Source organism: Neolamprologus multifasciatus, chromosome 20 (assembly GCF_963576455.1).
Source record: "Neolamprologus multifasciatus chromosome 20, fNeoMul1.2, whole genome shotgun sequence".
In the NCBI taxonomy this organism is placed as follows: domain Eukaryota; kingdom Metazoa; phylum Chordata; class Actinopteri; order Cichliformes; family Cichlidae; genus Neolamprologus; species Neolamprologus multifasciatus.
This window is the reverse complement of record NC_140458.1, coordinates 32,504,207-32,576,295: the sequence shown is the minus strand read 5'-3', so window position 1 is coordinate 32,576,295 and position 72,089 is coordinate 32,504,207. Positions and strand designations below refer to the sequence as shown.

General features: G+C 40.4%; 2 protein-coding genes and 1 long non-coding RNA gene across 6 annotated transcripts in view; 2 read left to right on the top strand and 1 right to left on the bottom strand.

Moving 5' to 3' along the window:
* cpne5a (copine Va) overlaps positions 1 to 30,787 on the top strand; it is an 88,422-nt gene extending 57,635 nt beyond the window's left edge. For both annotated transcript variants that reach the window (XM_085145270.1, XM_085145271.1), the window contains 7 exons: positions 11,738 to 11,784; positions 14,924 to 15,105; positions 18,487 to 18,614; positions 21,176 to 21,278; positions 24,234 to 24,291; positions 24,541 to 24,614; positions 29,305 to 30,787. In XM_085145270.1, coding sequence (XP_085001396.1) covers positions 11,738 to 11,784; positions 14,924 to 15,105; positions 18,487 to 18,614; positions 21,176 to 21,278; positions 24,234 to 24,291; positions 24,541 to 24,614; positions 29,305 to 29,490 — 778 coding nt within the window. In that variant the 3' untranslated portion in view covers positions 29,491 to 30,787. The remainder of the gene's footprint in view (positions 1 to 11,737; positions 11,785 to 14,923; positions 15,106 to 18,486; positions 18,615 to 21,175; positions 21,279 to 24,233; positions 24,292 to 24,540; positions 24,615 to 29,304) is intronic.
* A 9,263-nt stretch (positions 30,788 to 40,050) lies between these two features.
* LOC146495332 (uncharacterized) lies at positions 40,051 to 41,756 on the top strand. The gene is made up of 2 exons (XR_014871449.1): positions 40,051 to 40,082; positions 40,185 to 41,756. It is a non-coding gene; the product is annotated as an uncharacterized LOC146495332 (long non-coding RNA).
* An 8,043-nt stretch (positions 41,757 to 49,799) lies between these two features.
* On the bottom strand, positions 49,800 to 56,531 carry dclre1b (DNA cross-link repair 1B). 3 transcript variants are annotated; one of them, XM_085146810.1, is made up of 5 exons: positions 56,295 to 56,531; positions 55,826 to 56,109; positions 54,317 to 54,482; positions 54,010 to 54,192; positions 49,800 to 53,467 (listed from the first exon to the last, which is right to left on the bottom strand). In XM_085146810.1, the coding sequence occupies exons 2-5, from the start codon at positions 56,021 to 56,023 to the stop codon at positions 52,257 to 52,259; spliced, it is 1,758 nt and encodes a 585-aa protein (XP_085002936.1). In that variant the 5' UTR covers positions 56,024 to 56,109; positions 56,295 to 56,531; the 3' UTR covers positions 49,800 to 52,256. The 3 variants fall into 3 exon arrangements, with proteins under 3 accessions (XP_085002936.1, XP_085002937.1, XP_085002935.1); XM_085146811.1 differs by having other exon boundaries at positions 55,826 to 56,099; XM_085146809.1 differs by having other exon boundaries at positions 55,826 to 56,531.
* Positions 56,532 to 72,089: the final 15,558 nt, after the last annotated feature.

The following is a 72,089-nucleotide window of genomic DNA, read 5'->3' as shown; positions in this document are numbered from 1 at the left end:
GGGAGGAGCAAGATGCCCCTCCCTGGGGCACCCACCAAGGCAAGGGAGCCCAGGCCCATCCAGACCGGTGCCTACGGCAGCAGGACCGCCCAGCCCCACAGGACCCGGGGCAGCCCACCCGACCCCACCGCAGAGGAAAGTGTACCCACCCTAACATTCAGTCATCTCCCAGACTGCACAAGACAGTAGACACCCAGGTTAAGTTTATTCTCCACCTCTCCTGTGACTCTCCCCCACCTGCAGAGTGGACTCAAGGATGGAACAAACTCCCTGTCAGTTGAAGACCTCCCTAGTTGGCCGATGTGCCAGAGGCGGAGCCCCCGTGCACCCACCCACCCACAACCTCGGCGACACACCAACAAGGACCGAAGCCCCCAAGGCCCAGCCAGATCCCTAGCACGGAGGCGAAGCACCCCCGAACCCCAAGCCCCCACGCCTGCCCCGGATCCACTCAGGGGCAGCCAGGCTACCAGGCCAGTAACCTACGCCTGCCAGCACAGACCCTCCCCCAGGTCTGCTGCACGCAGCCACAAGGAGAACAACCTCTAAGAGCAACCAGAGCCACTAACCAGGTTATGACCACAACCCCTGGGTTAAGCCCTCCAGGGATAACGTCCCTAGGGATTCTCCAGACGCCCTAAGCTCGTCCCAACCTCCACATCAACCACAATGGCGAAGGCGGGACCAAACCACGACCCCCCCACCCCCGCTAGGTGATGGAGCCGATCATTCTGAATCTTGCACTCAGAATTATCCAGACACACATTTATTCACACTCTACAGCAAATTCGTACAGAACCTGCCCATATATCAAAACTCAGCGTTTCCCAGCTGCAGGTAATTGATCTGAACTGCCACAATGTTTCCAGAGAGGAACACGTGCACAACACTTGTGCGTACACGGACTTATTTTGCTTGGCACATTACTTGCTCTGTCATCAGGTCTGATGGTTTGTGACCTGCTAATTTGTGTTGCTCTTGGTAGAATGCCTGTCATTAGCAAGAACTGGCTGCATCCTTGTTTATAAATTAGCACAATGCTAGTAGATGACCCACAGACCTTTTAAATCCCATTGGTGCATTTATTTTAGTTGCAACCTTACTCTGATTTGCTCTGTGTAAGAAATCTGGTGTTTGGACCCAAGAACACGAACATGTTTGTTTCTGTTACGGAGGATTTATTGAATGATTTGAAATCTGTGCAAATCTTACTGGTGCTACTATGCATTGCATCCACCTAAATCTCTTTTTACGGAAGCTGCTTTCATTACGTTTTTAAAACATTGAGTTTTATTTCAAAGCTTGAAACAGCTTTTGATTCATCCTGTGGTAATTTTCACATAAAAGTCTTTCAGGCAGAAGTTAAAGAGATGATCCCATTAATTAATGTGACCCAGGCAATATGTGGAGTGATACTTCATCTTTTCGTTAATAACCCATTTAGAGACGTTAGAAGCCCATCGTGCCTGTGAGAAAGGCTGATGACAAAGGCTTCTGCTTTAAAAAGATGTGGCAGCTTTGAAAAAAACATGGGATCTCTGCAGGAAAATCTCTGCAGCATCTGTGCACTTATTTTTTCTCTTGAGGTTTTTTACATCATCATGAAAGACTTGCCTCTGTCCCTCCTGTTGTCTCCCCAGTGATTTCTTTGAGAAATACTGTTAACAATGGTGGTGCTTGTGTATTAAATTCTCCTGGAAGATTCGTCTAGAAGAAACTACTTAAAATACGACACTTAAATACAGGCTGCAGAAAGTTTCAGTATTTCGGTTTCATATCTTCTTCTCTAAGTCAGAGCTAATGTTAAGTCAAGGCTTTTGTCCCCTTTTTGTTTCTGTTCGGAATAAAACTCTGCAAGTTGTCAGCAAGTTGTTTATGTGCCAAATCATCTGAGAGGTAGAGAGCAGATATAAAGTATGTAGATGTATTCTGGATGTCATTAGACTCAGCTGTCAAAAATTATTTGAGAATGATAAATTGAAGTCAATATCCCACATGTAACACAACATTAATTCTTACTTAGCGTGTTAATGAATAATGTTGTACCCAAACCACCACTACTTTTTAATGCGTAGGATGGCATGGATCCAGAAATGAACTCGTGTATTCCTTAACAGTTTTTATCAGTAAAACATTTAAGGTATTGCAAATGTTTGTTTTTAAGTTTATTAATTATTTCACTTATTGAATTTTTCATCAGCAAAAAAAAAAAAAAAAGAGTTGATAAACAACAAATTATAAAGCATTGAATTGTGCAGATTTTAAAACCTATTGAAAGGTAAATACATTTGGTGGTTAGAGACTGATGCACGACTAAAATTGTTGCAACTGTGTGCAGTGACCTTGCAATCTTGTTGCTTTTGAAATGGTTACAGTTCTGCAACCACTTGCCTGCAGTTCCTACCTTTAAACCGATTCTGATGCTTCTCTCAAGACAGCGATAAAATGGCAAAAAAAGTTGTCAATTACGTGAAATCAGGTTGTGGTAACCCAAGCAAAATCACATTAGTGCCTGGGAACCTTGCTATATACAACCTATACAACCTGGAAGCCTATAATACAACAAGTTGCATAACCGTCTGAGTGCACTGCTCGAGTCAATTTCCACTCACTGCTGCAGACTGACACAGATTGATTGACACAGATGGCAATTATTTGCAAACCTTTGTCAAAAGTTTTGAGAGTGATTGCAGTTAGAGCGCGATTGGAAATGGGCGACCTGTGCACTCACCTTGCAGTTGAAAGTTGTTGCTCAGAGCATGATGACATTGGATGTTTAACCTCTGGGCAACTTGTTGGTTGCTGTACCTACATGCAAACAGTCACCAAATGCAAAAAAAAGTCATTGCAATCCCTGGTTAACCATCATTTTTTTCCTAGTTGTAAGAAGGCCGCTATTCTATTTTTAAGGCCCTTTCACATAGGAAGCAGCAAATTCTGCGCCAACCACTAGTTTGATCCAATAACTCAAAATTTGTGTTGAGTTCATAGTATGTCACTTTTTGCTGCTGCCCATGGCCTTCACACCTACTACAATATATATGCCATCTTCTTGTCTGCATTTTTATAGGTTGCACAGATGTACGTCATTGCGGTGCATGTGAATGCTCCCCGGCCTTGTGCATATGCTGCACTTTGCTCAGAGCAGCAGGAAACCATTATTGCTCTGTGCAAGTCACAGAGAAACAAGGCGTTTCAGTGCACAGCGCAGTGCATGTCACTTCCTATGTGACTGGGCCATAAAACAGCCTTAGTACAGTTTGATACAACATCAGTTTCCAAGAACTGGTAGTTTTTAGACTACTACTATAATCAGAGATATTTTGATACATATGGGAAAAGTGTGAGGAACAAGCCTTTAGAAAATTGGCAACACATAAGGAAAGCCCAAGCTTGCTTTGAATAATTTGTTTTGGACAGGAAAATCAAAGATTGAGCTGTTCAGTCACAGTGACAGTAAACATGTTTGGCACAGACCAAGTAGCAGAATCTCTTAACCAGTGTGGAGCATGGTGATGAAAATGTTATAAGTTGGGATTGCTGCTTTGGGACTGGGCAGCCTGCAGCTTGATTAAACTATGTGCTCAGCATTATAGCAAAGAAAGCTCCAAGCTACTGTGAAGGCATACGTTTGAAAGGTGAAGTGTGCTGAATCCTAAAGACATTGTAAGTAAAAACTGAGCGTCACTGAAAGACCTGGTTAAGATGTAGAAAGGCCATATTTGAAACCCACTGAAATAAATAATTGAAACTGGGAGTTTTTGCAAGAAATCTCATAAACATCTTGCTGTGGAAGATTTTTTGCATGGATACTACAGAAGATCTCCTTCAAGAAGTTACTTCTGTTAAAGGATGAAGTCGTAGCTTTTGAGGGCAGAGACTAGTATTACAATAAATCTATTAATATTGTTGTTGAATGAATGATTGAGGAGGTATTTTTCTTTGTTGTGCTCTGTTCAGTGCAAGATGCAATGAAAAACTGCACCTGATCTAAATTTGGCTTGTTCTGCCCTTTAAAACTGTCTCCTCGTGCAGTGATACACTGTTCCTGCTGCCCTATTTGGAACACTCATTGGAAGTCCTGTCAGTGCATCAGGCAGCATCTCTGATGGATACTGGATCACCTCCAGTATGTTAAAATCCTAATCCTTCCACTTTAGTTACATTTTGGGGAAGAGGAAGAATATCTGGTGAGAAGTTGTGAGCACTGAAGTAAAACATGGTGTTGACAGTCTGACCCTGGGGACAGATTTTCAGTGCACAGCACCCCTGAGTGAGAGGAAATGATGAGCATGCTCTAGGTCATGCTTCTGACAGAAGGCTGCTGTTTGTTCTCTGGGCAGTGGCAGTGCATCCTATTCTTATCACACTGATAATCATGAAGGTTGGCTAATCTCTTGCCTGCTGATGGAGATCCTTTCACACTTTAATACTGTGCTGCTCCTTCTCAGAAGTCAAGCGCCTTGCATGCTATGGTTCGGGGTGAAGTTTGTCTGAAACGTGACAAATAAGAATTTAAAGATGCCAAATGATAGCTAACCATTCATCTTCATAGACAATTGGTTTAATTTTTTTCCACGTCTTCAAGGAAAGTCCCCGTGGAAGTTCTCCAGTAGCCGTCTTTCTGTAAAATCATCTTCCCTGGCTAATTTCTTTTCTGCTCTCCCATATATTTAAAGTTTCCCATTGCAGATTTCCCAATGTTGACACAGACTTTGATGTCTGCTCTTTGGGGTTTCTGCAAAACGCTCTGGTCCTGTTGTCAATCATGCGACACACGCTGCTGCCCGTGCTGTGCTGCTTTCAGACACAACAGGAACAGCCCTGGATATCCTTTATGTATAGACACAGTATAAGAGAGGTTTGCATGTCAAAATATCCCATCATAAAACAAATCTCCATAGGATCTATTTACTTTTCCACCCGACTGTCAAATTACCACAATCGTAAAAAATTGATCAAATAAGAAAAGGTGGATAAAAACTGGTGCTTTGAACAGACTGTCGATTTGAAGCAGATTGCATAACAGACTGATGAAGAAAATAAATCAGAATAGGCTTACTAGTGCTGAAAGAAAAACAACGACCATGTTGCTTATGCATGATGGGAAAGATTAACTGTATCGTTGAAAATTGATACCTCACGATACACATGAAGAGACTGCCAATTTGGAGGACTGGAAACAACTTAAGACAACTGCAAATACTTGTCATCACTAAGTTAGAGGATATTTAGTTATATTATTTTGTCAAATGTGTGTCTCAAAATGTTTTGCATTAGCCATATTATGAAAATTAACTTCACCTATTTAGCCTCAACCTTTAAATGGGTGTTGAGAAACACTGGCAAACTGCTAATGGGGGTTTGGGAGCATTTGAAATGAGAAGTACACAGTTTGACAGCTACATTATGTGCACTTTTATGCTGTTTTATTTAATTACATAGCATGTGAAAAATAAAGATGCTTAGAGAAACAAGAGGTTAGCTGTGTGAGAACTAAGTCAGAAACGAGGTATATTTCCTAAATACATTTAGTACAAAAACATTTTTACTGTGAACAAATACCACAGTTTTGTGATATTATGGAAAAATACAAATATGTAAAAGTTGAATAAGATTACATTGGAAAGTTACTGTGCATTATGCAAGTTTCTTCTAATCACTTGAAGAAACTTGCAAGATTTATTTTTGGCTTTATTTTTGTTTTGATGTATTCTCGTTCGCAAGAACAAAAAAATGCAGTTCGTGGATTCAGGCACAGAACACTCTGTGTTTGTCCCGTGGATCGCTTAGCTTTGATTTGGCATCTGTACTTGCCTAGTGAAAGAGATTAGTTTTCTTCAACTGATGCAAAAGATTCTACTTGAACGCGTGCCAACACCGTCATTCAGACAGATGATGAGAAATGTGAGTAGGAGCCTGAGCAGCAGACTGTATACAACAGATCTGATATCAGATTTGATATTTTAGATCGCTGCTATTGATTTCTCTCCTTTCATGTGTGTTTGCTTTGCTGGTCCGTTTCTAACAGGTGATAACTAGCACGGTGCATATTGGATGATATGTGAAGCAGAGGGGGGAAAAAGCAATTTCTTTTCAAGACCCACCAATGCACTCTGACTGGTTTCACAGTGAATTGGTTTTTCATTCATTTTCATTAACCTCCAGTTGTGGCAGAGATATAGTCAAATAGAGGTAATTATAGTCCAAAAGCCACATGCTGCTTTGAGAGGCTAATGAAAGATTTATATTCTTTTCATCACATATTGAAATGTTTCTTTTTAAATTAAATCTCTAGTGAGATTGGTCATATAAAGGCTGGTGGGAGCTTCTATTGTGTTGAGATCTTATTAAGGTTTAATAGTTTCATCCCAAAATATCCTGAGAAATTGATACTGTTTTTTTTTTATTGGATTTAGGTTAGCTTTGTGGTCAGACTGGAAAATCGCACTGCACAGAAACGTACAATTTCTTTTCGTCTGCTTCTTTTACTGGCCTTTGCTATTTGCTGACTTTTGAAAGAGAGGTGTTTCTCAGCTGTGACACTCAGTCTTCTGCAAGGTTATTTTTGTGATGCAGTGTTGTTTGTTATCTGTCAGCAGCTGCAACAGCATCGTGTTCTCTTTATGTGTGTCTGCATGTGTTTGTCTGTCATGGCAAAATGTGGTCATGGACTATAAACTTCATCAAAGCACTTTCACATGATAACTAAACAAGATCTACTGATGCTAAATCCTTACAGATATTTCTGGTCTGCTAGGCTGTGCAGTCTGGTGATTTGTTGTGATCATACAGAAGTTTGAGTTTACAGTCACCAGAGGCAGAACAGTTCACTTTGAATTCTTTAAATTTATGTATTACAAAGATATATGTTTTGTCCAGGAATCGGCACAGCTAGAAACAGCAATGACAGTTTCCAGCAGTGTTAGTGTAGCTACTCTTTTTGAAAGCCTCTTCTACTGCCACATGCTGTATATTCATGGATATTCATGGGGTCTATGTCCCCTTTGCTGTTTTCACCCACTTAGCTTTTTAATTTTTTTTAGCTTGTTGCTCTTTTGAAAGTCTGGCTGAATGTCGTTCTCACAGTGTACAGCTATTGCTCGATAACCCCAATACTTTACAATCATGTCCCATGCAGTTTTTTAAGTTTCTAAATATGCAGTATATAGAGAAGTAGTGGGCTACCTAACATTACACCTTCTGGAGCTGTTCGGCTTTGGAAACCCATACCACAAAGCTCCCAGCACAGTTTTTCTGCTGATGTCAACGCCACAGGAGGTTTGGAACTCTGCAGCTATAGAGTCAGCAAAGTGTTGGCAACTTTTACACACTATGCACCTTGACAGTAACTTTGTAGCTAAGTTGCTGTGGTTCCTAAATGCTTCCACTTTGCATTAATGCCACTTTCAGTTAAAGATGGTAAATGGCCTGTATTTGTATAGTGCTTTACTAGTCCTTAAGGACCCCAAAGCGCTTTACACAACCAGTCATCCACCCATTCACACACTGGTGATGGCAGCTACATTGTAGCCACAGCTGCCCTGGGGCGCACTGACAGAGGCGTGGCTGACGGACACTGGCGCCACCGGGCCCTCTGACCACCACCAGTAGGCAACAGGTGAAGTGTCTCGCCCAAGGACACAACGACCAAGACTGTCGTAGCCGGGGCTCGAACCGGCAACCTTCCGATTACAAGGCGAACTCCCAACTCTTGAGCCACAATCGCCCCAAGATCTAGGAGGAAGAAATTTTATAAACTGACTTCTTGCTGTGATGGCATCCTGTTACCGTACTACGCTCGAATTCAGTGAAATCTATAGAATGACTCATTCATTTACAAATGTCTGAGGTGCTTTTTAAAATCTAGCTTAGCACTGCTATAAATGGACAAAGTAATAAAGAAACCCCTGTCAATATAACAGTTAGACTGCATTATGTAAATATACTTTGCTAGTAAAATTGGAAAAAAGGGCAGCGGTTTATTGAAACATATGCAATAGAACGGAAATGCAGCATATAAGGCAAAAAACAGTAATTCTAAGAGCTTGAAAGTAAATATTTGGTATGACGTCCGTATATTCAAAGCTCTTATTTGGATGTTGGCTGCCTTTTGTTCCATTCTTTGTGAAGATGAACATACACTGCTTCAGTATTGTTGAGGTCCAGGCTCTGGGGAGGCCAATCCATGACTTAGTGTTCCACTGTGTGTTTTTCTATCCAGGTATGGTGTTTGGGATCATTGTGATGCTGAAAAAATCATCTCTTGCCAGTCAGATGCTTTCCAGATGGTGTTGGATTAATACCATGGCTGGTGAAGCAAAACATAGTGGCGCTGATGGTGCTTTTTTACCTTCAACATCCATCAGTTTTGAAATGTTCCCCAACACCATTGGCTTAAATGTTTCCCAAAAGTTCTACCTCTCTCCTGACCCCCCTTGGGAAAGTTTGAGCCAAGTATTTCCTTCCTTAACAATGGCTCGATATCCTGTGAACTAATTTCTGATGTGGATTCAGTGAATAGTAGGTGGATTAAGTTAATCCATGACAGGTCTTTGCTGGGTTTTTAAAAAGTTGTTAAGGACATGACTTTCAGATACTGTTCATCTGCAGTTGATAGGCTTTATTTAGTGGTGAACTTTTTCTTTTGCCCTCCACTCTTCCAGTTTCCTCATATTTGTTAAGGAAGCATTGCGCACAATGCTGAGATAGTTCTTTGGAAATCCCCTCGTTGGTACAAAAATACAATGTTATGAATGTCTAACTGTGTTAGTATATTTTACAGATTTAACGAATAAAATGGGGAAAAATGTGTTTTTGCAGCAGACTGCGCATAACAAACCTGAGATAGGTGCCTTTTAATGCTTGAAATATTCACAGGTCAGTGTCAAGAGGCTTAACAGACAAAAAAATCATTCCTCTGAAAATGGTCAGGTATGAGAACTGGATTGAAAATTTATGAAAAAATAGCCAATATCCTGTCAAAAACCTTTGAGAATTTTTGCTCACGATCATTAAAAAAACATTATGAGAGAGTCTGGCTCATTGGAAGCAAAATATTAAAATAATCAGAGGTAGTGTAGGTGCACTAATGAGGTGGCAGTGGATTGTTAATCATCTTTACTGTTGTGGCAGTCTGTTCACTGGTGTAGTTTATGTTTCCAGAACATACTGATGAGACTGTAAATTAACTGTAGGTACATTGTTTGTTCCCAGTTTTGCATTACATACAATAACCCACCCTGCTCAGATTGCTTAGTCTGCAGGCATTTCACATTACAGGCCCTTGCCATATGGTGTTTGTCTAACTGGAAGGGTAAAGTCAATATGACACCGATACGTTTCTGCCTGTTTTATACTGTTGCAGTAATTCAAGGTGATCCACAAACTGTTTGGGGAACCGTCATTTTAGCTTGGAACAAAACTGAAAGGAGAGGAGACACTGAGTGGCAGAGTGAAAGGACAAACCGGTGCCAAGAGGGAATTGTCGGACTACCTGTGCTGAAAGATTTGTGTTGAATTAGATTGTATGAGACCATTTAAAGGCTGATGTCAGATTTAAAAACGCCTGGTGAAATAGAGGAAATGGTGAGGGCACGTTAATTTGTCCACTGAGTGATACATTGCTCGAAGAGGAGCATAAAAGTAAAAAAAATGACAGAGTGATGGCTGCATGCAACCACACAACTGACATACTTAGGTAATATTCATTTGGTCTTTTGTCTTATGTTTACGTTATGCTCTAAAGCTTCTGTGATCATAAGTTAACTAATTTGATATTTTGAATTTACCTGTAATGCATGACAGCACTAAGCTATAGCCCAAATGGTGGCATAGACTTTGCTTTGCATGTCTGTGAAGGTTCTCAGTCATCCAGGTCATCGTAGTCAAAGGAGCTCGCAAAGAAAAGCGTCTGGACTTCTTTAAGTTACTTGAAGACTTTTGACCTCTCATCTGAGAAGCTTCTTCAGTTCTAAGGTCAAATGGTGGGGAGGAGGCGGAGGGTGGAGCTGGTTTAAATGCAGAAGCCAATAAAGTGGACTGGACCATCTATTGTGATCGTGCAGGGGGAATGGGGTTCTCCTTGAATGATGGTTACCTGTTATCTCTTTAGTTTTCACCTTTGGTGTATATAATGGTTTATTCATTTGCTATATAACTGGAGCTGTTTCTCATGTGGGCAGGTCAGTTTGTTGAGTTATGTTTTTGTTAAGTGACTTTTGAGTAGCGTTCTGTTAAGTTAACCTCTTTTATGGGCCCACTTGGTTCTTAAAAACTTTATTTTTGTTATTTTGAATTTTTGTAATCATCTTGTCCTTTTTGGGGGTATAATAAAACCCATTTTTTTTGAAGATTACATTTGTGCCTGTGTGTTCCTGGCTGCTTGGATCATGACAGACAGAAAAATTAGCAGCTGTCAAGGACAAGGATAAAAATAACATCTCCGGATCAGCCATTGGTTGTTTGCCAAAACTGGCAATATTACAGCATCAGTCAACATGAATACATATTGATTTTTTTGTCCCAAGAACATAGGCATGCAGTGCTGTCCAGAGGTTTTAGGTACTTTAAGGTGTTTTCTTCCTTCCTATACACAGTATTGATTTGGAGACATTTAGAGAGCACAAAACTGAACTATTCATTTACAAATATGACGCAAGGTAATGCTATGTGATGCAAAAAAACACTTCAGAATTTGAACCATGTTGTGGGTTGAATTTAGGTTAGAGTTCAGCAATTAATGTTTAAGTATGAAACTGTTCATAATGATCCAACAGACAATTTGAATAACATGCCCAGAGTCTACGGTCCTGTAGTATTAATGCTAACCCACCATCTAGCTTTTCTAGCCAAACATTCAAACTAACCACAGAAATCAGACTTTCAAATCGAGGCAACATGCCACCGCAACAATTCCCCTTTGTCAGCTGAATGCTCGGCTCAATGCTGATTAATGAGCTGAGGTCAGAGCCTCCCCAGGAGGACGGTGCCATTATCTACAATACTGTGCTTGTGGGAATTTCTGAATGGAGGTGAAGCTAGGAAAAGGCAATCAGTGTTAATCACAATGAAAGAGCACGCACTTTGATCTACGCCCTTCTTCCTTTCGCTCCCTTCGTTTCTCTCTCTCGGGAAATAAACAGATCCAGCAGAGACTAGTTAGGCCATGTTTAGTTTCTTTTCAAGGTTTTGGCTATCATTATGGGCTCATGAATAAAAAATAGTAGTTTTTGACTTCTTTTTTTTGGCCGTAGGTTGCTTTTTCAGCCTGGGTGCTGTGAATGAAACTGAGTTACTTTATTCAGATGCTTTGTTCATCCCCATATCTTTCCTGATGTTTCATAAGCCAGCTGCAGCGACTCATTATATGTTTGTACAAATCGCTGGTGAAATTGCTGTGCTCTTATCAGGTTTTCTGCTTTTTATGGTCTTGTAGTTGTGCTGTTAAATCTTTAAGTAATGTAATCATTAAAAGGCTCGAACAGTCCTCTGGATGCACTATAGCAATAAATAATTTATATATGTATCTCCTTCACTGTTTTAAAAATTTAACTAGTAAAGCCTGACTCCAGAAGATATATTGTCAACACTGTTTGTGGTTCAGTTTTGTCGCAGCTCTTCTCAAATAAGACCACAGAGGATGCTGAAACCTGCGAGAGCTTCATTAAACTGCAGCATCGAGTTTTCCTGCCTCGCTTTTGTTAATAGCATCCTTTCCCCTATTCATCTGTTTCAGGACTCAGATTCACTTCACAGTGGCCATTGATTTCACAGCATCAAATGGTGAGTGTTTCAACAACCATCGCCCTGCTCTGCCTCAATTTGTCATCTCATGTATAACTACAAGATTTGCTATTATTCAAAGAGGGACTGGAGTTTCCTCTCTGCCTGTGATCTCCCTTTTTATTTCAAGGTGTTCACATGTCAGACACTATTAAGCGCTCCTGCCAGCCTGCAATATATAAAAAGAAAACTTTAAATCATATTAGTGATAATTTAAAAAGATGGTAGCTGTAGTATATATACCGAAACATGTACAAATATAGAAATACACAAAATCGAACATCTTCAGTGGCCGGAGACCATGGTATGAATACAATTTGTGCGCTCGTGTACAATGAACTTGTGATCTTGTTGGTTGTGTGACGATTACTTCAAATGCAGCGACTGGGTTTGCAGCTGCTTGCAGTCAGTTGCCCTTTTTAAAGTGACTGGTGCATTAAGACAGCGATAAAGCGGCAATAAGCTGGAGTCAGTCGCTATCAGTATGAAACTGAATGGGTTCAAGTTGTAATTACATGCAATGTTTATGATATTAATGTGATTAACTGTGATAAATCCGGAAAGGTTGCAAATGTGTCACCATCTGTTGCCGTTTACATACCCAGAAATTCACATTTACTGCTAACATTCAGTCAGAATCTCCGAACGCCACAGATTTGATACAGAAATTCAGAAATTTCACCACAAATAGTGACAAAATTACTTCAGGATGTTGATTTAACTGCAAAATGACATAGACGCTCTGCAATGTGCTCTTATTTAGGAATACAACCAGAATACAACCAGCTCAGTTGAGTTCCTGACGTGTCATAGACAAAGATGGGTAACGCGTTACTGTAATCTGATTACTTTTTTCAAGTAACGAGTAAAGTAAGGGATTACTATTGCAAAAACGGTAATTAGATTACCGTTACTTTCCCATAGGAACGCTGCGTTACTGCGTTACTAAAACCGTGATTTTTTTTTTGCGAGAATGTCTCATGACAGTGACGTAAGCGAGTGCGACGTTCGTGACAACAGCTGTGTGCAGATCAACAATGGATCATATATCGAGTGCGGGAGAGAGTATGAGCGTGCAGCGTTTAAAGCGTGGAAGTACTGACCTTATTTTGAGTTTGATTCCATAAAAAGTGACAAAAACATTAGTGTCCGTTGTGCGTGGGAAGAAAACTTCTTTTTACACCGAAAAAAAACCCTAAATAAGCACCGAGTGCGCTATGACGTAATGGGAAGCTCACAGAGAAACTAGCGGATTCTTCCACTGACCGCTGCACACCTGCACCAGGGTAAACCTCCGCCTCCCCCACTCCTGCTTTACAGGTGAAAATAGAGCAACAGGACCGCTAGTCTTTGACTTTATTTATTTTCTGCTGTTTTACTTGCATCTATTTGAAAGACTGAGTGTAAACACAAAAAATATTTTATATTATGTGCTGGAATGTGCAGAAAATAGGTTTAAATGTTAAACTAATTTCTTCCAGTCAGAGAATGTTGCATATAATTAAATTTTTGCTTGATGCATAAAGTTAAAAGATTAAAACTAATAAAACAAGTTTTAAAAAGAGACTTTTCCATTTGATTACATTTTGTATGATGATTATGCAGAAAAAGTAGAATTGGGCTGAAAGATCTATCACTTTATCACCTGTTCAGGTTGTAAATCGTGTTTTTAAAAAGTAACTAAGTAACTAAGTAATTAATTACTTTTGAAAATAAGTAATCAGTAAAGTAACTGGATTACTTTTTGGGGGAAGTAATCAGTAATTAGTTACTGATTACCTTTTTCAAGTAACTTGACCAACACTGGTCATAGATGTCTTGTGGTGCAGACTGACTGCATTTTGAGAGCAATCTGTCTGTGTTATAAATTAGTTCAACTCAATTCACTTGAATGTTATTTATGTACCGCCAATTCACATCAACAATTGCCTCGAATTCCTTTTATATTCTAGGTCAAAGACCCTGCAATAATAGAGAGAAAATCCCAACAATAAGTTGTACCATGTTCATAAGTGATTAAACTTCTGTTAAAAACGCCACTAGGTTTGCAAGAAACCTTAGATCACTCACAATCCTCAAAGCATTATTGCCACAGGCTTAGGGGGCAATTGCCAACATCACCAAGAGGGTAAATTTCACTGGCTGACTGGCTAGGTTGCACTCCCAGGTGTGTTGAGTCAGGGTTTTCCCCTCCCAAGCAAGAGGTTTCCAGGATGTGGATTTGAGGCAACACAGCGTGTTGGTTAAATAGCAGTTTATGCGAAAGTAACTGCTCAATAAACAACATTTTCCACACATAGTTTCGAGAGATATTTGCAGAGAGTGAAGTTAAAATAACAAACAGTTGAAATTTTGGAAAGTCTGTCTGTTCCCGATTGCTTGGCCGCTTGCGTGCACAGCTGGGATTCTTAGTTTCTTGGGCTGGCTTTTCCCATAGTGCCTCACACATCTTATAGCCTTCACTGTCACCAGATGTCAGCATAACTAAATACCAAGGGTAGCTTTTAAACCAACGTGCTTCACGGGACCATCTGTTCCACCATCGCTAACAAAATACCAAGGGAATATCTTTTGGAAGAGCAATTTTTCATCCCTCCAGTAGAACTAACACCAAGGCACACAGAAGACACTTTATACCAGTGTTTATTTTAATTAGTTATCTGTCTCTGCATAATGTTTAATGGCATTTAAGCTTTAAAATATAAAAGTAGATGACCAGTCAAGCACAGATGCCAAATCCTCTCAGCTGAAGCGTCTTTTTTAGTCAAACACAAGCATTTATTGTGTTTCTGACGAACACTCATTAAATCCATCTGGGATAAGTTGTAATAAAAATAAGAGATAAATTTATTCAGTGGTATCATTAATCTGTTTAATAATATTATCCAGCTACTAAATCAGCAAACATATTAATTCTGTGAGATAATAAGGGCTCTTATTATCTGGAGGGAATCCTTATAGTGCAAAATAAATAGACATCAAGTTTTACGGTTATTTTCAATAAGGCAGTCATTTCCTCAAACCCAAATCTTCAGTTTAGCTTTAGGTTGCTCTTGTTTCCCCTGCCTCGGCTCGGCTGTCAGTTTCCTCTCAGTCTGATGGTCTGCATCAGTGACTCTGACTTCTCTCTTCTTAAAAGGAAATCCATCACAGTCCACTTCACTACACTACATGAACCCATACCAGATGAATGCCTATGCCATGGCCCTGAAGGCAGTTGGAGAGATCATCCAGGACTATGACAGTGATAAGATGTTCCCTGCCCTAGGATTCGGTGCTAAGCTGCCCCCTGATTGGAGGGTTTCCCACGAGTTTCCACTGGTGAGTAAACTACGGGATTATTTTAGACACTAATGTTGTATTTCGGCGTCTGGTTCATTGACTTAATCTGAATCAGTGGGAAGATGATTTTGGCCCTCCCACTGGAGGTGATCCCAGGGAGTGCTCATTTGTGTGTTTATTTTCTACGTGTGGGTAAGCATGTCGAATGTGCAGTGTAGATGTGTGCATTTTGAGATAAAAGCAGCTACATCTCTGACATGCGGAGCTCAGGCTGAATTCCATTTACCTTTTATAGTGCAAATTAGGTTCTGTAAGGCTGACGGCTTCTTAAATCAATTTAGCTTCACTCAGTAATGTGCTCTGGCTGCTGCATAGTACAGCCTAATGAGGACTGTGTCTACAGGGTAATGTCTGCATCACTCCATGTTTCCATTAAAACTTGTGAATTAAGATTCATCTCAGCATATAATTGAAGTCTCTCTTTTTTTTTCTTGCCATACTCATGTAAGTAGGTTTAAAAGTAAAGTTAAGTCTTGAGTGAAATGTTTCTTATACTGTGTATGTTTGCTTTGGACTGTGCCTTAATGGGCAAAGACGCTAACCTTTGAAGCTAAGTTGACAAGAACATGTCTGTCGGCTAAAACGGTGTTTTCAAAACGCCATTCAGCCCTCAACTCTACACCAGTATTTTAGAAGTACCCGTGGTACTTAAGACCACATACAGTTTAGAGGTGGGAATCACCATACATCCCACGATACGATATTATCACAATACTTAACGCACGATACGATATTATTGTAATTTTTTAAAATATTTTGCGATATTCAGATTCTGTACATAAAGGTAAACGTTATCAATATTCATTTTATCTAATATCAAAGTCTCACACTCAGTCTTTCTCTCATTTGAGTTTTATTGTTGACAAACTGAACGGTTTGTATTACAGTCTAGTCCAACTTAACTGAATCAACCATCTGGTACAATTATAGCTATTCTGAACTATGCAGTTTATGAAAACTATGCAGCCCCTTCAGCAACTGAAGAATTTGAAAGTAAATTAAAACAAAATATAATTTTACATTAAATAAAAAGTTTTAAACTTAATTAAAATAAAACATGTCTTAAATTAAAATAAGTAAACTGTCATGTTTATTGCTGCCAAAAAAAAAGGTTAAACACATTTGGACAGTGAAGGAATGTCAGGATTCTTGCTCAGAAAAAGGATCAACATGCTCTGAAGTCAGAGCACAAAAACCTTTTTTGTAACAAAATATCGATTTCTGCTGTCCCTGTATCGATACATTATTAGCAAACAAAATATCACGATACTACACAGTATCGATTTTCCCCCCCACCCCTAATACAGTTACTGCATCACTATTGTTATAATATTATTTACAATATTGATTAGCTTTGACCAAATTACAACCTGAAGTTCCTCACCTCTCCATGCACAGTTATAAAGCAAGTGAGTCTTTTGATCTTGTTGTTATTTCTACATTTCCAAACTCCAGAACATGCAAATCTAAAGAGCTATTGGCTTACAGTAAAGAGGGTTGCAAGATTGATCGTAAAAGACATGAAACTAGCAGAAACCTGTGATGCTTCAGTGTCAACGCCATCGAACTCGGTCTATCGCGGCAGTTGTTGCTTCATCCCATGACAGTTCGACTGAACGTAAATCTTCAAGGAAAGTCCTCCTCCATGTTATTTTAGGTCTTCCTCGCCGTCTCTTTCCATTCTTTGGGTTCCACAGAACCGCGACACGGGCAGGTCTCGGGTCCGGTAGCCGAAGGATGTGACCGGCAAATCCACTAAAATAACATTCACAAATTTCATATTTGAGATTAGGCCAGGAAATTTATGAAGACAGAGTTTTTTAAAGGTTTTAGAACTGGTCAAATGAGAGTGCCTCTAGATGGAGAAGATGGATGTGCGTGGCTGGATCACTTATAGATATCAGACACCACTTCACCACTGGCGCCAGCACAGTGGTGAAGGTTCTGGTATGGACTGTGCTCATTAAGGATGAGCAAGTTGGAGCTTTTATACAACTCCCAGACCTTCTGCCAGCTATTGGAAGATACCACACAACACTGCAGCATTCAAGAGGGCGATGCATTTTATGTAGGACAATACTCAAGCATCAGAGCAGCTTAAGAGCTCAAGAATGACTGAATAATGACTTGTGAACCTGTCTCAGTGGTGAGCTTTACAGACAGTGCAGGGGAGTCTGTTTTCTTCTTCATTAAAAATTGATTGCAAAAAGTGGAATAGCTGTTAGACCGCTGGTTATATTGGACACGGAATATTTTTAAAAGGCCTAAATGTTGTTTAATTAAATTTTCTGTTGCATTTGTTAAATTTGTAACATACAAACTTCCTTAAGCTTTTTTCTTTGCTAAATATTTTTGATTTGTAGTTGAGTAAAATTGACTGAGAGCACTGCTTTTAAAAAATGTAATAAATGTAGTCCTAAATATATAATTTTGTCTCTTAGCTGGGCACGCGGTGGATATGGTTCAGTTTGTGGCTATGATTGGCACAAAACAAGACTTTAAATGAAGCTCTGTATGAATATTTGATTCTTTAATGTGTTAAGTAATTTTTTAAACTACTTTTGTAAAGGAGCTTTACAAAAGATGATTGAGGAATACAGAAAAAGACATTTTAACCACTACCATTCACAATTAAAAGTTATGTTGTACATGCACCGCTGACCGATGGGACCTGAAATGATCCCCTTCACATGAACTTTACTGTACAGCATAAAGATGTTTGATTTCACAGATGTGCAGGTAATGGTCTAGTGAATTGTTCTACTCGAGTATTCCTGGTGTCTAAATCAAAGTAATTTAAGTAGCATCACTCTGATGATTGGTGGCTTAAGCCCTCTTCTTCAGTTTCACCATCATCACACACTCAGCTTATTAAAACACTAGCAGCTCTTGCTGGATGTTTCCTAGAGGTTTTTTTAAGCAAGTAGTGTTTTTTTTTTTAAATTATTTATAGTCTGTCTTGATATATTTATATTATATAAATAATTTTATGTTATTTTCTGTGGTGTTACCTTTATGTTAGTAAATCTCTGTAGCAGGGAGGGTAGAAAGTGGTGTCGCAATGTGGTTGCTGCTAAACTTAATACAAATACAGAGCTTTAAAACAGGTAAGCTAAGCTTTCCAGTCTGGTTTGGTCCAACATGCTGCTGCTTATAAGCATAATGACCTTCCAGCTAGTAAACATACTGGAGTATTTAGCACATCCACTTGTATTCATCTGAAAATCTAATAAATCACTTTAACAGTTTAACACTTTAACACGAGATTAATTTTAACAGGTTAAATACATTTTTGTTGATTGTTTGACTCGGCCATTGTTGTAGTTTTTGTACCATTTATGTCTTGTTGTTTTTCCTCAGAATGGCAACGTCGACAACCCGTACTGTAATGGTATGGAGGGGATTCTTGAAGCGTACCATCAAAGCCTTAAGACAGTTCAGCTATATGGACCCACCAACTTCGCTCCTGTTGTTAATCATGTGGCAAGGTACCAACGCAAACATCTGTCCCAGTGGATATATGACAGAGCGCAGTCGCCCTTTCTTTGAAAGTCAGTCTGTAAATAATCTTCAGCAGGCAGCCATGCCATCAGAGGCATTAGGACAGTGAGTGATGGTTTCTCTGTGAATTGAGTAGAAATAATGAAGGGAAAATAAACAATCAGCTGCCAGGCTAAGACAAATAGAAATGGTAATCAGGGATTTGTGGTGCCAGACGTTTATTTTGCAGACATATAACGTGATGAACGTGGGGAGGTAAGGTGGCGTCTCTGGGAGGGAACTTGTAAATGGTCATGCAGCCTTTCGTGACATGTATCGATGAGCCACGCTAGTCACTTAATGAGTTTTACTGTAAATGAGGCATGGCATTAACTCACCATTACAAACTCCTTGTCACTGCAAATAGAGTAAGTGCACAAAGTGAATTAAAAAGCTGTGTCTACAAACCGGCAGCAATACATTAAACACACAGAAGACATAATGTGCTGTTTGCGGCTAAAAACAGTTGTGATATTACTATATTAAGTCCCACGTATATAACGTGTTCCTGTGACCTGTGTTTCGAGTGTATTTGTTAATATTTTCCCCATAAAGATTAATCTTGTAGTAGATTAATAGAGCTTATGCAAAAAGATTTATTCAATAAAACGACGCGCAAAATTTAAACTAACAAAATGTAACATATGTATCTATATATATATATGCCTCACCCACCTCCTACAGCTGACAGAAGGTTAAAGGACTTCATATCCATCCTTACGTAATTACAAACTATTATAGTGCTAAAACAGAGCTGCTAGTAAGTAGATCATCTATATTTAATCAAAAAGATAAATCAAAATACAAATGTGATCAATATATTAACAGAGAAATGTAGTCTGAGTAGTGAAAATGTGTAACTTGTTTTCATCTGAAGGGCTTTTATGTCAACTTTTGTTTCAGTATTAGTTTTGCAGGTTTCATGTAGATAATATTTGCTTTTCTCTCTCTCTTACTGATTTGTATAATAACAGTTATAAACTGTGAAGAATCCTTTTCCCCAGTGATGTTGTAGAGTGGGAGGAGCTATTTCAAGCCTGGAATCATCCAGTCTTAGAGCTTAAAATCCTGTTATATGGCTCACTAACAGCTGGCAGAAGCTAAAGATTAGGGTGTTGAGATAACTGAAAGCACAAACTGCAGCTTAAATTAATTTAATTTAAAACCCACCAAAGAAAACATTCCCCTGCAGACTTTTATACATAAAAAAAGAATAAATAAAAGTCTCAGAAGGATGTCCAATTTAAAACTGATGATAACATAACTATTTGCATAACCAGGAAATGATCTTAACAATGCAGTTCATTTGAGTAGTTGTGTTTAATGTGCATGTTCAACTTTTCCATCCACCACAAGCAGAAAGCTGATAAATTATTGAAGTCAGGAAATGTTGGTAAAAGGGGGAAAGATGTTCATGCATGATGCATAATGTATAGTAAATGTACGATGTTGAGTTGTTAATGTTTTAGCCAGTTTAAGGATCTCATCTGTGTAGGAATCTACAAATTGAGTTTGACTCTGCTGTTAGTACTCTGCTAATACGCTCAACAGTCTCCGGTGAGTGTGGCCTACACTGTTGTAAGTCAGCTAAGGAAGACAAATGTAACTTTAATCGCTTTTGCTGTTGTCACAGACAGGCCACGCTCTTTGATTAAACTGCCGGTGCCTCACAGTCAATTTGACCAAGCAGGATGCAAAGAGTGAAGCTTCACCTCTGACCTGTCCTTGGCTCTTGCAATGATCTGCCACATTTCTCCCTCTTTTTTTTTGCTCATCAAGTCTAGTAAGATGAATGCAAGGCAATCAATAATGTTCCAGAAGAATAAGACTGCTGCACTTGCATAAACAGTTTAATAAATTATTCATAGAGCAGCCAGCGATGGGCGATTGAATCTAGGCCACACTCACTGTGGTGTCTCTGATGGGTTTCGTAATAGTGTCTAGATAGACCTCTGAGACGTGAAGAGCTATGCAACATATTTTTCTTCTTTACGTGTCTATATTAAGCTCTTGTGTCGCACACTGTGCGGAGAGGGAGTTTGTTTCTGAGGAATATATTTTTTAATGTATTTTTTATCTCTCACACAGTTGTTTTCTGCTCCTCTAAGAGTTTCTCTCTGGTTGCTCCTGCATGCGCGCTTTTCAGAACTTTTTTTTTCCTAACATGAGCTGTTGTTCTTAAATCATTCTGTCACAGTCAGTTTCACGATCGTGGCTCAAGCTGGGAGTTCGCCTTGTAATCGGAAGGTTGCCGGTTCGAGCCCCGGCTTGGACGGTCTCGGTCGTTGTGTCCTTGGGCGAGACACTTCACCCGTTGCCTACTGGTGGTGTCCGGCAGCCTCGCCTCTGTCAGTTCTCCCCAGGGTGGCTGTGGCTACAGTGTAGCTTGTCATCACCAGTGTGTGAATGGGTGGATGACTGATTGTGTAAAGCGCTTTGGGGTCCTTAGGGGCTACTAAAGCGCTATACAAATACAGGCCATTTACCACTTACCATTTCTTGCACCCAGGTATGCAGCAGCAGTGCAGGACGGATCTCAGTACTTTGTCCTGCTCATCATCACTGATGGAGTGATTTCGGACATGGCTCAGACCAAGGAGGCTATAGTGAATGTAAGTGCTGATTTAACACTAGCCTGAGGATATTAACCTCTCTCCATTCTTCTCCACTCTGCGGGACATTGGTTTTGCAGGTGCTTTAAGCTTACTGTGGCACTGTTCTCAGGCTTCCTGTTACTTTGAGGGTTTATAAGCCAGTAGCACTGGATTTGAGGATTTATGGGATGTTTTCTACCCCACTTCTTAGAGGCTCAGTTTGTCCAATATTTTTATTTCTTTCCGAGACCCTCAGGAGGCTCAGCTGAGATTCAACCTCTGTGCTACGGATGCATTGTCTGATCTGAGATCTGAGGCAACAGTTTTGGCATTTTATTTTAAAGTTTCATTGTGTTTGTTTTGTCCCATACTGCCTGCTGCATATTTCATGTGTCTTGACAACGCTGCAGCTCACCTTTGGCTGGAATCTGCCCACAGAGGTAAGGCTGACGATCAGGCATCGTCGAGCGGGTAGAGCCTCACAGGAACACAGTGTTCAGACCCCCAGCAGACTGGGTTTAAAGGGAATTTGCGACTGTTAATCAAACCATTCGAACAGCCACACCTTCCTTTTAAGATCTTGTCTGCTGCTCTGCGCTCTGCTCAACCTAAACCTGCCACATCCTGCAGCCACTGGACCTGACTTCACTCTCTTTGGATGGAAGAGCTTCATTAGGTATTCAGCCTTTGCCCTGGAACGATGAATCATAAACAAGTAGCTGTGTCCAACACTCATCTCTGTATTTTTTGTCTTTCTTCCAGGCTGTGCTGTGTCATGACAGCTAATTTAAAATACTGTACAGAGCAAATATTGACGGGTAATTTTACTGCTAATGGCCACACTGTATGGTACTGTATTTTAAACAGTTTAGCCTTCAGGGATTGATATCCACTTATCTGACAGAACAGCCTCAGAGGTAAATACAGCCTGCAACTCTTTTCCTTTGATGTTTTTCCCTGAAACTGAAAATTTCATTTTAATAAAATTGTAAAGCAGAGCCTGTTTTTAGCCCGAGAGGAACAGACATAAATTAATTTGTATGCGAAATTTAGATTATATCTGCAGTTGGGTGAGACTGACTCAGCAACCTCATAAAACCGTGGATATTTTCCTGTTAGGGAGCTTAATTTGGGTCTTCATCTTCGAGCTTCGGTGAGATGGGGTGTTGTGGAAGTTTTCCACTTAAATAAAGCCTGCAGACGAGCGGTGAGCGGTAGCTAACATTCTTTTATCCAAACACACAAAGAACAGACAACCAAGCTTGATGGAGCCCCTGCATGTCCGCGGGACAGACGGTCAGCAGAGTCTCCCTGAGCCTAGCATGGCTCTCAGTTAAATACCTTCTCCAGGAACAAAAGGCAGTACACAGCTGTTTCACACCTTAAGGTTCACACTCCCTTGCTACTTCCCAGAGTCCTCGAAGAGACAAAAGACTGGTCCTGTGGAGTTCCTGTTTCCCCCAACTACTGTTTACCCTTACTACACCCCCTCTTAACGTATGAGTGTCAGACATGTTAAAATCCAGTGGCACCAAGGCATCATACAACAATGTGATTAATACATGAGTGAAAGAAATTCCTATACAGGAGCAACCTGATACAGAATACGTAACAGTGTTGGTACAGAATCAAATGAAAGCTACTGCAGAGGCAATGTACATATTTAGATTTTGTGGTAAAAGTTTTGTGAAGAATTAAATTCATGGGCATGATTGAAACATGGTGGCGCCATTCTTCCTGTCCCAAAATATTTCTGTAGTCCTTTAATATTAAATGAAACTGCTGATATCAGAGCGAATATCTGCTGAGTCCCTTTATATTTATTGTGGTTCTCTGCAGTGAAAGTGAAGCATCAGAAAAACTGGAGGAGTGACACGTTACAGTACACGCAAAGTAACAAATGGTGTAAACTGAATAATGCAGCTCAAGCAACAGTATCAGCTCTGGCAAGTATATACCTGGGGGTTTTGGTCTGCTGGAAACTGGGAAAATAGAATATATAGGCTATTTTGTGCGAGAGCAAGAGGTCATGAGGAAAAACACTAGTGGAGGAAAGAAATAAATCAGGAATAGAGACTGAGGGAGAAAAACGATAGAGACCATGAAAGGGGAGGTCCTCCTCAGTCTATTTACTCCTATCTGTGACAGGCCTCTCCCCTTGAGAGGTTTTTCCAGGAAAGCTGACCTACTTTTGCCCCCGTGAATGCATTTCTACCACAAGCATATATCATTCATTCATTCGTGCCAGGGCTTTCACGTTCTGCACACCAATGCCATGGTCTGAATTTATGCAGTGCAGTAACCTCTACACCACAAACCGGTGAGAAGATGCCCCCTTTCATCTTGTAGATTTAGGATTTGTTTTGACTGTAGTTTAAATAGACACAACATGCGGCCTTTTTCTGTTCTGATGTTAAAGGCATTTGAATCATTTCTATAAGCGAACTTGAATAAATGGTTTTATACTGAGTGGTGTTTGCAGGATTTCTGCAAATTGCAAGAGCATTGCATAACCTTATGTTCTTTAACTACTATGAGATTGTGAATGTGTGCATATTGGTTAGCTAACAAATTCTGTGTGTGCTGACAGTTGTATCCACCTTGAAGGCCCTGGTTTGAATAATGCATTTTGCGTTTTCCCTTGGCTCCTTTGGGAACAAAACTATACAACACAGTGTGATGTGTAACATAGTCAAGACAACGTTCTTATGCTATTTCTAATTTATATTTGTCTTATTTTATCTTATCCATTATCATTTATGTCTTCTCTGGGGAACTGTGCATGTCGGTTCATACTGACTGTTTTAATGAGATGTGTGTTGGTGGATAAATAAACGAAATTGGAAATGTAACCCTTTCACGCTCTGCGAAAAACTTTGATGGCTTTGGTTCTTTTTTGTTTTTTTGAAAGAAAATATTGTATTCCTGGCATGTGACTGACAACTGACTGTTTCTTCTTCTTGTTTATGACAGGCAGCCAAACTCCCCATGTCTATCATCATCGTTGGAGTTGGCCAGGCTGAGTTTGATGGTGAGAATACTAACTAAACACAAAATATGTGGAAAGCACTTTGTTGCCTCTTCGGATTAGGGATGGTTTGTTTTATTAAACCAGCTCAGACTTTCTGCAATGAATAATAAACATTGTAAATGACTTCACAGCATGAAGACATATTTGCTCTGGAAAGTTTCATGATGAACTAAAAAAAGAGTGTATACATAATTTTGATGCTGAGGTTTACTAGAGATTTGTTTAAAAATCCATTTTTGTTCTCTGTAGCAATGGTTGAGCTGGATGGTGATGATGTCAGAATCTCCTCACGGGGGAAAGTGGCAGAGAGAGACATTGTACAGGTGAGACGTCTCGGCTTGTCACGGGAAGGAACTGCTCATTTTCTATAGGCATAAAAACATTAGGCAACAGCGACCTTATTTTTTGTTTTTTGTTTTTTATTCCAGTGCAAAATATCTCTTAAAGTATGGCATACATTTTTAAAGACAGAATCGTTTTCAGTCATATTGGTGATCTCTTTATCTTCCAGCTGCTTTATTCATACATTCAATTCAATTCAATTTTATTTATATAGCGCCAAATCACAACAAAAGTCGCCTCAAGGCGCTTCATAGATACAGAGAAAAACCCAACAATCATATGACCCCCTATGAGCAAGCACTTTGGCGACAGTGGGAAGGAAAAACTCCCTTTTAACAGGAAGAAACCTCCGGCAGAACCAGGCTCAGGGAGGGGCGGGGCCATCTGCTGCGACCGGTTGGGGTGAGAGAAGGAAGAATCTAGAGGTTAATAACAGATATGATTCAATGCAGAGAAGTCTATTAATACATAGTGAGTGAGAAAGGTGACTGGAAAGGAAAAACATGGGAATCCCCCGGCAGCCTACGCCTATTGCAGCATAACTAAGGGAGGATTCAGGGTCACCTGGTCCAGCCCTAACTATATGCTTTAGCAAAAAGGAAAGTTTTAAGCCTAATCTTGAAAGTAGAGATAGTGTCTGTCTCCCGAATCCAAACTGGAAGCTGGTTCCACAGAAGAGGGGCCTGAAAACTGAAGGCTCTCCCTCCCATTCTACTTTTAAATACTCTAGGAACAACAAGTAGGCCTGCAGAGCGAAAGCGAAGTGCTCTAATAGGTTGATATGGTACTACAAGGTCATTAAGATAAGATGGGGCCTGATTATTTAAGACCTTGTATGTGAGGAGCAGAATTCAATTCTGGATTTAACAGGAAGCCAATGAAGGGAAGCCAAAACAGGAGAAATCTGCTCTCTCTTTCTAGTCCCTGTCAGGACTCTTGCTGCAGCATTTTGGATTAGCTGAAGGCTTTTCAGTGAGTTTTTTGGACATCCTGATAATAATGAATTGCAGTAGTCCAGCCTGGAAGTAATAAATGCATGAACTAGTTTTTCAGCGTCACTCTGAGACAGGATATTTCTAACTTTAGAGATGTTGCACAAATGGAAGAAAGCAGTCTTACATATTTGTTTAATATGTGCATTGAAGGACATATCCTGGTCGAAAATGACTCCAAGGTTCCTCACAGTGTTACTGGAGGCCAAGGTGATACATACAGTCAGCATTTGTTTATGCACAGATGCAGGTACCGCTGCAGCATTTCAGGCAGGCTGAGTTCTGGACTTTGACTGGGTCATTGCTACATCTGGATTCTTTTCTTTTTTAGCTATTCTCTTTATATTTGCTACTGTGATTGGGATCGTTGTCCTGTTGCATCACCTAGTTTTAGCCAGGTTTCATACTTTGAACAGATACCCTACATTTGAATATTTTGGTAGGAGTTCACGGTTCACTCTATGACCAAAAGGCGCCCAGGTCCTGTGGCTGCAAAACAAGCCTAAATTACCACAGTGCTCGACAGCTGGTATGAGGTTTTGTGCAGAAATGCTGTGATTGATTTTGTCCAGATGTGGTGTTGTGCATTATGGTCTCATCTCTCATTGTTACAGCACTTTTGTGATTTTTTCAGATGCAACACTTTCTCCTGGAAACCCTTCCAAACAAGCCATACTTATTCAGTCTTTTCATATTGTACTGTTATGAACATTAATGTTTAATATGCTAACTGAAGTCTGTAGAGTATTGCACAGTCTGAGCTTGAGGTGAATTTGCTGGAAATGTGTTAAAACACATGTGAATGCTTTAGACCAGCAACTTGCCAAAAGCTCTTCTTTAATAGAGGTGCTCACACTGGCTGAGGATGAGTGCAAAGTGCATTTGATTAGCAGCACCTCGGTGCTCCTTAAGCTTAGCCTTAACTCCCATCAAAAGCAGTAAGGGTGTCTTTCACAGCACATCTTATAGTTGTGAGAAAACTTGATTTTTTTTCCACATGACTGTATGCACATCAATCTACCACTGTGGAGTCTTGCAATAACAGGACCATAAACTTAGCAGAAAATTGTTTGCAGAATTTATGAATTAACCGAAAACTAAATTTATTTTCTACGGAGCCCCGCAGGGGACATGGGAGAAAAAAAAAATAAGACGGATTTTGCAAGACCTCGCAAAACTAACTCGGGATCTCGCAAAAGTTGAATTCCAACAATGGCGGCAGCTACTTAGTTGTAATATTACTCTTTCTGGGTCACAAAATACACTTTTAAGATATTTTGAGGCGTGAATGTAGTTGTGTAAACGTCAGATATCTGCTCGGTTTACACGACATCAATTCAATTCAATTCAATTCAATTTTATTTATATAGCGCCAAATCACAACAAATGTCGCCTCAAGGCGCTTCATAGATACAGAGAAAAGCCCAACAATCATATGACCCCCTATGAGCAAGCACTTTGGCGACAGTGGGAAGGAAAAACTCCCTTTTAACAGGAAGAAACCTCCGGCAGAACCAGGCTCAGGGAGGGGCGGCCATCTGCTGCGACCGGTTGGGGTGAGAGAAGGAAGACAGGATAAAGACATGCTGTGGAAGAGAGACAGAGATTAATAACAGATACGATTCAATACAGAGAGGTCTGTTAATACATAGTGAGTGAGAAAGGTGACTGGAAAGGAAAAACTCAATGCATCATGGGAATCCCCCGGCAGCCTACATCTATTGCAGCATAACTAAGGGAGGATTCAGGGTCACCTGGTCCAGCCCTAACTATATGCTTTAGCAAAAAGGAAGGTTTTAAGCCTAATCTTAAAAGTAGAGATAGTGTCTGTCTCCTGAATCCAAACTGGAAGCTGGTTCCACAGAAGAGGGGCCTGAAAACTGAAGGCTCTGCCTCCCATTCTACTTTTAAATACTCTAGGAACAACAAGCAGGCCTGCAGAGCGAGAGCGAAGTGCTCTAATAGGGTGATATGGTACTACAAGGTCATTAAGATAAGATGGGGCCTGATTATTTAAGACCTTGTATGTGAGGAGCAGGATTTTGAATTCAATTCTGGATTTAACAGGAAGCCAATGAAGGGAAGCCAAAACAGGAGAAATATGCTCTCTCCTTCTAGTCCCTGTCAGTACTCTTGCTGCAGCATTTTGGATTAACTGAAGGCTTTTCAGTGAGTTTTTTGGACATCCTGATAATAATGAATTGCAGTAGTCTAGCCTGGAAGTAATAAATGCATGAACTAGTTTTTCAGCGTCACTCTGAGACAGGATATTTCTAATTTTAGAGATGTTGCGCAAATGGAAGAACGCAGTCTTACATATTTGTTTAATATGTGCGTTGAAGGACATATCCTGGTCAAAAATGACTCCAAGGTTCCTCACAGTGTTACTGGAGGCCAAGGTAATGCCATCCAGAGTAAGAATCTGGTTAGATACCATATTTCTAAGCTTTTCAGCGCCGAGTACAATGACCTCAGTTTTATCTGAGTTAAGAAGCAGAAAGTTAGTGGCCATCCAAGTCTTTATGTCTTTAAGACATTCCTGCAGTTTAACTAATTGGTGTGTGTTATCTGGCTTCATGGACAGATAGAGCTGGGTGTCATCTGCATAGCAGTGAAAATGTATGCTATGTCTTCTAATGATGCTGCCTAGGGGAAGCATGTATAATGTAAACAGAATTGGTCCTAGCACCGAACCCTGTGGAACTCCATAATTAACCTCAGTGTGTGAAGAGGACTCTCCATTTACATGCACAAATTGGAGTCTATTAGATAGATATGATACAAACCACTGCAGTGCAATACCTGTAATACCTACAGCATGTTCTAATCGCTCTAATAGAATATTATGGTCAACAGCATCACATATTTGCAAAAGAGCTCCGACGTTTGCGGAGATCTGACACCCACTAGCTCGAAGCTAACGGGAGGTCGAGACCTACTACAGCCAGGAGGAACACCGCTTTCCCGACACATCGTGCCTCGACCTCCCGGTCGGCTTCAAGCTGGTGGCCTCCGAAGAATGCGGCTAAAACTTTTGCGAGATCTTTTGCGAGATCTCGCAAAAGTCCGTCTTAATCTTTTTTTTTTCTCCCATGTCCCCTGCGGGCAGTGTTGCCAACTCCTCAGTAAGGAAAATCGCTATTGGTTGTCCTAAAAGTCGCTAGAAGTCGCTAAATGACGCCATCACCTAATTTGCATAATTGGTCATGCTAATGTAATTGTAACCTAAGTTGTTGGAGAGAGAAATAACATCGTGGACGAGACATAAAGTGAGCAAAAAAAACTTCCTAAATGCATTTAGAATTTATTTAGAACTACAAATTAAATTTCTTTTAGCAATTATTGTTTTTTGTAATGTCTTTCACGTCTTTTTTTAGCGACTTTTTTTTAGAAAAAAAGTCGCTAGGGGGTCTGAAAACTCGCTAAATATAGCGACAAAGTCGCTAAGTTGGCAACACTGCCTGCGGGGCTCCGTAATTTTCTTATTGACCTACATGGCTTATAAACTTCTCTCTTTAATCAGAGGAGTCGCCCCCTTCTGGACATTACAAAGAATTTTCAAACCTTGGTGTTCCTTTGATTCACCATTTCAGTGAATCAGCCAGGAAACCAGGAAAACTTTGCCAGTTTGATTCGGGGATTTTTAAAAGTAATGTGTTTCTTTTTCATGTCACAACAGTTTGTACCATTCAGAGACTACATGGACCGCACAGGTAACCATGTGCTGAGCATGGCTCGACTGGCTAAAGATGTACTGGCTGAGATCCCTGACCAGCTGATCTCCTACATGAAGAGCAGAGCCATTAAACCCAACCCTGTGCCAGTGTATTCGCCCAGTGATGAGCCGCCGACCAACCCCGTGTGAGCCCCTCCCCGCCCACACACACAAAGCTCTGCGTCGGGCAGAGCAAGGTTGAGATTGATGGGAACCCGTCTCCACCAACACTTCTTTGAAGCAAAAATGCTTTTGAGGCCCTTCCGTAAATATTAATCCAGCGTAACACAAAGATGATGAGACTCCATTGTGGTTTGGAGAGGTGAGACTGCAGAGGGGAACCTGCTATGATGAGGGAGCTTACTCTCTCTGAGTGCTTGAGGACCGGAGCGCTGAGAGACCGCTATGAAAGGAGCTTTCAGTTGTTCACTGTCTAACCTGACAAAATGGTGATGTAATGGATAGCAAGTGAGCCCATAAAGAGGGCCTGTTTGAAGGCATAAATATATTAGGATGTGCCAGTGTGTATCATGCTTGTGATACCTTTTGTAATCAATGTGTGTAAACTAGGAAATCATGTGTATAATAATTTATTTATTTATTGCAGGAATGATCTGTTCATTTTAGGGGGTATTAAAGTCATATTTCCCCAGAAGTTTTCCACCTTATATTTTGTGACCAGTATAATAAAAATGACCCCCATTTCTACTTTGATAAGGACTGTAATATAAGAGCATGTGACAAAACCCATTCAGCAGTTTATTAACCATGTTCACCTATGAATAATCTTTAATTGCAAGCTATAAAGTAGAGCTCCTCCTGCGAGCTGTTGCTATATAGATATTTTAGCACCATGTCTTATACATCTTTCTTATATTTATATTTACAGAATGCACTAAATATTGTCCAAATAAAAAGCACAAAGGCAATAGTGGTGATAAGCTAAAACAAAACCTCTTATTTTGAAAGGACTAGCCACAATGACAATAATGGAAAGGACCCTGAATTTTTTTTGACAGTCTTTTTTTATTTTAAATAGGATTATCACTACTATTATACTGATATTTAAATTAACTTGTATCTATCATAAAAACAAGCACATACTCACTTTTCCATGTAGTATGCAAGGAAATGTAGATAAAACTATTCTCATGCTGCCATCATTTTCCATCTTGCTGCTTCTTTCCATTATGTTTGTTGTGGTGACAGTTTAATATCTGAGATTTAGTTCAGTATTTTTAAAGGAGACTTCAAATACGATATACTTTTGAAAGACTGATGTCAACTAACAGCCATTTCTCTCCTCATTAAATTTGATTTGTTTGATTTTCCCCAGAATGAAGATTGAACAATCATAAATCTTGCAACAGAGTAAAAAATATATTTAGGCACTGAGTGTTTTTTTAAGTGACTGCACAAAACAAAAACAGACTTTTTTTTTTTTATTCCATCCTGTCTGCTGTCCTCTGTCTCTCGACTGTTCTTAGATCATTTTGTTTTATACTAATGCACAATGGCCCATTTTTATAACTCATCGGGATGCCATTTAAATGCTTAAAAACACAATTGCACAATTCTGTTTTAAGATTTAGTTTAAACTTGTTAATATATCTATATATATAAATCTATATATCTATATATCTATATCTATCTATCTATCTATATATATATATATCTATATTTATATAGATATATATATATATATATAGATAGATATATAGATATAGATATATAGATATATATTGATGTAGATATATAGATTTATATATATAGATATATATATCTTTATGGCGACTGTGTATAAATTGTGTAAAAAAAAAGACAGTTGTGGCCCACAGTTGTGTACATCAAGTTATCCATATATAATGGCCATTTTCACATAGTCACTCAATATCTTGATCCAGATGTGCCTATTTATATGGAAACATATCCAAATTTAGTTACCCAGGTGTGATTCTGCCAGCATGTTTTAAGATGTACACACAGAAAATGTTGGAGATGATAAAACACTTGTGAGATTAGGACTATTTCAGCCAAAGGAGCTGGTACACACTGTCTCCGCCACTGCTCTGCACTTTTTTATACTTACAGCTCTTCACTAAGAATCTTTGAAGTAATAAATGCTACCAGTGTCATCGAGCCTTGTTGTACAATATTCAAAGTCAAGACTTGTTTACAATTCAGCTGTGGCATTTACATGGCCTCAAGGAAAAAGTAAACATTCATGGGTTTTATTAAGAAATTCCTTTCTGTTTTGTTAGCACATTATTCAGTGTTTCAAAATGACTTCACTCAATGAAACGGGAGAACTAACGTTTACAAAGATGTTTTTGTGTTGTTCTCTGTGAATGTGAATCTCGGTTGTGTTTTCTTTTGTGTTCGGAGTTAAATGTGTTTGCATAATTCATGTTGCTTTAGAGTTTTTGTTTGTTGTTCTTTGACTCCCATGGCTGTGTTGCTCTCAGAGAGCAGAACGAGTCTGATGATACTCCAGAAAGTCAGTCCTGAGGTGCTGAACTCCTTCTGTCATGAGTCCAGCCCCATATTTGGGTTTCTTTCCTTTAAATGTTTTCATTAGTGATGACATTTCCCTCTCAGAAGACAAAGCAGGGTTTAATCTGCTGACCGATTTCTTGGTTCATCACATTTCAAATTAGGCTGAGTTACATAATGGTCAAAAATACCAGTATGCCTCTACAGAAAGCCATTTAACACGACTATAAAAAAATCTATAAATGCGGAAAATGTCCCGATAAGTCTTTTTTTCTTTTACAGAAGTTTTTGGGCATTTCTATAAATGTCAAATGATAAAATTCAGTGTATGGTTGAAAATATGGGAAAACAACCCCCCAAAATGAATACGGATATTCTTTGTTTTAAAATGCTACATACTGTACTGTATTTTTCAGTGAATCTAAGGGAAATAATTTGTACTGAACACATTTATCATAAGATGAAGTATGAACTCAATAACTTAGAAATATCAGTAATATAAATATATGCAGGCCTGCACTGCTTTTTAAAATGCTACATTCAGTATTTAATGATGACTCAACAATATTGTACGTGACACACAAAACAAACTCTAAACGAGAACAACCATCGCATTTGCAGGGGGACAATGAAAAAAGCTTAATGTGAAAATCCAAAAAATTGGGATTTGTAATAAATCTTTAAAAATAATCTTTTAGACATTAGAAATGCTTTAATGCTTTATCCAAAGTTTCATTCAGATTGTCCCACTCATTAAGGAGGGAATAGGATACATGCAAACATAATACATACATATACTGTGCTCGTTAAACCTGAAACGCATGCAAATTTCCAAACTTTGTCTGTGGAGTTTTAAATAATAATTTAAAAAGTAGCACTGAACGGTTTTATGCTGTTTTTCTGAGATAATAATAACAATTTCCCCCAGTGAAATCAGGAAACTTCAATCCTTAGTAATATAGGAAAAAAAGCTAAATAAATAATCAATAACAGCTCTGACACCTCTGAATTTTATTGCTCAGTATAAATGATGTCTTTTGCAGCAACAGAATTATTCCGTTTCTCTTGGTGGAAATGGCTTTGTTTCTTTTTTCCCACTTCCTTTCAAATTCTGTTTGAGGCTGAACTCTAATTATGTACATAGGCCCCGCATAAAGAACATTCAGTGCCAATGTGTGTTCAGTAGTTGAACTTGGCCTCTTTAGAAAACGTGCATGTTTGTGCCAAAGTGGCAGGAAGTTTGGTAGTTTGCCATCATTTCACCTGATTAGTGCATCTGCCAGTGCGTCATTATCGTTACTTAGGATGTATTTGGAGATAAACAGCCACATCCAGCATGTTGCATCTATCGTTTCTTTCATTCTGTTCCTATGAGACACATACTGTATGGGTTCTTCTTGCCACTACTCCTGTTTTATCCCAGGTTGTTTACATACCTCTCTTGGTCTTTGACTTGCATGCTGAATATTTCCAAACCAGGTGTTGGACATGATATTGTCGTCATACTGTGGTTTGTGAAATGCTTTGTAATGGATTGCCTTAAGATTAATAAAATATTGACAACTTTGGCAGAATACCAGTTGGATTTTTAATGAATGAATGAGAAATTCTTTATTATTTAATTTATATTTGTGATTTCTTTCTAGATGAAATAATAACAATAATAACATCTGGCAGATGACTCTCTTCCAGACAGATTAAAGATGGTGATGAGCATGCGGTGTGAAAGATGCCTTGTATCTCTCCTTGTGGCAGTGGATCCAAATAAGAGATTTCAAATGAGGGATTACTTGAGTAACTGCTCTGCTGCCTGTCTAAGCGGTGCAGAGAGGTGGTCAGGATTATACATGATTGATAACAGTTTGTTCAGTGACCTCCTCTCTACCACAACTTCAAAAGTGTGCAGTTTGCAGCCAGTCACAGACCCAGACTTCCTGATCAGTTTATTCATTCTGTTGGTGTCTCCAGCGCCGATGCTGCTCCCCCATCAAAGTTCACTGTGCTTGCCACAAATGAGTGATAGAAAATCTCCATTATTTTGCTGCACACAGAAAAAGTAGCGCCTGTTCATCTCCTTTTTCTTTACAGCCTCTGTGTTAGTCTTCTGGTTCGGCCTGTTGTCAGTGTTGATGCCCAGATCAACCATTTCAAGGACAGAAGTCACACAGCCGTCTTCTTTCTTCTGAAATCAATTACGATCCCTCCGGTCTTATTTACATTCAGAAGCAGATGATTTCTCCTAGACCACACCCCACAAAATCATCCACTAGTGCTTTATACTTCTGACCCTGCTCATCACTAATTTAGCCAACCGCTACAGAGACGTCAGAGTATTTCTGTAGGTATCGTAACACGGATTTGGAAGGAAGACAGCACAGTTCTCATGCCTCACTCGAATAACTTGCACAGTGCAATAACTATTCCCAGTAAGTTGTGAACATAAATTGATATGGAGTCTAATGTTTTGAGTGAGGACTTTATAAACAGTTCATGACAGCTAAGTCCAGTATTCAATCTTTCAAAGTTATGTTTTCGTATACCTCAAAACCACTGGCAGGCATGCCTGGAGGCCGAATGTTTTCCTGGATGTCAGCATGTAACTGTAACAAAAGTTCTTCAAATTTGATACAAACATTCACTTGGCCTCAAAGATGAACTGATTAGATTTTGGCTGTGAAAGTAACATTTATTTGAAGTGTATGGAGAGAATTTGATCCCATCTGGTGCACACGCTTATTTGGACTCAAGGATGAACTGATTAGAATTTGATAAGGAAAGCAGTGGAAGGTCACTGTGATCTCACAAATATGCTTTTGGTAGCAACTCTTAAATAAATGTTAAATATACAGATATTTTAACACTAATGTCTAATACAGGGATTAGTAAACTTTACTATCAGTAGAGACATGTATGCCTTTTTATTTAAGCTGTTGGTGAAATGTTTGTTTTGTCAAAAAAAAAGTAAAACTGCTCTAACAAAAGAATTTACCAACTTTGAGAGAAAATATATTTGATCCTCTTTCATTTTTACAGTTACAAGGTATATTAAGTATAACTGAGCCTGTCAACATTGCTAATAGATGTAACATTACTCTACAGTGGAGTATTAATGATTATTTAGTACTTCGGCTTTGCAGTTTTATTACAATGCCATTAACACCATGCTGTTGCTAAATATATAGAATCAGAGAGTGTCGATAGCTAAAACTGTTTTCTTATTATTATTATTACAAAACAAAATTGAGCAATCGTGAAGTGGAAAGAAAGTGGCCTGCTGCTTTATAGCTACTTTGAGTCCTACATGCATTATTATAAATCAAACAAATAAAAAGCTTCAAATATAATAAGGGTAATGAAAAAAATAAAGGTTTTATTTTGGCTAATGTGCAGAAAACACATCTGTCTATGCACAGTTAAATTCTCCAATTTTCTCCATGGCTTGTTTTTTAGGGATTTTGAATCCATAGTTAAGGGGACTCATGACTAACCATTTATGTGTATAGATTTAACAATTAAGGTTAAGTTTCTATTATTAATTATTTTATATTAATGTAGCTTTTTGCAAAGGGGAGCCACTACAGATGAGATAAAGAGCTGCAGCTGGAGTTGTGGGTTTGAGAGACTAATATGTAGATGTTATGACATTTCATATCCAAAGTTCAAGTCTGCATAGACGTGGATGTCAGCTTGAACTTGGCTGGCTGGTAGATGTGATGCATGCAGCTGCTAAGAAAGAAAAAGTTCTTGTTGGCACCATCTCTAAAATATCTGCTCTTTCTGCTGAGCAGGTAGGTACTATAACTAGCTAGTCACCAAGGTTTCATGAAAATGGATCATGTGCGATTGTAACATTTTCACTGACTTAAAGTTAAAGAAGTTAAAAGTGCTATAATCCCAAATAGCATCAGCAAAATATTGCAGTCTCTCAGGGATGGTCTATTTGCAGTATACTGCTTAGCTCACAGCAGAGAAAGGGGGGGTCACGGGCCTAAAAATTGGTAAAACAGCACATGTTGCCTCATGTTCTCTCACACTAATGATGTGAGAGACAGAAAAGTGAAGTTTAGACTCACTTATCATTCAAAACTGTGCTGTGATCCCATGAGCATTTTGTTTTTATAGGAAATTATGAACAGGCATAAATACAGACACTGAGTTGGGGGGCACTAGTTTAGGTAGGTTAAGCATTAGGTTACTAACAGTGTTGGGAAGGTTACTTTTAAAATGTATTCCATTACAGATTACAAAATACATGCCCCAAAATGTATTCTGTAACGTATTCCGTTACGTTACTCAATGAGAGTAACGTATTCTGAATACTTTGGATTACTTAATATATTATCATGCTGTTTACAACTACATGAATGTACTATTGCTGTGATTTATTACTGTTACTGAAGGTCCGCGGCTCCGAACCGTAGTAAAGGGACCTCTGGCTAATACGGTGGCTTCCGTGTTGGGCTCGTAGCCGAAAACTAGCTTTACTTTGTTGTCTGGGTCAACTTTGCTAGCGAGAGACAGAGAGAGGCGTTGAAAGGCTGCTCCAACGGAACTTATTGTTTCGGAGGAAAACAGGAACACAGCCTTAGAGCTATACCTGCAGCGTTCTGCCTATTAGCTTAGCACAACAACAACAAAAAGGCCTCTCTCACCCAGGAAACACGCAGCGAGAGAGCGTCACCCTGTAACCATGGCAACCGTAACGCTGCCTGGAACAACAGAACGTAGCTGTCAAACAAAACCCAAACAGGCCTGACCCGCCACAATATGAAACAGGGAAGTACCGCCGTGTAATCCATTTATTTCAACAAAGTAACTGTATTCTAAATACCACCTTTTTAAACGGTAACTGTAACGGAATACAGTTACTCATATTTTGTATTTTAAATACGTAACGGCGGTACATGTATTCCGTTACTCCCCAACACTGGTTACTAATACTAGCTGAGTGAAAAGATATTCATAATAGATAATGAATATATTTCAAGTGTATTTTGCTTGTGGCAACTTTATTAAATAACATCATGTAAAAATAATGAGTAGATGATGTTAGTACATTTCAGTATGACTTTATACTAATATATAATAGGAAGGGGTGATTTGACAAGGCCAAGAGATTTATGCAAAAACTAAAACCAAGTGTGTATTTGTCATGCAGCCCAGAGTTTATTATACTGAATTTCATAATAATAAGCATCAAACTAATAAGTTATTATTATCTCTCAGTGTCTGCCTGTCTCAGTGTTCTTTGCTTTTCTAAGCAATCGTTTATTTGTGCTGCTTCACACTTGGCAGGTGTGTTCCTGCGAATACACAAGAAAGTGTTTGGAAGAGGAGTTCTCATATTTCAGCTAAAAGATTGCCCTAGGCTCCACTATGAGTGTCAGGAGATGGGTTTACACACACATACACGGAGGAGAAGAGAAACTGCTGTGACATGGACATGACAGGAAAAGAGTTACACTGATACACGCGGGCATCCCGCCGCGAGCGCTGGGACATTTCCTGGTGGTTTGAGGGTGACAGTGCCCTGCCATGAACAGTTAACCACTGTAAACTGTGTATGTATAAACTTAAAATACATGTTCTTATGTTTGGTCCTGATTTGCTGCATTTTTATGATGCATTGCAGTACAGATTAAAATGTAATTAGTCTATTGGTATTTATTAGAGAATATTTAGGCAATAATGTTAATTTCACTCAGATTGGCCCACAAAGTGAAATTTCTTAATATTTTCTGCTGCTCAAACTGACCTGAAATAGTTTCACTTTAGTCATTCTGGGTAAGTTATTTTCATGTTTGCATATGAACCCTGGAAGTGCATCGCCTCTGCAGGTGTGTGGCTATCTGGCCAGGCTAATATCTCCATCAGGAATTACTTTATTTTCTGTTTGTTCACTTGGGTGCCTAGTGATTGAACAAGTCACTTTACATGCCAAGAGTACTGTGCCTTAGGGCCTTGCAGTCAGGCCCATCTGATGTTGTTATATCCACTTTTAATGTGATATCTGGCTATGCTTCTGGATTATAGTGGCTTTTTAGAGCTCCGCTGAAAACAGCTGCCTGCTGTGGGAGAAAACAAAGCAATGAGAGCAGGGACAGCGAACCAAAATATTGTGGCCTTGGCTACTGAAAATGAGATGAAACTCACAATAAAGCTGCAAAAAGGCAACAGGAGCTGCAGATTGTGGCTGTATTTCTCTGTTCACATTAGGCCCCTTTTTAAATATATATTATGCAATTATACCTGTTTTAACTTATAGCTCTTACATCAGAAACAACTTAGCAGATTACATGTAAACTCCATCTCAGTCTCATTTATTTTCAAAATACACTCACTGGTCACTACAATGCACAGGTACTGGTTTGGACCCAATTTTTGCTTTCAGAGCCACCTTAATTGGGGGGAATCTCAGGTTTCACGACCTCCTGAGGTGCTCTACTGTATTGAGACACTATGATCATGAAAAGAGGGACCTGGTCAGCAACAATACTCATCCTCCACACCGTTACACCACCAGCAGCCTGAATCATTAATAGCAGGCAGGATGGGTCCATGCTCTCATGTTAATAAAGCCAAATTCTGACCCTGCCATCCAAATGTTATAATAGAAATCAATCCTCATCAAACCAGCTGATGCTTTTCCAATCTTCTGTTGTGTAATTTGATCTCATGCGAACTGTAGCTGCAGTTTCCTGTTCGTAGTCACAGGAGCGGCACCTGGTGTGGTCTTCTGCTGCTGTAGCCTTTTCGTCCACAGAGCTGCTGCTCACTGGATATTTTTTGTTTTCAGATCGTTCTCTGTAGACCCTCGAGATGTTTATGTCAGAAAACCTCAGCAGCTTTTTGAACACTCAGACTACTCCATCAGGCATCAACAATCATGCCACTTTCAAAGTCACTTAAATCACCTTTCTTCCTCATTCTGATGCTTGGTTTACTTAAATGCACCGAGTTGCTGCTATTTTAAGACAAATAGAAATTTCAGTGTGTATCATAGATTAGAAACAAAAAAACACTTTCCTCACATTTATGTTTTTTTCCTCCATTTTATTTACTTATTTATTTATTTTTATCAGGCTCCCTAATTTGTATCTACACATCTATTCCTTTGAGAAACTGTTGTCCAATCAGGGATGAGTGCCATCCTTTCATAGACCGTGCCTCCCTCAGAAATGTGTTTTTCTCTTCCTAATTAGATGCACTGCTGAGGAATCAAGCTGTCCACCTGGGGAGAGGGAGACAGCAGCTGGAGTCATAAATTACCAGCCTAAGATAGAGGCAACACCTCCCTTGCCCACCCACTTACTGCTTGAACAATAACCACCAAGCAGCAGCAGCAAAGAGGGAAATCAACAGCTAATGACATAGAATTACACTGTACTTACAGTGCATGTAACATTTTACATGTATAATATGGAAAAAAGGACTCATATGAGAGCTGTGCTCAGAAGATTTTACACCAATTAGCTATTCGGGATTTCTGGCAGATAACACGATCCCCCCACAAAGAAAAAAAGATATTTAAACATCGAGTAACTACACTTAGAGGAACAGTCTACTTCTTTACTTTTCTACCAGCAGACAGTCAAAACCATTTGCTTGACCACAACAAGATCAGCACATCTTTACTCTAATGCAAATGCGTATTAACTCATTTTGTTCATTCAAAATTAAATTTATATTCAGAACCAAAGATTGACCATCATAATAGAAATCCAGTCAAAATGTGGGGAAAGAACAATGAACAATGAATGTTCTCTAAATTCCAGCCATAGCTGTATAAACATATAATCTATATGAATATAAGTGGAGGACAGCAAAGTAAAACTATGTGGTCAAAAGGCTTTCTGTCCTTAAATGAGAAGTGATCAAGTGAACGTGATCAGGACAATCAGGGGTGACAGAAGTGAAATAGGGAAAAAAATGTGAAGAAATTCAGAACAAGCTAAGAAACTATGGATCTTCTGTACACTTGTCCTCAGAACTAGTGCTGCCCCACGCCGTAACTTGCTCACGGAGATTTGCCGCAATAATGCGTTTATGGCGTTAACGTCATTTTAACGAGATTAACGCTGACAGCACTACTCAGAACTAAAAAACTCCCTTTTCCCCTCTTCGAGCTGTGGGCTTCTTATTCGAGGCCTCAAATGCTGCTGTGATTACTGGTTTTCTTTTATGGCCTGTCACGTCCGGTGTGGCAGACGTGTGGAGTTGTAGAAAGGACCCAAAAGGCGGCAGCTCTGGTGCAGGTGAGTGTTTATTTACAGGAGTGGGTACAAACAGCAATGGTGGGTGAACATGAAACTGGAAAACCTAAACTGGGCAGAGCTAAGAAAACAAACCAGAACGAAGATGCAGGGAGGTCCGGGGAAATACATACGGAGAGATGCAGGGAGACCGAGGGGAAACAACACAGACGAACCAGCAACTACTATGACAGAAGACACGACTTAAATACACTCAGAGAACACAGGGAGATTACACAAACTGAAAACACTCACATAAGACGCAGACCTTCACAATAAAACAGGAACTTACACATGGAAGGACACAAACTAAGAAACGCGGACTTGATACAGGAACACACGGGCAGTAAACAGTAAACACTAAACAGAGGAAGAACAGAACCAACAATCACACTAATAGAAAACACAAAACGCTGGTCAAAAGGACCCAGGACCATGACAGTGCCAGTGAAAGCCAATGCTTAGGTTTAGAAAGAGATGGTTTGGCTTTGATACCTCTGGAAAATATGCTGACCCAATGTGTTGGCATGTAAGGTCAAGGGGTCGTTGACAAGGAACTGTATATTATGAACTTGGAATGAGAGACCCTTCCTACTGTTACTGCCAGCTGTACTTGATAGGGAGTGGAACTATTTCTTTAACGCGGCTAAATTAAACATTGGTAACATCTATTTAGTTTGTTAATATGTGTTCATCAGTCTTGGACAGATCTGTAGTACATTGTGAAATGATGACGTTGGCACAGTAAAAAAAAAAAATCAACATATTCACTGCTGAAAATATAAAACTGAGCCAAAATAAATACTAAAAGTTTCACCTTTTATATTAAGAAATTACAGCTTTTCATTTCTGACATAAACAAATTAACTCCGGGTGCATAATGAGGTCAGAGGTCAGTGTGGTCAAGAGGTAATACTGCTCAGACTGTTTTTAATTTGCTCATCAGGGTGAGGAGAGAGGTGTGCAGATGCTTTACCCACTCTAATAAGAGATCAGGGTGGACTGCAGCTTCAGCATTGACCTGGAAACCAACCAGAACCAGATGTCTTCATACTATGTCATCACAGAACTGCCAGCTTTTCCCAATTAAAACAGCCTCTCTGTGGTAGCAAGGTGAGCTGCCTTCATGTCTGGCAGTGGTGGGTGGAACCACATCCATCAATGCGTAGAGCTCAGGTCAGCTGCAAACACATTTCTTTTCAGATTCGGACTCCGAATCATTTCTCCCACTAACTGCACACCTCTTTGTAAGCTTTCTGCTCTGCTATTCAAAACGAACTCCTCTCACCTCGGGGCGACAACTCAGGTCTCGCTCAACAGCACAAACCCACTCACCGCCACAATTCTCTAGACGTTCTCCTATGGGCTATAAATCATCATTAGGCTTCCGATGAGGAATGATATTATAAAAGAAAGTGCATTTTCAGAGCACTGTAATGAAGCGAGAGTGGAGCAGTGGGTGGTTTCCCATTACCACCTATATGAGATAATGTGTTGGAGACTTGTCAGCTGAGATAGCCGTCCACTCACAAAACAAATGTGATTGATAATCTTAATTATTGCATCAAATTTACTGTAAAGAAAGAGAACAGTTTCATAATTGCATTACCTTTTTGTTTTAGGGTTAAACTAACGAACACAGTGGTGATTTAACCTTGAGGCATTGTGAAAGTGTGAAAAAACACCATGAGCATTAAAAACATCAACAAATACAAAATGCAGATGAGCTGAGTGCCCACAGAATGATAGTACTGCCTTCTCGGGGGGGGAGTCCGGTGTACTGAATATCATTATATCCTTGCAGAGGGAGCCTTATTTACTGTTTGCTTCATGCTGGAACAGCCTGTTCCTAATAAAAATGCATTTCCATAGCAGACAAAAACAACTCGAAATTGAAACTGTCAGGGGTATTTTGCTGATTTTATTTGATTCTATATGGCAGCGCAAAATACAAAGACTGAGAAGATAAATAACCCAGTCTACAACTAATAAAACTAGCGACTGTGCAGTTTAACTGCCTGTACACTAAAGTGACAACTGCCTAACCTAGAGAAAAAGGCTCGGGCCACCCGACATTCCTTTATATTTTATTTCCAAGGAGTTCGACATAATAATGTCATTTTGTCGTAGGACTGCGCTCTCAGTCATTTTACTCATTTTCATTGCATTTCTTGACCCTGAACATTTTCATATGAATGTTTAATAATCCACTTAACATTAACCTACTATTCATTAAAAAAGCACACATACACATAACAGACTACACCAAAAAAACAGATTTAAATCGTATCTTCAGGCACTTTGGCACTAGCAGCCTTATCCTGTTCCTTAATTAATGCATCTACTGTTCACTTACGTGCTGTTCAGAAAAAACATTTTAAAATAAGAAGCCAAAAGGGTTCAAGCAGACCTTTTTAAGGACGGGAGAAAAGCCTGGTGTGTGCCAAATTACACAAGAACTAGAGTGAAAATCAACAGCAACAGGTTTGATGGAGATAAGAATACAAAATGTAAATTTTTAAAATTTAAATCATCATATATGTATGGATATTTGGGTCTGTTTGAGGCTGCGTTTTACCCAGTGACGTTGGGGATGTTGTCAGAATTGATGGAACTGGGGGAATTAGGAACGCAGAAACCATCTGGAAAGAATCTGATTTGGCAATGACTGTATTTGTCAGCATGACAAAGATCCAAAATGCACTGTCAATACAATACAAACATAGAAAAACATCATCTTGATGGAACAAAAGGCAGCAAAAATCCAAAGAAGAGCTCCGATTGTCCTTAAAGAAGCCTGGAGAACTTGAAGACTGCTTAAAGAAATTTAAAGAAAACTTTGGCTGTGTTGAAGAATACAGGTGGTCATATCAAACACTGACTTTCAAGCTCATTATAATACTTTTATACTGTATTTCCATCCATATATGTGCATGTTTCCCAGCAAAATATAAAGGAATGAGGAGTGACTCAAGACTTTTGCACACTACTGCATTTCACACCATAATTAGAGGCTAAACTGACTCATTAATTGATAAATCAGCCAGCAGCAACTGTGATGAGCCATTAATAACTAAACCTGTAGCACAATAATAACAATAAACCTTAACAGCCTTATGAATAATATATAAATAAATCTGATTCATTTATATATTATTCATTTATAAATCTATAAGCGAGGCTCAGACAAATGAATTTCCAGCCACAGTTTTATATGTTGTTCTCGAGGACGCGGACAAACAACATCATATTTATGACCCTGCGGGCAAATTGCCCAGGGTTGAAAAATGCATCTCTAAAACTGCTCATATTTATAACTCTCTCTTTCAGCCATATCATGGCACATGTGACACCCATTTTGGTGTAACTATTCTGATCTCTTGATGTATACAATAAATCTCACAAGAGACGGCTGATTTAAAGACACTCTGATCCAAATAAAAAGGCTGCTGCATTTCTGAGCGCTTTCAGCAGCCATAAACTATTTCAGTAGTGAGAATCAGGGTCTGGTTTGCGCGTGCCATTTAGCATCGAACTGAAAAGTCCACAGCTGTCGACTTGACCGGCCTGTCATGCAGTAAAAGGCTTTGGAGATTTCAAATAAATCAAAGTAGGTGGTAGTTTTCACCTAGTGCTTGGATAATCATTCCCACACTGACAGCTGCTTTGTCTGCTGCTTTCTCTGCAGTGCACTCTAAATGTATTTACTATACACCTTAGATTACCTCTACAGTGATCTGGGGCCGGTCTAATCTCTGCGACTGAGAAGAGAGAAAATATAGAGGGGAGGAGATGATCAAGGGGAGGAAGGTGAGCGGTGAGTTTAAAGAGGAGCACTGGAAGGATAGAAAAGCTGTCAGGTGAAGAAAGGACAGAGGGAGGGTGGGGGGGCTGCAATATTGAGCAAAGGAGATTAGAGACAGCACAGGGGAGGGAGAACAGAACAGCAGGAGAGAGCATGGGAGTACAGTAGGAGTGAGGAGAGGAAGACAGAGCCCGCCACAGGGAAGCACTATCCTATGAGTCATTCACAAATAGCTGGATCAGAGCCTGTGCGAGCCTGAGACTCCCTACTATGGTCTGGGGGATTTTAACAAAGAGAGATTGATCACTGACTTCTCTCTGGAAGAAAAACAAAAAGAAATAAAGAGAATAAAGTCTCTCTTAGTAAAGCCAAGGCTGTCTCATTGAGGCTCTTTTAAAGTGAAATATTGCAACGAGCGAATCAGTCCATGCACTGCAGTGCAGCGGTTTTTGATGACGCTCAGAAGCTCGCATGCTGACAACCCTGAACAATATTTAATGATTTTGTTTTGCACAAGTGACACAGCATGGCGTCTTTTTAAAACGTTGAAAAACTCATAATTTTAATGAACGTTTGACTGGAAAAGAGAATCGTAAAACTATACAGTTCTCAAAATAATTGCCTTTGTTTGTGTTTGAGTTTGGAAGCTTTTTACCTCTCCTCCCCAAATCCTTCTTTTCTGCCATTCTCTCCAGTCAACAAAGATGTTTTGCAACCACAGGGCTCAGTCTCATCCCTCTTACTCCCGCTCATCCTTGTGTGTTCACCCCCCTCCGAACACGCTCAGACACGTGCACTGCCATACCGCCACATGCAGAAACACTGGCACAGGCAACAGAAATAGCAGTAGACTGTGAGCGAAAAGATAACAGCCTCTGCTGCTGTGTGGGTGTGACACAGCACTGCTTCATCATTCCAACTCTCTGCGACAGTCAGGGAAAAAGGGACTGAGAGAAATCACTATAAAGTGCAGAAACCAGTGGCTTTCTTATTTACTGTCTTGCTCTGACTCTTCTGATGTCACCTATGCTGAGCTCCGAGTCTTTGAAGAGCTCCGGAAAACTGACAGATTCAGCATTTGAGACATTAAAGTGGAAATGAAATAAGGGCTACAAAATTTTTTCCGGAGGAGTCAGTTAAAAGGCCATCTTGTTGCTCACTGCTTTTGCCTGGAGGAAAGCCCTGTGTCAAGTCAAGCGGTCTGTCAAGCTGATAGGTTTGGTTTTACTTTCCTCTCCTCTGCTTCAGACATGAGCAGTCAAGTTGTAATGCTTGAGTGGGGAAGAGGGCTACCTCTGCATCATGGATGAACGCTTCTTTAAACCCACCAAAACCCAGTTTTGTGGAAAATGCATTCATTTTCATGTTAGCAATATTTTCTACTTCCATAAAAACAAGATAAGGAAAAAAAACTGCCTCTGATTATAAAAATTTAAGGTTCATTTTCTATTCGGGGAAGACTGAGAGGGCTGGATTCCACTGGGTGCTGTCCGTGGTGCTGAAAAGCAGCCACATACATAATGAGGTTGTCTAAGACTGTGATTTGCAGCCAGTTATTTTTGCAGATGCCAAAAATATATCCACAGTGTGTGAGTACTATTTAGTGAGCAGGCATAAAAAACAATACAACAACCAAAATCAGCTGAAAGTATTGAATAACCTGCCTAAAATTGAGAAATGATTGAATATGCAGTTCAGCTAGTTAGGCTAAATGGAAAATTTCACAAAATCCACGAATATTTAATAACAAGCAATAAATAAGATCCACAATAGGTGGAAGAAGAGGTGTTAGATGTCAACGGAGAGGTCTAAAGGAGAACATCAGGCAAATCTTTGAAACGACAGCTGCAATCTAGGGCTGGCAGTCAAGACTGGAGCTCTCCTGCACCAGAGAGAAGCATTAAAAACAGCTGTATTACCTGCTGGCAAAGATCCCAGTAAAGCTCAGAAACCTTGGTGAACCTGGAAGCCCACACACACACACACACACACACACACACACACACACACACACACACACACACACACACACACACACACACACACCAAAACAATGTTAACACTCCTGTCTGGTTCAAAGATTTCCCTCTACAACTGCAGCAGAGAGTCTGCAGGCAACAGATTCCTGTGATTTAGTGCTTTGATACTTAAAAACCAAAGTTGGGTGTACTAGCCGTCATGTACATTAACTTTTTTTTATTTGTGGGTCCTGAGGGTAAGTGGATTTTAGTGCCTGGTAAGAGTTGAAGAATGTACAAAGAGCGCTTGCTTGAGCTGAGCTATAAATTACACAGCTGGATCATTCTTCTTTTCAGCACACGAAGAAAGGTTAAATACTCAAAGCCACGTTGTGATTCTGGGTGAACGACCTGGATCAGCAATTATTTCTGTATGTAAAAGAGACCATAGAGACTATGAACTAACCAGAGACGGTGCTAATCGGATTATTACTCTTAGTGAAATCATTGATTTGAAGGTGGGGCTGAGTGAATTGCAGAGGCCATGTCATTCTATTTTACTTGTGGTAAGAGAGCTTGGCCTTGCAGGTGGCAGTGTCTTCATGCTTTCCACTTTGAAGTAATGGTGTGTGTGAGGAATCCATTACTTTAGCTCTAATGCCCTGCTGCGATGTTTGTGGGGGTACGTGACACTCCATTTCCTTTCATTTCCTGGCCTCACTGCCAGAGGTTCAGATTCACAGTGTAAAAAAAAGTGAAAAATAAAGACAAAAACCCTGCTCCCTTCTTCTCCCTGGCCCAAATTATTGTTAGGATTTTAGTCACAAACATATTTTTTACTATTTTGATATTTTGACCAGCGCACAGTCTTAAAATAGCATTGGTGCCGCAAGTGAGAGAAAAACAGGTTCACGTTAAATATGCAGAAATCTTGAGTTGTCTTGTCCTGATTGCATTTCAACCAATCTTAGGAGGACACATCTCTGCCCTCCTTACTGCCATGAAAAACTGCAAATGGCTACAAGCCAAGGCACTATAAGAGCTCGACAAAACAATCTGTTTCTCTCTGAATTTCTGGGAGTCCCCACGGGGCAGGTTGCATCCTGGTTATCCACAGAAAATGGAGCAACTCATTCAGTGGTGCTGTGTTCCTCCTCTGTCAGCGGTGTAGCCAGCACTGATGGTGAGCTGTAAGCTCTGTGTACATTTACTTAACTACTGACCCACACTATGAATTTAAGGTTGATCATATACCTCGACAGAAGAGAATTATTATTCCTCTTTATTAAATTAAACTGATGTGAGTACTGTGACATGAAGACATTAAAAATTTAAATGATTATTTTGATTTTGACATATAATTCTGATTTTTTTAAACTAACAAATCAGTTTATTTTGAAATCAACCAGGAGATTATCGTATGTAAAAAAAAATAACCAGATTAGTTGCCTTGTTGAAAACAATTATGATAACCTAATGATGCAGAACAGCCCAGAGTGTTAGCATTTGAATAGCTGCAATCTTTGCTCTTCTTTCTTAACACATTGCCACACTGAATTTGAAACCAAACAAAAGATACTACACTAAAGTGAAAAATGTCAGGTTTTACATAAACAGATTTTACACCAGTATAGGAGGAACACACGGTGCCTTTTAACATAGCAAGCCACTGGTTAGAGGTGCAGTAGTAACTGGAGAAATATTTTTTGTCAAAGAAAATGATTAAATGAAAAATTCTGTGGGAAATTTGTAGAGTCTGGGCTTTAAAAAATAGTATTAAATTGGCAGCGCAACACCAAATTAAATTTATGTTTTCCTCTGCCCCGCTGTGCTGTTTTCCCATCTAGATTTTGATGTGAGTTTCCAAAAATCCATTTGGTTATGAAAACAAATACATCCACCAACATGGTTGTGAGCAGCTTCATGCAGGAAAGTACGCTGTCCGCCCTTATCACTTTAGAAGGAAAGGAAACTTTGACAGATTGACAGGAGGCGAACGTCAATGGCATCCCACTTGGCTGAGCTGTAATGTTAGTTAACTGCATGTGATGCATTTTCATACCTGAAAATATTCACAAGATGACTTTTTTTTTCTTTTAAATTATGATTAAAAATCGTAACTTTTTGGTTCTTTGAGCAAATGGCGTCTAGTTCATTGCATTGAAGAGATGGCACGCATTCTGCTTTTGGCTCCTCCTTTTAAGGGTAGGGTATCACAGTAGATCATCTGTTTTTATGCCAGATGCCCCTCCTGAAATAGATTCTCATGTATCTTGAATAAGAAAGGGCACTGGGAGTGCACTGTTTTGTGACCCCTTGTGACCAGGTTACAAACATTTCTGCAGCTGATGTCGCCAAAACAGGGAAACTTACTGCAAAACAATGTAAACATTTAGAGGAAAGACATGTAAGTTTAGCTTTTTGGGGTGAACTGTCCCTTTAAAGTCACAGAGTACAGGACCTTTAAATATGATAGTAATCCAAGTGGAGAGAACTTTTATACTGCTGTATTAATACTTTTACTTAAATAAAGGATGTGCACAATCAGCTAGTGGTCGTAATAAACATCTATCTGCACACAGTAAGGCCCGAGCGGCCCTCCTTCCTCCGCACATGCTGCTAAACACCATGCAGGAGCTGGTCATTCATCCTTTTTGAGCACATGAGGAGACTCCTGTTGGCTGCTCATGTCAGCCTGACAACCCGCTGATGGTGACTTTACGATGTCGCAGTGTGACACCTCAGAGATTTCTGAACTTCACACAGAGACGACATTTCATAAGGCACTTTTTTTTCAAAGTCCAGCCTAATGGGACGTGTTAGTGTCACAGCCAACAACAACAAGAAAAAAGAAATGTTGATATAGCTGGATAGGATGCACTTTTTTTTGAGCTATTGCACTGTTCATTGTGCTGTGCTGCAGAGTTTCAAGAACACTGCATCACACTTTTTATTTTGAGTTTTTGTTCCTTTTCTGTGTTCTTTGGCAGTTTTATATGCGGTCATGTAAATATTACTGTGGTTTCAGTTTAACACAAACCAGCTGAAGTTTCTTTAGTCGATGCCTTCCCTGTGTTATAGAGAAAAAAGACAACAACAACAAAACAGATAGGCCTCCAAGACACCATTGTGTTTGGTACTTAAAAGGAAGGACATCTAGTCCTTCTCTGCAGTCAGTGCAGTGTGCAAGCTTCTCTGTATGAACATGGAAAGGACTGAAACTAGTCAAGATTTGGCTTTCACAATAAGAGCGCTGCAGGAATCTGGTATTTTTTAGAGAAATGGTCTGAATGCCAACTGCAGTCAAATATTTTTTGTGACTATCAAACTTAATGCTCATTAATATAAAACAGAGAGTGAAAATTGGGATTTTGTTCAAAAACACAATCCTATTCATTTTAATATATAAATTAAAAAAACTTCAAACCACATTTAAATGACATAAAGTAAAAACAGCTGTTTTTTTTAACAAGCTACTGCCATCTTAGGGAAGAATAAGAGCACTGCAGCAAGAAACAGCTGGGGAATATTTAGCCTACATTTACACATAATGCTGAAAAAGCTACAGTTTGTGTAGTAAGTTATCTTAAAAAGTGCAAATTAACGTGTGCTCAGTGAATAACAACTTTAAATAATTTTGATAATAACAAACAGATTTACGTTAGACAACAGATCTGTATGACAACAGATGACAAAAATTGTGTTGAATCAACAGAAATGGAATCTTGTGTAAATATTTTATTAGTATTATTTTGTGGCTTTATTAGCAAAAATTAAGTGAGGAGGAAATTATGACATTCACAAAAAAAACAAACAAATAAATTCGTTTTTCTCCCAATGTAGTTACATCCATAACTGGAGTTCCTTTGACTTTATTTCACAAGAAAACAACCTCTCTTAAGATAAATGATTTCCTTTATCAAACATGTGGTTTTAATACATGTTTGTTTGTTTTGCATGAGCCCCAAAGGTTGATTCTGTTCATGTGGATGTAGTGTTTTCAGTGGGAGAAATGTTTTGTCACCCATGTAAGTGACTTCTTCAGTCTCAGCGCACTGCAGGTTTCCCCAACCGTATAAACTGTTCATTGCATAATGACAAACTAGCCCACTGAATGAACAGTGAGCTGTGAGGTCAGTTCTTCGATCATTATTATGCAAATTGTCATGACCACTGATCAAACAATCACTGACAAGTTAGCTCTTCTGTGTTGTGCCGTCCGCTTCGCCAGAGGAAATGGAAATCCTCCTGGCACTTAACAGCGTACGCTACATTACTCCGTTTGCGTCAGGGGACCCGATCTTTGGGGTGGACCAGTTTTTGGCGCAGAGTGTTTTAGGGTTTAAAAACTATGGAGACGCTGTGTTTAGAAAAAATTAGCCTCAACTGTTCCGATATTCCTGTCACATGAGGATCACTAAGGGTTTTTGCTTAGGCAGCGGTTGTCCTTCTCTCCTGGATCAGCTGGAGAGATCCAGGGATTTGGAATTTATTGAACAGATTATTCTGGCAGGACATTTTGGTCCACAAAGATGACATTTTATTGAACCTTGTGTTGCTTTTTCACAGCTTTTATATTGCTAAAATGTTACTGTTCGCTTATCACTCAGGCAGGCTGATTGATCAGAGTCAGATTTGACCTTTAACATTGCAACTTATGTTCAGAAAACACATGGTGCAGGGTACAGCCAAATTATGAACCAGAGAAAGCCTTTTAAGCCTTTATGGTTCAAGGTTTCTGCCTAAAACACAAACCATATTATATTTACTATTTAAGCTCAAGAGATTCATCATTTCTGTTCTCTTAAAGGTTGCTTCACTGTCAGAGTGGGCTGTTGAACGGTCACAGGAGGTGACTATAACGTACACAGCTTGTTTAGTGTTGCAAACAGTGCTGCTAACTTGCTTTGTTAATTGAGTTGATCATTTTCTAAAGTGTTGGGGTGAAAATGGACTCCTTATGTCACCTGATAAGACGTTAAATTAAACATAAAACAGAAGCTTAAATAAAAAAAAATGAATCTGGTATCAAATTCTCTCACATGTAATTCTAATCTTGAGACTTAAAACTAATTTTCCAGCAAAATCCACAAACTGTACAGATTAGGGCTGCTCGATGATGGCAAAAATGATAATCACGATTATTTTCACTGAAATTGAGATCTCGATTATTTGACGATATTTATTTAACAATAACAATGTGTTGAATAATGACTTTAAAGATTGTCAAAAAATAATATAAAATAGTGCAAATACTGATAACAGTGCAAATGTTTGCAATATAAGAAATAAATGAAAAATGTAAACATCTATGTTTAGTGAACTTTGCAGTGTTGCTGTGTGGTGCAGCTACGACGCTGTAGCAAAGTTTACACACTGTCTTTTTTTTTTTTTTACCTCTCTTTTCAACCAATGGCAGTCACTCTCCTCTCCAAATAACTTCTGCTTAGCTTTCCGAGCTTCCCTCGGGTCCTCTTAATTGTTGTGACACGTGTTCGAAATGCAGGGAGGTGCGCTCGATTTGCCACACGGAGCAGCGCGAGAGTAAAGCACGAGGGAGGGGCTAATAATCGGCTCAGTCATTTTTAATGATCGTTGAAAGCCCAGATCGTAATCGAGATTAAAATTCGATTAATTGAGCAGCCCTAGTACAGATTGAATAAAGATTTGCTTGTGCTACCAAAAACATTAAAAAAACAACAAAACAAGAACAAAACAGTAACTAAAACATGTTCACATTTAGAAAAAAATGTTTATTCACATGGATGTTAAGTTGCATCACCAGTGGTATCCACGAGCAATAATTAAACTAAATTGGGATGCATACAAAAAAAAGGGGGAAAAAAAGTGCTCAGTAAACAATAACATGTGGCTGATATCTTAATTTACAAACAAGGACACAGGAGTGAAACTAAACTATAAACAGTGGTGTTTACAGAGAAACTGAGAGTGGCCCATGGTGCAGTGCGGTTTCTTAACACACATCCCCACAGTTTGGTATAGATGAAGCACATACACCCAAAGAGTGAAAATGACCAACACATAATACTGAGAATGTGCCTCAGCTTTGTCCATACAAAAAGTCACTGATTAGTTTTTCCCGACCAACAAACAAATAAAACGTCTTCCAAATGAGAAATAATTATTTTCTGTCAATCTTACACAGAAAAATGCAAACGTGACGGCAAAGCTTAAAGAAACAAAAACCATCACTTAACTGTTCCTGCTCAATAGTCCAGGCCACACCAACAACAACAAAAAAAGAAAAAAAAATAGAAATAGCACAAGGACGTAAAGCGCAGGAACAAGTAGGATAACTGCTTTAAAGTGCTTATGATGACACAAAAATACAAAAAGGCCTCTAAAAGAAGGCAAAAACTTCAACCTCAAAATCACCACAAACAAAAATCAGTCTGAGAGGTCATTGTCTTTTGAATACTGTAAAGGTGAAGGGGTAAACTGCTGCACAAAACTTTTCTGCAGGAGGCCGCAGCTCTTAAAGTCCTCCTCTGAGAAGGGGAGGTTCTTTAAAAGTCTGTTTTCAAGCTCCTCTATATACTCATAGTTCAAAGCCAGTGGGCTGGATGAAGCACGGGAATCATTATCAGGGCTGTTCTGAAATAATGTCACGCTGTCGTTCTGATCCATCCCGCAGTGCTGACTCATGGCATTCTCAATTGGCAACGTGTGGTTGTTCTCACACTCACGGTGCTGGTTATTGATTATTTTGGCACTTGTTTCTAAAGACAACGTTGTGGTCACACTGGGCTTCAAGCAGGCATTGGTGTTTGCCAGAATCTCCACTGGAGAGAAGCGGCTCGGTGCGATTTCGCTCAGCGGCGTCGACCCTTCCCTCGCTCTTTCTTCTCTGACTGTCTGGACGATGTTGAGGTTCCACACATCTTCAGCCCCTCTTCCATTTCTGCTGGGGGTGAGCTCTTTGCTCAGGTCCAGGAGAATAGAGTTAGAATCCTTTTCACTACTTTCTGTTTCTGTCTCTTCCCCAGATCCATCCAGCTCCACACACTCTGCCTCCCAGGCTTCTTCACATGACATCCCAGATCCCCTTACAGGAGACTCAAATAACACTCCTTTAGGAACAAGAGGATGGAAGTGTTTGCGGCGAAGGCTAGTGTATGCTGATGAGCAGAGTTGCCTCTCTGGCTCTCTCGACATGTAGTGTCGGACTGACTCTGGCACCAGGATTTCATGGCGTTTTTTGTGAGGGAGTAAGGCAGAAAGACTTCCAGGTACACATTTCCCTACAATGGGTATAAGGCAGGTAGGTTTAAGTGCTGAGACAAAATCCTCCAGCTCTTGGTAGGAGGAGTGATCTGAATAGGGTACTACATGGACATAAGGGTGGAAAGAGATCAGCGGCCTGCTGGTGGGTAAGATGGCCAAAGTTGGTTGTTCTTTGTTCCACTGGTGCAAAGCAGAGGCACAAATCTCTGACTGGTCCACAGCTCTGATACGGCCGGCCCCTGGCTCAGTAGTGAAGACATCAGGCAGCTCCAGAGCTTTAAGGGTCTCCATTCTCTCAAAGCTCACCTCAATCCAGGTTTTAAATTCCATCGCCAGCTCCAATAGCAGGGACTCTTTACCTAAGGAATAAAGGCCTGCAAGATGGAATAACAAGAATAACAAGAAAACTTTAGACCTGCAATAACTGACCTTTTTTTAGCTACTGAGAATCAGCAGGAACAAGCTGTGAACACAGGAATGACAAATCATCACCTTCTAAGCTGAGGGTGTGAATTAATAGCTTTGAAAGTGAGACAATGTGTTTATCAGAAATCTGAGGAAGAGCTTTGTGTTCAAAATATCACACAGCTACAATCCCAACATTGATACTGATATTGCTGTTTTTGTTAATTTTACATGTACTGTTGTCAGACACACCCTGTGGCAAAGATGCGACTCCGGTGTATGTAACATCAGCTTTTGTCCCCTAATGTTGGTGGTGAGGCTAAGGTTCCTATTAGTGCTGTCAGCGTTAATACGACGGTAACACCACAACCGCATTAACGCGGCAAAATAATTAATTAATTAATTAATCTTTGTCAGCATATACACCCAATAAAAAAAATACCAAAAAAGCCATTTACGCACAGTGACAATACAGTAACTGACAGGGCTGCAGCAAGCTGTTTAAACTGACCTATGATAACATTGTGGCTGGGGTGGCTGCGAATAACCTCCTTAATCTGTTGAGTGGCTCGCTGTCTTGATGGCAGGGTACGGTTGGGGTCACAGTTAGTGTTGTCCAGGTACAGCACATCTATAGTGGCGTAGGTCCTTAAGCACGGCTCACGCAGCATTGAAGGAGTGTATCTAAAGTCGCCTGAAATAAATCGGCGCAGAATGTTAATTTACGTGATACCAAAAAACTTGAGAAATTAAATCCAACAGGACACAACTTGAGAAATTGCATTTTTCTATGTCTGAGAAGCGTCAGAGAAACAGACCAGTGTATAGAATGGAGCCAAAGTAGCCTTCGAATAGAAACATGACAGCCCCTGGACAGTGGTTGGCATCTATCAGTGTCACCGTGAGCCTCTCCTTGCCAATATCATCCAGTGGGAGTAGGTATGGTTCACCCACGTCTAAAGGATGGATCCACTGTTCTTTCACCTGAGCAGACATGGAAACATTCAGAGGAAAACCAAAAAAATCAAAACCTTATAAAAGACTTTGGTGCAACAGAATCTGTACTACTGCAGATCACGGTCAGGTTTAGTCTGAAATACAAAATTATACACAGGTTACACTACTCAAGGGAAAGACTTCACAAAATGTACCCAGACTGCTCCCCCCTCTATGAAAAATGTATGATACATTATGGAAATCTGTTGCATTGTTTTGCACTTTGTCCAAGGCTTCAGGGTTTTTGGTGTGACATTTTTACTTACTTGTCTAATATTTTTAAGAGTAAGATTGAGCCAAATCCGATAGTAATTATCTTTGGGATCTCCAAAGAGACACAAAATTTACAACAGTCTCAAAAAAGGTTTATGTCATATGCATTGATTATTGCAAAGAAACTGATCCTGCAGCTTTGGAAAGGCAAAGAGACCCCTGTATTAAAGACGTGGCTTACAGAACTTACAAATACTCTTCATCTTGAAAAAATAAGATATACCATGAATGATAATGTAAAAGACTTTGAATTAATCTGGCACCCTTTACTTATATACCTTGGGAAAATATAAACTTTCCTTTTTTCTGGCAGTCGGGGGATTGGGGCCCATAGTGGGTTTTTTTGTTTGTTGTTTATTTGTTTGTTTTGTTAGCTTAGAGAAAAAAGGGGCATACGCTCTATCAATTTGTAACAACCATGATACTTGCTCCTAATAATAAAAGATATTTGAGATTTAGTCTGAAACACGTTTAAGGTTGATAAAAGATCAAAGTTTGGAAACTATAGAAATAACACAACACTGTTATTGTATATTTTGTATAGGGTTGATATGTTGTGCACTCAGATCAGAGATGCTTGTGTTTATAACCTGGCAGTATTGAATGTTTATGTGAGTTACTGTTGCCTCCTATGAGTGTGAAACTCCTCTGACATCAGCAAGACATTTTTGCCCAGAGAACTGCCGCTCACTTAATGTTTTCTATAAGTGTGCATACTATAGCTGTCTTGACACTTCATCTGTCAAAGTGTCCTTGGTACAGAGCATCTGCCATTTTACCTGCTGCTTCTGCTTCTGTGTCGGGCTCTACTGTAGCCAAACACATTTGTTACCGTTCTTTATGTTCCAGATATTTCATGACCAAAACTCCAGCTTCTTGGCTATAGAAAATCATGTAGCTGGATAATCATTAATCATACCTGTGCTGTACCTCCGGTGTGTTTGGACGAGCCAATAGCTCTAATTCAATAATTAAACGTTTTAGATCCCGTGCAGCACTGCTGCTACACTCAAACATGCATTTGTTTCTTTATTTTTAATGACTACACCCTCCCTTACCTGCAGCTTGAGTTTCAACAAAGTGGCGGTTGTAGGTGAGCAGTAGATGGGGCGATTGCTCCACGTGGACGTCAAACCTGTCGTGTGGTCGCTGTGCATGTGGGACAGAAAAAACAGCCGTGTACCCGGACACTTCCGCACATGCCAGAAGTCCACGGCCAGCGGCGTGTGGGGAATGACTTTCCCGTTTACGGGCATTGTTATTGCCACCGCTTGAGGTCATCCAGCTGTGTGGTCAGTCGATAGATGTCACGAGTTTTTCGGCTGTGGCCAGCTGTTAGAGACTAATTAAAGTAATAGTTGGGAGTTTGACGGACAGTTACGGTTGTCACAAAGCAAACTGCGTATTAAAATGTCAGCAGAAACACAACAGCGTGTTGACATAAACAAAAAACCAAAACCCTTCACTAGCTTCTGGCTAACGGAATCGCTAAATACAAATTTAACACTCGTTATAAAGGCTACATACTTTTTTTTTTCGTATTGACCTCTGATTTTAGGTTCAGAAAATCTTCAGCCCAACCTTGAGCACCTTAAACAGCTGGCCGGTCGTTACATTGTCACAATTGTGGTGCTAACAGCAGCTGTTAAGCCCCGCCATTTCTGTTTTCAATTTAACGCTGAACGCCTCCTTTTCCTTCTTCTTCTTTGTTTTATTTATTGTAGCAATCATGCTGCATATCTACAATACTGCCACCAAAAGGCGGCACTCGGCTGGATCCATATAAAAAAAATAGAAACACCCAACCCCCCTCCAGCAATAGCAGTCACCTCAATATGCTTTATGATGTAAGGCAAACACTAAAAACTTACAATGTTAAAGAGAAAAACCTCATCGAGCAGCACTTGGCGACAGTGGAAAGAAAAAAATAATGAAATTCCTTTTTATAGGAAGAAACCAAGGATGTAGCAAATCAATTTCAACAATATCCATTTTTAAAACTGTATTTGTAAATCCCTAAAAATATATATTTAACACAGGAGGCTACCAGAAATACACAAAGTAAGTAAACTGTTGTAGTATCCAGAAGATGGCGCCAATAGAGCGGAAACAGTCGCTTCATGGCAACCTTGCAGGGCATTTATTGTGTTTCTCATATTTTACGAGATTATAAATTGATAGAGAAGAGCGCTTGATTATTTGCTAAATATATTAAAGCTTTAAACAATTCTAGCGAAAAAAAAAGAAAAAAAAGAGAGATATACGGAAGAGTGTTTGGATGATGGATTGATTCCCCTCTGAAACCTTCGAGACTGTATCTAATATATGACTATATATATGTAACACTCATAAAAAGCATCATCCCAATATGCATTATTTGTTATATACATTGAGAAGGGGGTACTACTAAATGGGGTCATTGCTATGGTGATGATAGGAATCCACTGTAGCGCCCCACCCCCCGCACCTCTCCACCCTTTTCCTTTGCACGCTGTTCACTTTTCAGGATAATACCTGGGACTGCTGCGCATTTCTCTCTTATCACGCGGCATGAGTTCTCTTCCCATACAGGAGCGCATTAATCACATGCTGCTTTACAGTTAATTACATCGCCCCCAAATGCATACCGGCGCACGCATGCGCCCACTCTGCAAGGATTCAGTGGAACCCCTGTTACTATTCACTTCACATCTTTGTGATGGTTCCACAGCGGGAAACTGTAACTAATAAAGATTTTGTCCCTGATGTGCAATAGATGTGTTTATTTTGGGGTTAATGCTGCTCTACGTTCACACCTCCAGCTGCAGTGTTAAAACAGTGTCCAGAGACAAGTAAAATATTGCTAACAGGACAAATATTTCTCATAGATATTCTAAGTATAATTATGCAGCTGTGCATAAATAAACAGTAACGCACTTCATTATTATTTAGTATATTCTTTCTTAATCAGCAACGCACATAATTAAATACCTTAAATAACGCTAGAACATGCACAAAACCACCGTGCCTTGTTGTGATTCTTCAAATATTATAGGAATGTCAGTGCAGGGAGAAGATTAAAATAAGCAGCTGTTTACATGTATCAAGCCAAAGGTTGCTGAGGTCAGCAGGAGCTGTCTTTCCTGTCATGGTGTTCTGCAAGAAGAAGAAAAAACCAACAAACAAAAAAAAACAAAAGTGCTGTCAGACAGTACCAGTGATGCTTCAAAAGCAGATGGCTGCACAGTCTGTGATCTGCCACTGCTGTTTTTAAAAGGAATGCTTTACATCTAACACATTCTCTTGCGCTAATTTCAGTGTGCAAATGTCCCCACATCCTTTATTCCTCTCTACCAAATGCTACTTAGATTACTTAAATTAATACAGATAAAAAGATGTAAACCAACGTGATGTTTTTTGGCAATGACAACGATGATTAAATGAGATTCGTTGGTCCCATAAAAGTTTTCCTCTTAATTCTCTAGTTTTTTTCCTAAATATATAACCATCCCCACGGGAATAAAGACCAGTGTGATCTATTTTTATTACCCCCATTCATCTGAGTCAACAAATTTGTACAGTCAGACTCAGTGGCGATGGCGGCTTATGTCTCTTTCCCTTCTGGGATGATGCAGTGGTGCTGCACACACACTCTCCCTGCTGCAGAGATATTTACAGACATGTGTGATGAGCTAAAAATGTCCCTCGGGGGCTAAGAACAAGTTGCAGGCTAGAAGAAGCTGGTGAGGACACATATCCTCATTTTGGCAGCCTCTCTCACTTATTCCATCTGTCTTTCTCTGTTTATCTCTCACCGTCTCCCTCCTCCAGTCTCTGCGCTCTTTGTTTCATTTTCTCTGCTTCAGCCTCTGCCATTCCATCCTCCTCAATGGGGTTTCAAGGGTCACACCTTTTATGCTCCCATTGTGTGACATAAAAACAGTGTCATGATACCACAATACAGTAGCATGATTGCTGTCTAGTCCTCTTTACCCTGTGTGTTGAGCACTACCTTCTTATCCACACTGCTGTATAACACCTATAGAGGTGGAGAAGCTGCACCACAAAAGCACTATTGTTTCTCCCCTCATGTGAATCGATCAGTTCAGTTTATTGGACTTTCAGGAGTGAGCTGAGAGGTGTGGCATGTAGTCAGCATGGTGGAAATCACCCACGGACCAGCTAAGGGTGCAGTTTTAGGGCCGCATAATGCACAGCCATGATTCGTAGCTTACTGTCATTGCAATGCTGCATACAGAGAGAAAAATGACTCTAATTTTCATCCCAGAGAGCTCCAAGTGTTTTAAAATGTCTTTTTATATGATGCAGGGATATGAAAAAATCCTCAGCAGTGAGGATTAATATAGGTAACATGCAAGCTGCAGGGCTGAAAACCCTCATTAATTGTCTATCAGGAGAAGCTGGGACATGGTCAATATGTCAGCCATACTAGCATTTAATCAAAACAGCATTTTTTCCCCTGAAAAGGGAACAAACAGATACGGGGGCCAAAGAAAGAATAAGAATACGAGCCGTTTGAAAAATGCACAAGAAACATGCTGGAACGCCAACGTGCTTTTAGACTCGTTTTATTGTGCACAGCCCCCACATGCACCCGACTAAATACTTGGTTTAAGATGGTGGTGAGATGAGTCAAGCGTTGTTTACTACACTGACGCTGCAGTTCCTTCTTTGTGCTGTACTGAATTTGTGTAATGTTGCGTGTAATAGGCTATTTCTCCTTACTACCAGCACATCAAGTGTTTATGCACTGAGCAATAAGCGAAAGATTGAATGATAAAATGAGAGTTTAAAGATTTGGCACAATTTCTGCAGAAGCAGACAGATTTGTTTGATGGAGAGATCCTCTTGTTGTCCCACAGGAAGACTAACACTGACAACTGACTGTCAGCTCCTCAAAAATACACAACCAACGAACACATCATTTTTCTCCACAGGATGAAGACGAGTGTGATCATTCAGGAATCTGATTTATATACACAGCAACATGTTCCGCATGACCGGCTTGCTGCTGAGATGACAGATTTTCAATTGCTTCCAAGTCAGCGCTGTTGACTCTCCACTATTATGCCTCTCATGTAAATTGGGACAAGATTTCATAGATTTCCTGTTTAGGTTAAATTGTCCTGTGGATATCAAGAAAAAAAGGGATTTTCTTTTTGGAAGCTCTTTTCCTTCCTGCGTTGGAGAACTATTATTGTAGGTAATTTACTGAAATGGCTTATGCATCAAATGATGGGTGTGAAGCAAATTTGCAGTAAAAGCATAATTTACTCGCAAGAAAAAAACAATCGTACACAAGAGCAAGAAACTGGATTTAAAGTGAGCAGCTTCAGAGAAAGGTGAGTTCAGAGACCATCATTCTGAATTAGTTTAATGGACATGAATGTAACTTTACTTTTACTCTTCACAGATGTCTCAGCTCTAAAGACGGGCTTTTCTTTGCCAGTGGTGCCCTGCACACCAAACCATAACAAAAGACATGATAAATAATTGATCAAAAAGGCCCCAAAGAAACTTCAATCACAGGGCTGCCATATACTTTAGTGAATCAATGTGCAAGACAAATGGGGTGTTTGCTCATGATTTAGCAAAGTGCTTCCCATGTGCATAATGCATGTATGGCACAGTATAGCACAGAAAGGGCTGAATTTACTGCTCATCCAGCACTGAGCAATGTTTGCAGTAATTCTGCCCAGTGGGAATAGACAGAAGAAGGACTCTGTTGTGATTGCTGTGTTTGTGCCTGCAGAACTGGGGTGTTTTGTTGGTTATTTGCTTAGAGAAACTTCAGAGGAACTGGCACTGAGCAGCTGCAGAAAATGGGGTTAACCTTGTTTATACCTATTACTACAGTCAGGCTGGTAAAGCATGCAAACGTCAGAACAATACTTTACCCTGCTGGTAATGAGGCACCAGAGCATGCACGCGCACGCGCACACACAATCACAGTGGGCCTGAAGTTCAGTCAAGTGTGTTAAGTTGATGTGAGTATCCCTGTGACAGGAGCTTAGTATACAGTTTACTGAGAGAGGAAAAACACCTGGTTGGTAAAAATCCAGGAGCCAGTGTTTCAGTCTATAAGGCTGTGAGTAACTACTCCTCATTACCTGTCACATTATATCCACTAATTGACAAAACAACCAGTCTAGATAGCTCCATGCACTTAGCAACTACAGATTGATTTGCAGTAAATTAAATAGTTGCAGTACTCTCACGGGACAATCAGAAGACAATCAATACACTGAGTCTGCAATATCAATTTGCTGTATAAAAGCAGGGACACCATCATTTTCATTGCTTATAAAATCCATAAAAATGCATTTTCAACTGTAAAGTCATGTGAAGCTTCATTTTCACAAGGCCTATCAGGCTCTAGAGACTCATAGCCCCGTATCCATCCTGCCACAAAAACGATGAGCTTGACCTTTGTCTGCAATCGCTTAAATGCAGAGTCAGTAAATTTCAAATATGAGATCAGAACCACTTATTTTGATAGCAGTTTAAGTCTTTTGTGCCCCAGTGGATTAGGCAGCTGAGGGAGTTTGCACAGGAAGAAAAAGAGAACAAGCAAGCAAGGCAGTTATGGATCACATGGGGCTCGGTGTGCTGTGTCTCAGCGAGGCGTTAGATTTGAAAATCGAAATTAAATTGCAAACTCAAGCTGTAAATGTTTTATCAGTTGTCACCACATTAATGCCACAGTTTATTTTGGCTTAGTGGATAAAAGGATGTTTTTTCAGTGATATGAAATGAACGAGGAAAAACTAAAACGATGGCAGATTTTTAAGCACAAAAAAAAAAAAAGACAGAATCATTCCTTTAGATTACCTTAGCTGGCTTTCTGGCTAACCCACTTCTGTTATGCTCTTGCTATCATTTAGAAAATTGTGGATTTGCACAGAGCAACAGAAAATGGTCGATATTACTTATGCGGCTCCAGTTGGGCTGACATAAAAGAAACTCTTGTGGCATATCTCCCGGTCGTTTTATCCCAGGATGCTTCTGTTTGTGCCTTTTTCTTCTCTCCCAGATGCCTTTGTTGTGTTTCCAACAGCAACCTTTTGTTTTTGTTATCAGGCTTCAATTTTCTTCTCAATGTTTTTAATTGGCAGTTCGCTTGATAATCTGACATCCCGATATGTAGCACAGTATACTTCATCGCGATGGTGGTAACTTTACTTGATAAGATGAAAGCTGTGCATTTTGTGTGTCAAATATATACAAAAACAGATTGACACAGTTTTATGATGCATAATCATGCGACACACACCTTTTTTTGTGTGCAAGACATCGGATTATATTCAAATATTGCTTGTGGATAGAATCAGTCAGTCAATCACTTTGATTGCTTGATCATGCACAGCTTCATAAATTTAAAACAATAACAATAATAATTTTTTTATTAATAAGGGTCACGGGTCACGGGGGCAGCAGCCTTTTTTTGTATGTAATTTGTACAGTATTTTTTTTTCTTTCTTATTTTCTTTTCTAAATGTACTTGTATATTGTTCACATGTTGAAATAAATTACCAATCAATCAATCAATCAAGTTAATATACTGTGTTGTGTTGTTTGTGTTGCGTTGTGATGTGTCATATTGTGTCGTGTTGTGTTATATGTAGTGCCGACGTAGGACAATTTTCCAATTTCATTGTACTATTGTAATATGTATGACTGTGCAATGACAATAAAGAGTTATCTTATCTTATCTTATCTTATCTTATCTTATCTTATCTTATCTTATCTTATCTTATCTTATAAATGCAATGCAAAAATACTCATCTATGTGTACTTCTTTTCAATTTGAGCAGTTCTTTCGAAGGTTAGCAATGCAGCCAAACTGAAAAGCCGACCAATTATAAATCTGGGAGGTGACCGAGTCCAGAAGATTCCCTGAGAGACGGGGGACCCTGCTAGAAGGATGGCCATCAATCAGTCCTTTTATAGACCAGCAACATGTAAGCTATTTGGGGCAATGCTCCAACCATGATGTCTTGCAAAAAACAGGCAACCCTTCTGATAATAATAACAGCATGAGGTTATCAAAGTTCTTTTTATTGCCAGAGACAGAAACACAGATCAAACCGGAGAGATGGGTAAATATAGATGTTTCTTCAAGAAAAACTGCTCACACTTCATGCAATATGAGACTACAGCCCAACAGTCAACCAGGTGTGAAAACAGGACGGGCTACAGGACACGTTCTTGAGTAACTTAAAAGAGTGTGTTTAATATATAAAGTCTTACACTCCCTTGCTCCACCACCACTAAAGCAGTTCATTAGGCATAAAGAAAGCTCAGACAGGACCACTCGAGCTACAATCCGAGGAGACTTGTTTATACCCCACAGACGGACAGCATTTGGGCAGAACGTCCTTTCTGTCCAGGGTGGCCATCTGTGGAACAGTCTTCCTCAACCCATTAGAGAATGCTCTACACTCAATTTGTTTAAGGCAAAGGCTAAAAACTGGTTATGGACAAATCAAGTGTGTGATCATGTATGAGTTGTATAGTTTTAATGTTTTTTTTGGGAACAGAATGGTGTGTATGTTGGTGATGGAGTTTTTATTATGAATGAATGATGAATTTTTATGAATTATTATGTCTATTTTTTATGCTTAAGGACAACAGATGGAAATTAGCCCTTGGCTATAATCTGGTATGTTTACATTCATGTAATTTTTTTTTTACATTTATGTTCATTAACATGCACTGTCCTAAATAAATAAATGCATAATCCAGGCAGTGCCCATATTTAAACGCCAAAGAACATCTGGGAAACCTAAAGTAGGATGTTAACAGCCCCTTTGCATTCACTTTTCAAAGTCATAGCATGATATCTTAGACAATCCAGCTGTGGACTTCTATGAAGTGTTTTAAGGGTCAGAAAACGTTTGTATTTTTTTTTTTGAGCACTTAATAGTGAATTTTCATAATAAAATCCTTAGTATGGATTTTCAGGATAAAAAAAAAGTCAAGCCAAATATATAATAATCCAAAGTCTACAAAAACTGAAGGGGAGTGAGAACATGTTTTAACATCGAATTTATTTGCCGGCGATTTTAAAACAGGCAGATGTGAGCACATGGGGGGAATAAAAGCCCAGGTAAACATCCTAGAGTGCTTCCACCTTAGAGAGGCGACAATATTACAAACGCTCCCTTATCTTCTGCCCATGAACCAACCAGATGCTAATATGTAATTCTTAAGGATGGCCTACTCAGCATCAATTATAGTCACTGCAAAGTAAGGTGAATCTAAGTGCTACGGCGGCAGAGCACTGAGAGAGCTGATACAACAGTTTCAAAGATCATACAAGGAAGTCTTCGTGTGACCTCGGCATATTCAGGGCAGGGAAAATAAATTAGAGTAGACTGCAGATTCCCATGTACCCACTTAAACGTAACAGAATTCATCCTGTTAACCTCAACCTACAGAATTACATCATTTATTTTGTATACTGGTAAAAAAAAACATGCTCTGTATGAGATGGAAATTTTATGTTCAGTCTCCTATGACTCTGGAGAGATGTGATAATTCAACTCTATGGGCATTTTAAAGCTCTTCTTAGTGGTGCTGTCTCTTGGACTGCACTGCATTGAAAAGTGTTTCCAATTTTAATAAACGTTTACTGGCACTGACCAATGCCACATACCACCGAATTTAATTCTCAGCTGGTGTGCAACGCCCGTCTACTGTTCTGTCCTCCTCATCCATAAACAGGGCTGGACGAAACAATAAAAATGTCTTTAAATGTAACGCCGTTCAACACGACACCACAGAGCCAAATAACTGAGGAGCTGTATTTACTACTTTCAGACAGCAAAACTTGATTATGAGCCGTAAAAGTATTACAGGTCTGTTGCATTGGATTGCAGTAGGCTGTGTATCAAATGAGCTGGTGAGACAGCTTGCCATTCACATGAACTAAAACTACCAATATGAGTCAAACATGAGATAAATTGCTGTTCCCAACATGATTAAGACAACTGCAGACATTCCCTCTGAAGTCTGAATGCCCACGGCTGCAAATCTACGCAGCAGAGTGGTTTACAATAATGAGGCTTAACAGCAAGTCTTCATTTGTCTTCATTGTCTTCAACACTTGTCTGCTTTAACAGACTTCAAAGGTTTAAAGTAATGTTAAATCCACAGAGGCATTGCAACAATGAGCGGTTTGATAACATGACAGCAGAGAGCATGGGTTAAAAAGAAAGCTGAAATCACACACACTCACATTGCATCTTCAGAGCATTTAATCATCAAGATAAGACACCGGTGTTTTGCAAGACTACGTCAGAGTTTAGAACTGACAAAAGGCATATATGTGAGGGTTACAACCCTATTCGATCAAGAGTTACATAAAAGACGCAAACTGTAAGAATAGGATGATTATAAAGATGAAAGAAACATAGAGATAACATCACAAAAGCAGAAAATTTAAAATAGAAAAGAAGGAGGAACTGGAAAACAGAAAGCTGCAAGTTATAAAGTCACCAAAATCATCAAAGCAAACAATTAAAAGACGACATACTTTTCAACATATTTTTAAACATTCATTAAATTGTCAAATTAATTAATAAATAGCTTTTAAATGTTTGTTTCATAAACACAACACATGCAGATTTTTGATCAGCATTGTAGCTGAAATGGTGCGTTTATTGTTCTGATACACACACACACGCACACACACACACACACACACACAGTGGTGCCAAAAAGCTGGAATCAACAGAGCAGCACAAAGGACCAACCACTGACATCAGTGACCATCAGAGGGGCTGCCACAGATGATGCCTCTGAAACCACCAATCTTGACATATACCTAACAGGGTCTGGTGCTCTGCAGGCACCAAAGTCAGAATGGTTCTGCACTACATTCCCATTGGTGGAAAAGAGGCATGAGAGAACAGCAACGCCTTCATAGCAGAACAATAATCCTTTGTGGGTTTGTCATCACAGGTGACTAATTTAAAGCCAAGAAATCACAGGCTCGATTATGAATATGAGTTTTGAAATCAGCAATTACAGCTGTTTATGTTTCCTGGAATCTGGTCAGATGTGGTTGTTACGAAATACTGCTCGTGTCCTTTATAAGCTCAGCTCAAGCGCTAGCATCCTGGCTGTCACTAAATGTAATTTTTAGCATCTTTCTCTAAAGACAGAATGTCAGATTTCCATACAGAGGTGGAAAAGGCTTGGATCTTCGCCCTCTCCATTTGCCTTGATGTTCTAGATAAACACACTGTATCAGTTTTATGGTCCCCTGAGTTTTATCCTGTGTATAGATGGTGCTATATTAATACCTTCAGTAGTTGCTTTTGAGTTTAAGTCTTGCACAAGGCTCCAAGTGTTAACAAAAGATGTTTGCTGTTCGCTTGGGACTTCAACAAAGAGCAGCTAGACTACAGAAATAGCAGGCTGTGCACTCTGAGCTCAGAGTTAACAGAGCATTTGCTCTTGAGTTTTTAAAGCACTATTACCCCCACCAGAGAAGTTATGATTGATTTGCAGCTGTGATTTCGCTCCTGTCAAATATGAACCATTTTCAGAAGTAATCACAGGAGAAGTAAGACATAAAGCTCTATTATTTGCCAGACCATTGTGCCGGTGTCAGTCTAAGAAGATGCTCATTTCAGAGTCAATGGGTTTTTTTGTATTGTAGACACTGATGCAGTGAGACAAAGTCGGGCTATCATAAATATATTTCCAATGCTGTGGGATAAACAGCCAATCTGGAGCCACAGCCAGTGCATCTGTGTTGCTGCGTCTATTTCATTGTCAGCAGACAGCACCGTTCTCATTACCATTTTATGAAGCCCAGTTGGCAGAGTGAGTTTGGCAGAGTGCTGCACGACTAAGAACTCTGTTGAAGTGAATTAATTTAAAATGGGATTCAGACACTGGCACAAGATATATTTAGTATCTTCTCAGGCTTGGGCTCTGGGGACTTGATGTCCAGAGCTCCGACAGGAAAAGGCAAAATCTGTGCAGGGACCTGATAACAGCTCAGGATCAAGAAGTTGGATTACTTTCCTCTTATTTTAACACACTTCTCCTGCCCATTAGATTGATTTTAGAAGAACCAAAAGCAATTTACACTCAGTTCGTCTAGATATTTAAATTCAATTTAAAGGCAGCAGCAGAGTATTTCTTCCCCATTAAATCTAAACTACCTGAACAATTTTCCTCCCAAGCTGTAGCCTTTAATTATCCTGTTCAGTATAGCTGGGAGTCTTTATTATCTGTCGTTACCAGGATGAATTACAACACCGAAACAACTCATGCCAGTGATACTCTTTACAAATCAGCAGCAGCTTTTAGTACACTGAGAGATGTGCTCGGTCATCTGCTGGAAACGATAAGCCGACTAAACAGGGAGGGAAAAGCCAAGGGGAAAAAATTACAGCGTGAAAACTCAGCACTTTTAAAAAGCTGTTAGCATTATCTCCGTGTTATTGACTGTTGGTGCATTGTTTGAAATTTCTCTGAGTCACTTATTGTGCAGACAGGCAGAATCTGACAGCTGTGTGAAAACATGAGTCATAAGCTTTTCAGGAAGAGATCATTCAGACTGAAGGAAACCTTTTCAAATGTGCCCTGATGACCTTTTTGTCAAGTGTGCAGATGTAGAGCAGAAATCCCACAGGTCTTCACCCTCTTAACCTGTTTCAGTCAAATTGATCCTCATTGTATCTCTAATGGTTAACTGAAAGGCATTAGGAACGGGAGAGCAGCACACAGATCCATGAGGATACAATACGAAGCTCCCCAACTCCCATATCAGCCCTCCCAACATTTGACTCATTATAGAGGACTTGTGCAATTAATGTCACAAAAAGAGCACTCATGAGGGAGGACTGTATCCATCCATCCATCTTCATCCGCTTTATCCGGGGCCGGGTCACGGGGGCAGCAGCCTAAGCAGAGAAGCCCAGACCTCCCTCTCCCCAGCCACCTCCTCCAGCTTATCCGGGGGAACACCAAGGCGTTCCCAGGCCAGCCGAGAGATATAATCTCTCCAGCGTGTCCTGGGTCTGCCCCGGGGCCTCCTCCCGGTGGAACATGCCTGGAAAACCAACCCCAGGAGGCGCCCAGGAGGCATCCTTGTCAGATGCCCGAACCACCTCAGCTGGCTCCTTTCGATGTGGAGGAGCAGCGGCTCTACTCTGAGCCCCTCCCGGATTGCCGAACCTCTCACCCTATCTCTAAGGGAGAGGCCAGCCACCCTTCGGAGGAAGCTCATTTCCGCCGCTTGTATCCGCGATCTCGTTCTTTCGGTCACTACCCACAGCTCGTGGCCATAGGTGAGGGTAGGGACGTAGATCGACCGGTAAATTGAGAGCTTCGCTTTTACACTCAGCTCCCTCTTCACCACAACGGACCGGTGCAGCGTCCGCATCACTGCAGCCGCCACACCAATCCGTCTGTCGATCTCCGGCTCCCTTCTCCCATCACTCGCAAACAAGACCCCGAGATACTTGAACTCCTCCACTTGGGGCAGGAACTCATTCCCGACCCGGAGTGGGCACTCCACCCTTTTCCGGCTGAGAACCATGGCCTCAGATTTGGAGGTGCTGATCCTCATTCCCGCTGCTTCACACTCGGCTGTGAACCATTCCAGTGCGAGCTGGAGGCCCTCACCCGATGAAGCCAACAGAACCACATCATCCGCGAAAAGCAGAGATGAGATTCTGAGGCCACCGAAGTGAAAGCCCTCCGCCACTTGGCTGTGCCTAGAAATCCTGTCCATAAAAATTATGAACAGAGTCGGTGACAAAGGGCAGCCCTGGCGGAGCCCATCACCCACCGGGAACGAGTCCGACTTATTGCCGGCAATGCGAACCAAGCTCTTGCAATGGTTGTATAGGGATCGAATGGCCCGTAGCAATGGGCCAGACACTCCATACTCCCGCAACACCTCCCACAGGACACCCCGAGGGACACGGTCGAATGCCTTCTCCAAGTCCACAAAACACATGTAGACTGGTTGGGCAAACTCCCATGCACCCTCAAGTATCCTTGAGAGGATGAAGAGCTGGTCCAGCGTTCCGCGACCAGGACGAAAACCGCATTGTTCTTCCTGTATCCGAGGTTCGACTAGCGGACGAACTCTCCTTTCCAGCACCCTGGCATAGACTTTCCCAGGGAGGCTGAGGAGTGTGATCCCCTTGTAGTTGGAACACACCCTCCGGTCCCCCTTCTTAAAGATGGGGACCACCACCCCGGTCTGCCAGTCCAGGGGTACTGCTCCGGATCGCCACGCAACATTGTAGAGGTGTGTCAACCAGGACAACCCTACAACGTTCAGAGCCTTCAGGAACTCGGGGCAGACCTCATCAACACCAGGGGCTCTGCCACCAAGGAGTTGTTTAACTGCCTCAGTGACCTCGCCTCCGGAAATTGGCGGGTCATTCCCCTCATTCCAGACTCTGCTTCCTCCTCGGAAGATGTGTCAGTGGGATTAAGGAGGTCCTCGAAGTATTCCTTCCACCGCCTGACAATTTTCTCAGTCGACGTCAGCAGCGCTTCACCAGCACTATACACAGTGCAGGTAGAGCACCGCTTTCCCCTCTTGAGACGCCTGACGGTTTGCCAGAATCTCTTTGAGGCAGTCTGAAAGTCTTTTTCCATGGCCTCTCCGAACTCCTCCCACACCCGAGTTTTTGCTTCAGCCACTGCCCGAGCCGCATTCCACTTGGCCTGGTGATACCTGTCACCTGCCTCCGGAGTCCCACAGGCTCCCCTCACCTCTGGTGTCCACCATTTGGTTCGGGGATTACCACCACGGCAGGCACCAACCACCTTGCGGCCACAGCTCAATGCAGCAGCTTCGGCAATGGAGACGCTGAACATGGTCCATTCGGACTCAATGTCCCAATTCTCCCTCGGGCTGCTGTTGAAGCTCTGCCGGAGGTGTGCGTTGAAGATCCCGCGGACTGGGGCCTCTGCTAGACGTTCCCAGCACACCCTCACTACGCGTTTAGGTGCACCAGGTCTGTCCAGCGTCCTCCCCCGCCACCTGATCCAACTCACCACCAGGTGGTGTTCAGTTGGCAGCTCAGCCCCTCTCTTTCGCAGGTCTGGTGATACGATTACAAAATCGATCATCAACCTGCGGCCTAGAGCGTCCTGGTGCCACGTGCACTTATGGACACTCTTATGTTCGAACAAGGTGTTCGTTATGGCCAAACTGTGATTTGCACAGAAGTCCAATAACAAAACACCACTCGGGTTCAGATCAGGGAGGCCGTTCCTCCCAATCACGCCCCTCCAGGTCTTGCTGTCATTACCCACGTGAGCATTGAAGTCTCCCAGCAGGACAACAGAGTCTCCAGGTGGAGCACCTTCCAACACCCCACCCAGGGACTCTAAGAAGGCTGGGTACTCTGAACTGCCACTCGGCGCATAAGCGCAGATGACAGTCAAGACCCGTTTCCCGACCCTAAGGCGCAGGGAACAAACCCTCTCATCCACCGGGAAAAACCCCAACGTACCGGCAGCAAGCCGAGGGGATATTAGAATACCCACCCCAGCCCGCCGCCTCTCACCAGGGGCAACTCCAGACTGAGACAAAGTCCAGCCCCTCTCCAGGAGACTGGTTCCAGAGCCCAAGCCATGCGTAGAGGTGAGCCCGACTATATCAAGCCGGTACCTCTCAACCTCACGCACTAACTTAGGCTCCTTCCCCACCAGAGAGGTGACATTCCATGTCTCTATTGCCAGTCTTGGCAGCCAAGGATCAGTCCGCCAGGGCCCCCGCTCCTGGTCGGCGCCCGGCACACAATGCACCCGACCCCTATGGCGCTTCCTGCGGGTGGTGGGCCTGCGGGAGGATGGGCCCATGTCTCCTCTTCGGGCTGTGCCCGGCCGGGCCCCATGGACTAAGGCCCGGCCACCAGACGCTCGCCCTCAGGCACCGACCCCGGGTCTGGCTCCAGGGCGGGGCCCCGGTAACCCTATCCCAGGCAGGGTAAACTGTTCCCTCGATGTTTTCTTCATAAGGGTCTGGGAGGACTGTAGTCATACTTAATTTCCTGTAATTTTCCTGATTTTTTTCATATAAGCTGCATTTGCATCGTGAGTCAGAGCTTTACTACTAATGTCTCTTCTTCTTGTCTATTATAATGTGATTTCACCCTGACACATTCACTAAGGCATGGGCCAGAGCTTGAAGTCACACTCCAGGCCCGTTAACCTTGAATATCTCTTTTGTTTTTGATGTGTCAGATTCTCAGACTGAAGAGAGGCTGACCTGCCAGCTATTGATTGCAGGAATGAGAGATGCAATCCAATATTCGATATCCGCGTACCGTCATATCAGGCTGCCATGTTGACTATTTTGAGAACAGCATGAGTGGGCTTTCATTATTTATGAGATTGTGTACATTCTCTCAATGCATGTTAGGTCCATAATTTGTAGGACAACTACACACTTTTTGTAGTTTTCCCTCTGTACACCAACACAGTGAATTTTAAATAAAACAATCAAGATGTGATTGAAGTACAGTTTAACAAAAACATTGTATTAACTTATTAGGAATTACAGAGGTTTTTATACAAGGGCGTCCATTTTCAGTGGTTCAAAATTAACCAGACAAACAAACACATAACTGTAAATATAAGAATTGTTTTTAATACTAGGATGCAAATGATTTATGCTCAATGACTGCCTGAAGTCTAGAACACATAGACATCACTAAATGCTGTGTTTCTTCCCTTGATTTGCTCTGTTAGGCTTTAATATAGCCACCGTCAGTTGCTGCATTTTTCTGGCTGTCTACATTCTGTTTGACTGACTGAAGAAGAATTTCCCATTTCTTTGCCTTGAGTGACTATCAGCATTTACACTTGGCTGAATCAGAGCAGAGAGTAGAGTCCTGTACACTTCACAAATCATCCTGCTACTTCTTTCAGCAGCCACATCATCATTAAACACAAGTGACCTGCTTCCCTGCCTCCACCAAGTTTGATGTGGTATGCTTTGGATCATGAGTTGTCTCGCTCCTTCTCCATACTTTTCTCTTCTAATCATTCCAGCGCAAGTTCATTTTGGTTTCATTTGTTCAAAGATTTTTTTTCACTGTGCAGGCTCTTTTAGATGTTTTCTGGCACAGTCTAATCTGCTCTTCCTGTTCAGTGATTTGCACCTTGTTGTAAACATTAATGAAAGCATCTCTTAACTACAGACCTTGACAATGATACACAAACCCCCTCAAAAAGGCTACTTGACTCGGTTATATGTTTTGAATGTTTGTTTGTTTGTTTTTAATCATGGAGATAAGTCCATTGGACTTTAGTACTGTAATTTTTCAAGCT

What these genes read in the sequence shown, in the direction of transcription:
- dclre1b (XM_085146809.1), bottom strand. Translation starts at nt 56,023, where the DNA reads ATGCCCGTAAACGGGAAAGTCATTCCCCACACGCCGCTGGCCGTGGAC. An exon ending in TGTTGAAACTCAAGCTGCAG is followed by an intron (nt 54,483 to 55,825) that starts GTAAGGGAGGGT and finishes ATGTCTGCTCAG; the next exon opens with GTGAAAGAACAGTGGATCCA. An exon ending in CAGCCACAATGTTATCATAG is followed by an intron (nt 53,468 to 54,009) that starts GTCAGTTTAAAC and finishes TCCATCTTGCAG; the next exon opens with GCCTTTATTCCTTAGGTAAA.